The 72,089-nt window shown below is 40.1% G+C and overlaps 1 protein-coding gene and 2 long non-coding RNA genes across 30 annotated transcripts; 1 reads left to right on the forward strand and 2 right to left on the reverse strand.

Annotated features, from left to right (window-relative positions):
* Positions 1-22,968: 22,968 nt before the first annotated feature.
* On the reverse strand, positions 22,969-50,054 carry LOC120108140. Of its 28 annotated transcripts, none has more exons than XM_039121706.1 (8): positions 48,244-48,695; positions 47,864-48,082; positions 47,667-47,723; positions 28,131-28,184; positions 27,768-28,000; positions 25,642-25,819; positions 24,032-24,817; positions 22,972-23,249 (listed from the first exon to the last, which is right to left on the reverse strand). In XM_039121706.1, the coding sequence occupies exons 6-8, from the start codon at positions 25,711-25,713 to the stop codon at positions 23,187-23,189; spliced, it is 921 nt and encodes a 306-aa protein (XP_038977634.1). In that variant the 5' UTR covers positions 25,714-25,819; positions 27,768-28,000; positions 28,131-28,184; positions 47,667-47,723; positions 47,864-48,082; positions 48,244-48,695; the 3' UTR covers positions 22,972-23,186. The 28 variants fall into 28 exon arrangements, 15 of the variants coding, with proteins under 15 accessions (XP_038977641.1, XP_038977639.1, XP_038977636.1 ...); XR_005509622.1 differs by lacking the exons at positions 22,972-23,249; positions 24,032-24,817; positions 25,642-25,819; positions 27,768-28,000; positions 28,131-28,184 and adding exons at positions 41,982-42,084; positions 42,292-42,429; positions 42,596-42,713; positions 45,070-45,126; positions 45,427-45,480 and having other exon boundaries at positions 45,538-47,889; positions 48,023-48,082; positions 48,244-50,054; XR_005509616.1 differs by lacking the exons at positions 22,972-23,249; positions 24,032-24,817; positions 25,642-25,819; positions 27,768-28,000; positions 28,131-28,184 and adding exons at positions 41,982-42,084; positions 42,292-42,429; positions 42,596-42,713; ... (1 more) ...; positions 45,427-45,480; positions 45,538-45,637 and having other exon boundaries at positions 47,864-50,047.
* Positions 50,055-50,165: 111 nt separating this feature from the next.
* LOC120108142 lies at positions 50,166-58,925 on the forward strand. Its single transcript, XR_005509628.1, has 2 exons — positions 50,166-50,216; positions 57,973-58,925. It is a non-coding gene; the product is annotated as an uncharacterized LOC120108142 (long non-coding RNA).
* LOC120108141 lies at positions 58,627-59,984 on the reverse strand. Its single transcript, XR_005509627.1, has 2 exons — positions 59,003-59,984; positions 58,627-58,905 (listed from the first exon to the last, which is right to left on the reverse strand). It is a non-coding gene; the product is annotated as an uncharacterized LOC120108141 (long non-coding RNA).
* Positions 59,985-72,089: the final 12,105 nt, after the last annotated feature.

The raw sequence follows: 72,089 nt of genomic DNA on the forward strand, positions 1-72,089 counted from the left end.
ATATTATACTCAAAAAATTGATTAGATTGCTCTCATGTTGCTATATATTTAATATATTGGGCAAAAGATCTTAAATGAACAAGCTTTCATAATTGTTATTAAAGATCTTTCAAAAAAAGGGGGTTAGATTTCCATTCGTGCCTTCTTTGAATATCAGTCTTGATACTTCTTGAATTAACTTGAAAAAGGTTCCACCTACACTTGATTTGATTCGATGTGCTCTCATTATAATTTACTCTGAAATCATCTTAATTGGCTCTGATCAATGCTAATTAATCTTATTCTGACATTATTGCCTTGAGTTATATGATTCATATTCTTGCAATAATTTGACATGCATTAACTGAAAATCAGAGTACAATAAGGAAAAGAAATATTTGAGTATCATTATCTTTGTGCTTAATGTTTCATTATCCTGCAACCTTTTTGATGTTGTCAAAAAGGGGGAGAAATATCTGAGTATATGCTCATAATGCTTTATGTGTTGATTATGTTAAGTTGATTAAATCTAAAGCATTATCATGAAGTATATTTTAAAGATATATGTTTTCTACTTCATGCAACTTAGCTATGCATTAGTTCTAGAACACAATCTATTTTATATTGCACATACTCCAAGTTTTGTCATCATCAAAAAGGGGGAGATTGATGACCCAAAGATTGATTTAAAGATTGATTTTGATGATCACAAAACCTTGAAGTATAATTACTAATGTTTGTGTTGCAAGAAGAAAAATAATTTGTTTTGCAAGGAACATAGCAAGTTGAAAAAATACAAGAAGGTCTCAAAAGCTCTTAAGAAAAGTTGGAAAAAAGCTACACTTCATTGGCCCAAGGTTCAAGTTTAAAGGATTCAAGTTGGAGGGCAAATTCAAAGAAAGATTCAAAAGAATAGTCCTCGAGTCGACTCTTGGAAGTTCAGAGTCGACTCTGGCACTCTGGAGTTTCAAGGAACAGTGCTCGAGTCGACTCCGAGACTCTGCGAGTCAACTCCGATTGAGAACAGACAAAAAGACAGAGAGTTGATTTTCAACGCTACAGTGCTCGAGTCGACTCCCAGCCGAGTCGACTCCCAGCAGAGTCGACTCCCAACAGAGTCGACTCCTGCTTCAGCCAAGTCGACTCCTGCTTCAGTCGAGTCGACTCGAACACGCTGGGAGGCATAACAGCTAGTTTTTTCTCAACTCCAACGGCTCTATTTTTGTCTCTAACGGCTAGATCTTTGTTTCCACGCCATCCAAAGCTATAAAATCAAGAAGAGAGCTAGGAGAGAAGCTAAGAAAGTGGGAGAGAACACATAGGAAAGATTTTTCAAAGGGATTTCTAGAGAAACCTTCCATAAGCACAAAAGGGCCATTCAAAGCAAAAGAGAGTGAAGAAGAGTATCTGAGCGAATCCCAAAGCTTCCTCTCCGACTGTGTGCTGCCTCAGTGATCCTCCACCTCGTGCGAAATCAGAAGAGGGTCAAGTAAAGAAGAAGCCGAGTTTCTTCATCTACAAAATCTGTTTGAAGGCTTCTTCTCTTTACTCTATTTATTTACATTTTTATATCTGCTTGTTTAAGAAGTTTGTATTTATTTTTTTGTTTTAATATCTTGTAACTTGATTCAATCAAGGGATTGAATCAAGGGGTTAAGGTTTGTTGGTGAGCCAAAGAAAAAACCAACGGTGTAAGGTTGTGGTTGGTGAACCGGAAAAAACCAACTGGATTTGATTGTGAACCCGGAAAAACAATCGGGTGGTTCTAGTCGGTGAGCCTGTGAAAACCGACCGAGTTCGTTGTGATCTCGTGAAAACAACAAGTTAGGTTGTGAGCTTGTAAAACAACCGGCTGTAATCTGAAGGATTATAGTGAAATTCCCAAGAGGTCTTGGGGAGTGGATGTAGGTGCTGGGGTGTACCGAATCACTATATGTTTGTTGTATTTGTGATGCTTTCTGTCATTGTCTAACTTTCTTACTTACTTAGATAAATTGCTTGCTTAACTCTTATCTGCGCATCCTTTAGTTGCGAGCATATTCAATTTACTTAATCAAGTCTCATTCAATAAAACTGCATTAAGACTCATTGTATTGAATTGCATGCTTGGGCAAACTTAGACTAATCTTTTATTGAGTCCGCTGCTTAATAGTTTTAATCTTAATAAGATTAAAATTAAACTGTTGCTAAGTTTAAATTCCACTGTGCATCTATACAACTTAGCATAATTAATTGAAAAGTTTTAGAAGTAGTATAAAAGTTTCAAAAGACCCAATTCACCCCCCATCTTGGGTTGTATCTACTGGGCAACAAAATCACATATGGTTTCAAGAGAAAGCAACCAATCATGCAACAAGAAAGAAGATCTAAAGCACGATTGGACAGAACGGTGGAACCTACAAATCCGTCACCATCTCAACAAGAATCCATTCCATCCTCACCCATTCCGTCACCACTTTCTCCCATTCCTAGACTTATATCGTTCACCACATTGTCCATCCAAATGTTGTCTACCGGTAGAAAGGTAGATTTCCAGTTTTTAGAGCCACATTGGGACAAATCTAAAAGAAATGGGATGGGAGTATATATATGTTCACTGGACCTTCTGACCTACCCCGACATGGTTAAAGAGTTCCATGGCAATTTTAGGCACGGCCTAGCTCAGATTTTGTCAAAGGTCAGGGACGTTCCTATCCTAATTGTTGTGGGATGGGATTCCCAGTTTAGTCCCACATCGGTTAATCAGCGGAAATGTCTGTGCCTTAAATGGGGGGCTCAATAACCTCTTCTTACCGAGGCGCCTTTTGGGGACAAAACCGTGAGGGACGCCCAATCCCTCCGTACGAGCTCCGCGCCTGCGGGTGGGTGCGCACCCCGTGCGAGCTCCGTGCCCACGGGGACCAGAGCGGACAATACCTCGGTGGGGACGCATTCACTTTCCCTGCTCGGCCGGTGTGCGGGCTGTTGCCGGGGTGAAAATTTCGCAACAGATGGCGTTAGAAGGACGGCCCCGCCCACGCACAGACCTTCCCACTGGGGGGGCTGTGTTGTGGGATGGGGTTCCCAGTTTAGTCCCACATCGGTTAATCAGCGGAAAGGTCTGTGCCTTAAATGGGGGGCTCAATAACCTCTTCTTACCGAGGGGTCTTTTGGGGACAAAACCGTGAGGGACGCCCAAGCCCTCCGTACGAGCTCCGCGCCTGCGGGTGGGTGCGCACCCCGTGCGAGCTCCGCGCCCACGGGGCCCAGAGCGGACAATACCTCGGTGGGGACGCATTCGCTTTCCCTGCTCGGCCGGTGTGCGGGCTATTGCCTGGGTGAAAATCCCGCAACACTAATCACAAAAGAAATTTTGGGAAATGCAATTAGGGCACCAACTGATGGAGAGAATTTAGAAGAGCTGGAGGATAGAACTGAAGGACTAAAGTTGATTCTATCCAAGGATGAAGTTGCTAAAGAAGAAGAAATCAAGGCCAATAAATTGAATGCTGAGATGAGGCTACTTCATCACATTATCTGTCGGATTTTGTTCCCCAAAACTGGTCGATTTGATCATGTGTCAGAGAGAGATATACTGGTAATGCATCATCTGCTTAAAGGCCAACCACTAAACCTCCCTGCCATGATGAGGAAGCATATGGCAGATCTTGGATAGAGAAAGGGAGCATCACTCCCTTATGGTATGGTTCTATCCCTTATTTTTATTAGATTTGATTTTAGTGGAAGCTAAAATGGAGCTCAAACACACTGACATTTATAGTGAAAAGTCACTGATAAGAATAGGGTTTGTCAAAGCCAATGACAAGTGGGCACATAAAGGAGAAGACAAGAAAAAAGGAACAAGGACATAGACACAAAGGCCAGCTGATTCAAGACAAACTAGTGCAGGACCTTCACAGAGAGTACCCAGCACTAGTGCGCATGGAGAAAGGCCACCTGCTTAGTCCCTAAGGCTAGAAAGAGACCAACTAAGATTTATAGGAAATCACATACTATAAGGTCTTTTTCATTCTGGAATCTGTTGGGATTAAGTCAATAATCTGACTGTGATGGTGAAAGAAGTGAAGACTGAATTAGAAAGTTTGAGGACACTTGCTGCTGCCCAACAGAGAAGACTTGGTGTTATTGAAGAACATACTAGGCAACAAGGAAATGAACTCCAAGCATCACTACAGCAAGCTAAGGAAAAAGGCTCTCAGCTGACTGCTTCACTCTCCACTATAGATTCTAAAGTTAGTCAACTGCTAGCAGATAGGAAGCCCGATCAGCCTAGACCATCATCTTAGGCCTAGCTCCCTTAGCCTAGATCTATTTGAATGTCAAAAGATCTTCACATCTTTTGTATTTCATTCTAGACAATCATCTACTTGTTATATGAACACTTTGGTTGTAAATTGCACTGTTATCAATGAAATACATGTTTCATTAGCTATGACTTCAGTACAATTATTATATCTTAATTGTCTCCAACTGCCTATATTCAACTGCTCTATTTCTAAAATCAAAAAATCAGATACATTCTCAAAGTCAACATGCTGATGAAATGACCTAATACTTGTTAAAAGAAGCTCTGATACATGTATAATTTAAAAGGTGCTCTGATACATTTAATCTTCTGATACACTTACAAAACAAAAGCTTTGATACAGTAATAAATTAGCTCTGAAACATTCACAACTTGCTTTTGGTATGATAAGCTATGTTGATATATTTAAAAGACCGCTATATCTTTCACTCAAAAAGCTCTAATCTTGTTAAGTCAAATTGCTCTAAAAATGTTGGCACTGAAACTCTATTTCAGTATTAAATTCAATTATTCTCCTTAACTCTTGATGCTTCAATCATGATCTATAAATAGAAAATTTTCTAACCCCTCACCATTTTGTTGATGACAAAAAGGGGGAAGTAAAAGAATTTCATAAATTTTAAATTGGGGAGAAGTAAAAGAATTTCAATAAAGGGAAAGAAGTACCAGAACTTCAAACAGGGGAGAGACACTGCTTTGAAGACTATCCTATTGAAGAAAATCGATAAATGACAAGAGATAGGGGGAGAAGCATAATTTGATTAATCATAATATAAAGGGGGAGATTCTATCATAAACATATTTTTTTTGAAAGTTTTAAGAATCAATAATGCACATATTATGAATATTTCCTTGCTCTGAATGTTATTGCAAAACATGCTCTCACACTAAACTTTATTGAATATTTTGAACTTTCTAAATATCCTTTTTGCTCTGAACTATATAGCAAAAATACTCTGAAAATTATTGCTAAATTTTTTTAGACTCAATAGTTTTGTCGATTCGCTTTCCATCGGATAGGCAAAGATTGATTTCAAGTATACCGCGATGATTCATCATCAAAAAGGGGGAGATTGTTAATCCTAAAGGATGTATTTTGATGATCACGAAAATAATTGAGTTAAATGTGTACTCTAATGATGTTGGCTCAAATGTGAAGGGATAGATCTCTAGACGAAAGTTGCACCTACAAACTCCAAAGAATCAAGAAAAACAAAATCAAGAAACATGAAAAACTCCGTTTGTAAACTGAGTGAGCCGACCCTTGTGTTTAAAGAGTCGACCCTTATGTAGTTCAAGAGAAACAGAGAAGAAACACCGCCTGGGACCAAGTACATGAGCCGACTCTCGTGCTTGCAGAGGCGATTCAATTTATACATGAGCCGACCCCTGACATTATTGAGTCGACCCTTAGGGGAGCGCAGGTATTTTGATGAGCCGACCCAATATCTATATGTGCCGACTCCCAACATTGTTGAGTCGACCCTTGGGGGAGTGCAGGTAACCTATGAGCACTAAAAGAATGAGGCGACTCTTGTGTTTGATGAGCCGACCCAATATCTACATGAGCCGACTACCAACATTGACGAGTCGACCCTAGAAGCAAACACAGAAACATTATATGGATTGAAGGAAAGAGCCGACTCCTAAAATCAGTGAGCCGTTTTTCTTTGTACACGGGACGACCCCCAAACCTGGTGAGTCGACCCATGGCATCCTGACAGCTCCAACGGCTATTTTATTAGTACTTCTTCTAGGTGAACAACGGATAGTTTCTTGGTGTGATGGGTATCCAGTACTTCCTAAAAAGCTTACAGTCCATAAATTCAAAGGAACACCAGAGAAGAAAAGTGAGAAAAGAGAACAACAAAAGAGAGAATCCAAAAAACTCAAAATCCAAGCTTCCAAAGTTCATATCCTCACAAGAGAGCTTTCAAAGAGAAAAACCATTTTGTGAGAAAATCAGTTGGGATATTCCACAGAAAAGTACTGCTGTGCAATCAAGCTTCTCGTCCGCATCCAACGACCATCTTCAAAGCTTCTGATCCATCTTTATTGATTTCACTTATATTTGAAGCTTTGCTTACTTTGTTACAACATTTATTTTCTTGCTTTAAACTTTGTTGTATCAGTGTCCATTAAATCCAAAACTGATAAAGGTTCTTTCAAACCTTAATTGAAAGTTGTTGAATCAGGGGATTCAACAAGGTTAAGGTTGTGGTTGGTGAGCCTGTGAAAACTGACTGGGTTGTTTGGAAACCCGAAAAAACAATCGTGTAAGGTTTTGGTTGATGAGCCTGTGAAAACCGACTGGGTTGTTTGTGAACCCGAAAAACAAATGGATAGGTTGTAGTTAGTGATCCTGTGAAAACCGACTAGGTTCGTTGTGATCCCGGAAAAACAGCGAGTTCGGTTGTGAGCTGAAAAAACAGCCGTACTGTGATATGGGTGGTTATAGTAAAATTTTTAAGAGTTTTGGGGAGTGGATGTAGGTGTGGGTTACACCAAACCACTATAAAATTTCTTGTATTTGTGTGTGCTTTTCTCTTTACACTATTGCACTTCAACTTCTGCTTTTATTCATTCACTGCTTAAAGCACATTATATTCTCAAGTTGAAATCATAGTTTATCCGCTGCTTAAAGCATCTTAGGAATGGCAAGTTATTGTCAAAAATTTGTTGAAAGATTTTCTTGTATTACTATACCCCTATCTCGTTTGACCCAAAAGTGAGTAAAGTTTGATTGGATGGAAGATTGTGAACAAAGCTTTTAGGAGTTGAAAACACGGCTGGTGACAACCCAATGTTGACAATTCCATATGGAATAGGAGTTTTCACCATCTACGTGGATGCATCTCATAAGAGACTTGGTTGTATCTTGATGCAGAATGGAAAAGTAATAGCTTATACTTCTAGATAGTTCAAGTCATATTAGCTGAACTACCCTAAAAGTTAGCAGGTGTGGTTTTTTCTCTAAAAATATGGAGGTACTATTTTTATGGAGAGCATTCTGAGGAACTATATCTTTACTCAAAAGGAGATGAACCTGAGGTAAAGAAGATGGTTGGAGCTACTAAAGGATTATGACTTGATTATCAATTATAAGCCAAGAAAGTCAAATGTTGTAGCTGATGCTTTGAGCAAAAAATTTTCGGATGAATTGGTGGTTCTGATTACTACACAAAAATATATTTTATTAGATTTAGAAAGATTTGTGATTGAGGTACAACTATATGATCCTAAGATTCAGCTTGCACTCTCACGTTGCAGCTTACCTTAATTGAGGGAATAAAGTTGTCTTAAAAAGAGGACTCAAAGTTATAGAAGATTAGAGAAGTTGTAGAATCTTGTATCCAATCATAATTTTGGATACATGAGGATAGTTGTTTGAGGCTTGGTAGTAGGGGGTGTATGCCGAAACTTCCAGAATTAAAAAAGAAATTCTTGATGAGGCTCACAATTCAGGTTATACATTGCACCCAGGAGGCACTAAGATATACCGAGAAAAATTTCTGGTGGACTGGCATGAGAAGAGATATCACTCAATATGTTGCTCAGTGTTTAGTTTGTTAGCAGGTAAAGGCTGAGCATCAAAGATCTACTAGACCATTGTAGTCTCTTCTAAAAATTAAATTGCTAGAAGAGCACTTTAGAAGAGAGAAATAATAGTAGTAGAGAAGGAGAGAATAGTTGGTTTGGTGTGGTGAGAATGAGGGAGGAAAGGGGTATTTATAGGACTCCAAATATTTTTTTTCCAAAATACCCCTCAAATTAGCCGTTTTTGGACTGTTGGGAGGGGTATTGTTGCCCAAGAAGACAACCCAAGAGGGGGGGGGGATTGGGTTATGACTTAAATCTCGACCAATTAAAAAACTATGTTTAATGATTAACTAATTCTATTTCAAGTATTCAGGTTAAGCAATTTAAATGCAGTGAATGAGTAGAGAAAGTGTAAGAGACAAAGCAGCAACCAACACAAACACAAGCAGTTTTATAGTGGTTCGGAGCTAACCCTTGCTCCTACGTCCACTTCCTAAGCTACACTTGGGAGTTCACTATACTCTCTTGGATTACAGCCGGTTGTTTTACAAGCTCACAACCCAACTTGTTGTTTTACGAGATCAGAACGAACTCGGTCGGTTTTCACAGGCTCATCGACTAGAACCACCCGATTGTTTTTCCGGGATCACAATCGAACCCTTACACCATTGGTTTTACCCTCGGCTCACCAACAAACCTTACAACCCTTGATTCAATCCTCTGATTGAATCAAGTAAGAAAATAGTTTGGGAAAATTACACGGAAAGCTTCTTAATAAGCAAATATTAAATAATATGAAAAGAGTGAAGTTAGAAGCCCTCAAACAGATTTTGAAAGTGGAAGAAGGGGCTTCTCGAATTCAGAGTCTCCTCTTTGAATGCGCTAAAGACTTGATGTCAGAAGGAGAGCCTTGAATGCGAAGGAAAGAGAATGTAGGATGGAGTTCAATGCGCTTCTTCCTTCTTTTCCTTGTATTTACTCTTGAGAGCCTTTGGTAGGTGGAAATCACTTTTTCTTTGAATGGAATCTCTCTCTTAATGTCTATTACTGTTCACTCTGGCTATTTAAGCAGTCCACTTTGAAAACTAGCCGTTAGACACCAATTTGTGGCCGTTCTGCACAATCTGCAATTCCTGACAATGTGTCCGTTGGGATCGGAGTCGACTCGCTCGATCTGGAGTCGACTCGGCTGTTGCTGGAGTCGACTCATGCTTCACTGGAGACGACTCGCCTACTGTTCAGGATTTGAATTAAAGTGCTGTCCCGTTCTGGAGTCGACTCGGCCAAACTTGGAGTCGACTCGCCAGTATCCGGAGATGACTCGACCCTCTGGAGACGACTCGTTCTCAGGATTCCAGAGATCTATTTTTCCGTATTTCTTTCTCGAGTCGACTCGAATTATCTTGGAGTCGACTCGGCTCTCAGAACCCAAAAACTGATCTTCTGTCTTTGGAGTTGAACTGCCTCGGAGTCGACTCGGCTCTCAGAGCCCGAAGTTGGTTCTCTGACTATTAGTCTTGCTTTCCTCTGAGAGTTGACTCTTGCTTGTTTAGGAGTCGACTTCCCAACCGTTGGAGTCGACTCGAATTCTTCCGGAGTCGACTCAGTAACAGGGTCCAGAAACCACTTCTTTGTCTTTCGGTCTGTTACTCCTTGGAGTCGACTCGGAACTGTCGGGAGTCGACTCGAAGCCGTTGGAGTCGACTCGGTGACAGGGTCTGAGATTCATCTTTCTGTCCTGCTGTTTGTTCTCAGTCGGAGTCGACTCGCAGTGTGCCGGAGTCGACTCGAGCTTGTGCCGGAACATCTGAAACACTTGGAGTCGACTCGTAGTCCTCCAGAGTCGACTCGAGTTTCAGCCTTTGACTCAAGCTGATTTTCACATTCACTCAAAAGAAGATTCTCACAAATTTTGCCTGAGATACTAGATTGAATTCATTAGTATTACATAAAATATACTCAAATGCTTTGGTCTCATCAAAATCAAATTGGGGTATTATCAATCACTCCACAATCTCTTCCTTTTTGATGATGACAAAACATTGAGTATTTGATGAGAGAAATGCCCATCTAAAAAGATGATTCATAATAAAATTTTGAAATGAATTCAAATGTCTAGTTATTTTAATCTATCCAGAATTGAAAGGTATGAATCAGTAAATCCTGAAATTAAAGCTCCCCCTTTCATTTGGAATTATATAAGCCTTCATATCATGCAATCAATTGTTTGGCTTATATGTGTTTAATGAATTTGCTTTCTTAAGATTTCAGATTCTCTCCCTCAACATATGCATTCAATTTTGTTTAGATTTTCTGAATTTTCTTTTAATGTCTTGAATCTTTTTAGCTTAAATTCTTACTTTCAGAGGAAAAATCTGACAATTTGTTCTTGAGTATGATTCAACTAATCTCCGAATATCCTTTGAATAGATTCTGGAGATTACTCCTTGAGGAACCCCAACAGAGAGATAATGAACCTTGAGGTATCGAATCCACTTAGAACAAATTACATAGTAGTAGTTGATCCCGTAGAGGCAAGGGTGAATCGAGAGATCAGCTACGTCTTGGTAAACAAGAATGAAAGCAGCGCCGAACTCAACGGTAGAGTACTCGGCTTTTAAGTGCGACTTTTGCTTTAAGGATTTCTTTTTTTGTGATTTCCTTTACATTTCAATTCATCATATTTTCTCCCCCTTTTTGTCATCATAGCAAAAAGACAGAAACCATACAAGTATAGAAGCACAAGTGCACAGTCTTGAAAAAGAAATGTCTACTCATTGTATTGATGTTCATTTAAATACAATTGTAAATACATCAGACAAGTGTAAAAACAAATACATCATAAAGTGCTACACTAGGGTTTCTTGGAGGATGTGGCTCCCGAACTTAGTCTTGTGTGTTTCAAGACCAAGCTGAGCCCCTCTGAGACATTCCCTAGCTGAGCTATGATCTCCGAGGTGGCCCTAGTCTGGATCGAGGTAAGCTCGGTCACACTCTCCTGGAGGGTGTCCAACTTGGAGATCAATGCATTGGCTAACCGCTCTGGACCCTGACTCTGACTGCCTAGATCATGTCGGATGTCGTCTTACATCTTCCTCGTGTCGTCCTTGACGTCACTCATGTTCCAGTATTGAGCTTGAACTAGGCTTCGCACATTGGATATTTCCTCCTTCAGGTGTGCAGTCATCTCTGTCACGGCTGCCAAGGAGGAAACTACCTTGGTGGAGGGAGCAGTCTGAGGACCTCGGAGCTTCCTCAGCAGGTCATCCCTCAGTTCCCTCACTATTTCCTGCCGCAACTCTCGGAGCTGCTCAGAAGATATCCGAACCTCTAGAGGCTACTGTTGAAAAGGTGGTGCAGTCGAGGGTCCGGCTGAAGTGGATGGGAAAGATGGACCAGAAGTGGAAGAAAAGGTGGGAAGATCTGTAGTGCTCCTGGTCATGGTCAGGGCTAGGGGAGTGATGAGTGGTAGGGTCAGATGGTGTGGAAGTGGATGGTCTCCGTGCCTAGACTCCCTCAACTCTATGAAAGCCCATACGATGGAGAGTCCCCTCACCCATGCGATCTGTGTGACGCAGTGAGCGAGAGGGTTCCCCCTCAGGAATAGGGACCTCTAACTCCCTAAAGATAAGAGTGAATAGCATACCATATGGGAGACTCAACCTAGGTTTATCTAGGGGTTCACAGATATACTTGTAGATGAGTTTAGGGAAGTTGATAGGAGTGTCCTGGAGTATGTGGAACATCAAGGCTAGGTCCCTGTCAGAGATAAAGTCAAATCAGCCAGTTTTTGGAAAGAGAGTCCTAGAAATGATACTGAGGAAGAGCCGCATTTCAGCTGAAAGCTGATTTGCAGATACTTCCTCTATAGGGGACTGAGGGGGTCTTTCTAACACTGCCGTAAGGGCCTCAGTCCTATCAAGGGGGTGACTAGGAAAGATCCCTTCCCGGGAGAGATGGAGGACTCGAGCAATGAAGTCCTCTGAGATGAATACAGGGACACCCGCTACGGTTCCCTGGATACCACCACTACTTCGGGCTACAGTCCCATAGAATTTCCTAACTAACTCCGGGTAAGTAGGGATGTCTAAGGAACAGAATAACTCTAACCCTTGAGCCCTGAGACGATGCCCTAGGGTGAACCTTTCCCGGGAGAGGAAGTCAAAGTCGACTTTCCTCCCGGTGGAGACTGCCCTCCTGGCGCACGGACGCGAGGGAACCGACCGAGGCGGGGAAGGAACCGGAGGTGGTGGCCTCGCGGGTTCGTTCTGAGCCTTTGACCGTCGCTCGGCGCCGCTCGCGGAGAGAGGTCTCTTCCGGCTTGGGACAATGGCTTTCCTAGGCATTTTTGACCTAAACACAGGGGAAGGACAAGAAAAATGGAAGAAAACTCGACGGAGATGACCTAAAATGGGTCGGAGATGAGGTCGGAGACGGCTCTAGGGCTTTTGAACAGTGGCGACTGAAAATAGAAGTAAAGAGAAAAACATTCTGCTTAGGGTTAAAAATCGGATTCCCGACCTCGAGTCGACTCCGGTAAGTCGCGAGTCGACTCGACCTCGAGTCGACTCCTAAATATGCGCGAGTCGACTCGCCCACGAGCCGACTCTAAATTCTTTTCGAGTCGACTCGAACTCTGGCACATAACCAAAAAACTTGTTATTTCCGTGCCAAAAGAGAGAGTTATGGAACTATCTAAGATTTAAGAACTGATTTGATGATCATAGATAAGAAGTCCTATGTCCAACATAAACTAATCATCAAAATCAATAAATTAGAGGAGAGTATCACTAGAATGGATCAATCACTCCTAACCCTCTTCTAAGCATACAAAATCGATCTTCACTCAAAGGTTTTGTGAAGATATCAGCAAGTTGATCATCAGTACAAACAAATTGAAGTGTCACATCACCATTCAGAACATGATCTCTTATGAAGTGATGTCTTATCTCAATGTGTTTAGTTCTTGAATGTTGAATTGGATTTTTAGTTAGATTAATGGCACTTGTATTATCACAGTTAATGGGAATTTTATCTTGTTTAATGCTATAATCTTCAAGTTGTTGTTTAATCCACAAGATTTGAGCACAACAACTCCCGGCAGCTACATATTCGGCTTCAGCCGTAGATAGTGCAACCGAGTTTTGTTTCTTGCTAAACCAAGAGATTAAGTTTTTTTCTAAGAATTGACATGACCCGCTGGTGCTTTTTCTATCTGTCTTTCGGTCTGTTATTCCTTGGAGTCGACTCGGAACTGTCGGGAGTCGACTCGGTAAGCATCGGAGTCGACTCGAAGCCGTTGAGTCGACTCGGTGACAGGGTCTGAGATTCATTTTTCTGTCCTGCTGTCTGTTCTCAGTCGGAGTCGACTCGCAGTGTGCCGGAGTCGACTCGAGCCTGTGCCAGAACATCTGAAACACTTGGAGTCGACTCGTAATCCTCCGGAGTCGACTCGAGTTTCAGCCTTTGACTCAAGCTGATTTTCACATGCACTCAAAAGAAGATTCTCACAAATTTTGCCTGAGATATTATATTGAATTCATTAGTATTACATAAAATATACTCAAATGCTTTGGTCTCATCAAAATCAAATTGGGGTATTATCAATCACTCCACAGGTATTTTGGGTAAAAACCAAAAAATAGCCATTTGGAAACGGCTATTTTCTTCCCCCTGCCAGACGGGCCGTGCCTGGCACGGCCCGTAACGGTGCCAAACGGGCCGTGCCAGGCACGGCCCGTAACGGGTCCGTGATGGCCGGGCCGGGCTTAGCTTTTAGGCTAAGCGGGCCGTGCCCGGCACGGCCCATTTACGAAGCGGGCCGGGCTAGGCACGACCCGTTTATTCTGTGGCCCGGGGGGCCTGGGCCGGGCCGGGCCTGGCACGGCCCGATGCCCATCTCTACTCCTTACCGCGTGACATGTGACAGCAGATTATCTATGGTGTTCGGTGTCTCGATGTAGACGCATGGCAGCATCGGATGGTGGATATATATATATATATATATATATATATATATGTATATATATTTATATATATGCGGGTTGACAAGCTTGTTTTTGCTGGAATTTATTATAAGGGAAGGGGGCTTGTATTTTGACACTTGGCGGCCTCCTAAATGACATAACGTGCCAAACATCCATTTTGATTATATCATGGCACCCTGGATGTTGTCAAATTATGTCAATTGAGTCACTTGAAGTCGGAGTTGGAAGGCTTAGTCTAGCGTCGGTTGGCTCGCAATCCTTTTCGACTCCTCAATAGAGGTTTTGCACCTTAGCTCATGAAGTTACTAACTGCCTATAGCTATGTGCCTATGTTGGACCTATCTGGCTCTTGCCATCTGTGTAATTGTCAACAACCATATGTTCCTTCTGGTTAACATTTTTTCTTCTGTGTTCCAATGTATTAAAACGTTGTGTCATAAGAAGGTCATTCATCCCATAGTTTATGTTCTTCAAAGTAAATTATATAATTTGTTAACTCTTTATATATAACGAAAATGTCTAATTAAAATGGCGCCGACATTTATCTTCTCTGCTCCACCTTGATCCTTGGAGTGCTTTTTATTGGAGATGTAGTTCCTAGAAATTACCAATAATTACATAAAATAGTAATTTCAAAAATTAATAACAAGATTAGTTTAAAAAAATAAATGGGAAGGAAGATGTTCTTGGAATGAGGCATGTTAAAAGGCTACCTTATGAACAAATTTCACCTCCATTTGTGATTTTTCTATCCCGTTCAAGTGAGTGCCAGGAAACTTGGGGTCCTACGGAACTCGATTGGTAAGCGGAGAAAGGCACCAAATCTTCAACAGCATCAAGGTTATTGTGTGCGGACATACCACCGACATCTGATCAGCTGGAAATATGATGATCGGGATTAAAGAAAGGATAAAAGTAGCGTAGGTTTGGATGCCTTGATTTTCAAAAATTTGCATCACCATTACACTACTGTTTGAAGAGAGATTAACGGTATAGCATCGAGCTACGGTAGGGATATAGCATTGGGCTATAGTAAAAAGCTAAGTTATGCCTATTTCTAGGATAAAACGTAAAGCAAAACTAAGATGAGATAAATATGCATCGGATTGATTGTTGAAGGATCTATTACAAAGTACAATTCTACTTATTTATACTAATAGATAGTGTATACACACTTTGATGATTGCTCTCATGTCTGGCCTCTATTCTTAGCAATTCTAGTAACTAGCGCTACGTATGCCTCATTATGCACGCTCCTTAGTATAGTTGCTCCACAACTGTTAGACAGATAATCATGTATTTTTTTGGCTAAGATGCAGTTTTATATTTGAGGCTATCCTTCAAAATGTTTTAGTCATCTTAGTCTACTTCTACATATCGTAGCTAATTATAGCCAAGTCCTAGGCCTTCGGTTTGTTTTTGACCTAACTCTTCTCCTTCGATCTGTGCATCCACACATGTTGAATTTTATTGTAATCAAACTTTACTCAATTTAGTAAGGGCCATGTGATGGATTTTATCAAATCTGATTTACGTCGCGCTTGCTCTTAACCATCAGCTGGATTGTTGAGATAGGGTATAAATATCCCTCTTGTGCAACTTCACTGTGAGATCATCTCTAAGGTACAATAAATTCAGCTTAGTCCTCCTATCATGACATCATTGTGTGAAGATCTGATCCAATTAACTCTCCTTTATTATCCAAAAAGAAAAGATAGAAAAATTGAGAGCGGAAAAGAGTGGAAAAATAAGTGGGCAAGTGGAAGTTCTCTATCTGATAAGTAGTTGTACAAGGCTTGTCTCAGGTGTGATATGTTGTGCTCAAGTTCGAAGATTTAGAGCCTTTTTATAGCCTCAGCTCAGGTAACCACAGGAGAGGCCCATAAAGACCTCAGCAGCTCTCTCAATAAAGACCTTAATGGTTTATGGACGGTAAGTTAGAAGTGATCGCACTCAAAGGCTACAGTATAAATTATGCAGCTGCAGAAAGAATGAGTTTAATATTTGCTCATAAAAAATGAATTAGTTCAATCATGCAATGAGATCTCAACTGTCTGCGGCCAGAGAGGCCTTCAAAGCTATCAAGCAAAAGGCCGCAGAGCTTTCTACGAAGCTAGGTTAGGCTGAACAAAAGGCTAACAAGGTCTGGGAGTTTGTCATCTGAGCTAAGGGGTAAGTCGCAGAGGCCAAGGAGCTCGTCATCCAAGCCAAGTAGAGGGCCGCCAAGGCAATTGAGGAATATCTCTCCTTAGACTAGTATAAGGATGACTACGAGGAGAACGCGACTGATGCTTTTGTAAAGGGCTTTGAGGAATGTTGAGCTCGGGACCAGCAACTCTTCCCGGAGATGGACTTTTTCGACCTTCAACCTAACTTCGGTGAAAGAAGCGATGAGGACGGCGAAGGTAGCGAGGCCGGCGGAGGCGGCAAAGATGGCGAGGACGGCGATGTTGGTGAGGGTGAAGGCAAAGAATGAAGCCCTTCACTTCTTTACCTTTTTTGCTTTGGACTGGGCTTGTACTTCATTTTTGGCTCGATTTTTACCGAGGTTGATGTACATCTATTTTTGCTCGACCTTTGTCGAGGTCAATGTATATATTTAAAAGTAATGAAAATAAAGAATTTTCTAAAATACCTGACTTCAGATTTTGCTTATGTTGTCTACTTTTTGCTTGTGTTTGGGTTATAGCATTGAACCTTCCTTTGACGCATCTTCTTATATTCAATTCCAACCACAGGATTGGCAAGGGTTTTTGGCCTATCTTGGGCTCCTCGGTTGATCCTTCTTGAGTTTGTCTCTAGATAAACTCTAGGTGAGCTTGGCTTTAGGAGGTTCCCGGTCGGCCTTGGGTGTCTTCTTAGTTGACCTCTTTGGAGTTCGTCTCTGAAGGAATTTTAAGTGAGCTTAGCTTGAGGAGGTCCCAAGTTGGCTTGGGGTGTCTCCTTAGTTGACCTCTTCGAAATTTATGTTAGGAGGAATTTTGAGTGAGCTTGGCTTGAGGAGGTCCCAGATGGATTCGGGGTGTCTCCTTAGTTGTTCTCTCTAGAGTTCGAGTCTAGAAGAACTTCAAATGAGCTCGGCTTGAGGATGTCCTAGACGGATTTGGGGTGTCTCCTTAGTTCGGAGCCCAGGCATTCGTGGGGTGTCTTGAGTCAAAATGCTTGTTATACTTGTCCAATCTAAAAGATAGAGACATAACGAGAAAATTTTTATTAGGAATAAACTTGAAATACAAACGAACCTTATTGGTGATAAATATGAAGATTGTCGAAATTCTAAGTTCATGGGATCAGAGCATCGTCAAGGTGCTCCAACTTATATATTCTAGGTCGCATTGATTCGGCTACTCAGTATGGGCCTTCCCAGTTTGGGTTTAGCTTTTCGGGCTCTCTTGGTCAAAATACTTCGATCTTTCTTAAGACGAGGTCGCTAAGTCAGAAGATCTTACTCTTGACCTTTGAGTTGTAGTACCGAGCTGCTTTCCACTGGTACTTTGTCAGGCGGATTTGAGTTTGCTGTCTAGTTTCTTCCAATAGATCAAGGTTGGCTCGGAGCTGATCGAGATTTGTTTGGTCATCAAAGCTTTTCACCCGAAGTGACGGAAGCCTAATCTCTAATGGGATTACTGCCTTTGTTCCAAAAGCAAGGTTGAAGGGCGTCTCTTTGGTGGGGACTCGAGACGTGGTTCTATATGCCCACAAAACACTGTAGAGCTCTTCAACTCACATGCCCTTTACTCAGTCCAGTCTTGCCTTTAGTCCCTACAAAATCGTTCGGTTGGTTACTTTGGCCTCTCTGTTTGATTGGAGGTGTGCCACCGAAGTAAACCGGTGGTCGATTCCGAGCTTAGTGTAAAATTCTGTGAATTGGGCATTGTCAAACTGACGCCCATTATCGGTGATGATCACTCGAGGGAGTCCGAATATAGAAATTATGGCCTTCCAAACAAAATTTTGAGCTTTCACCTTGGTAATCCAAGCCACTAGCTCGACTTTTGCCCATTTGGTGAAGTAGTCCACCGCCACAAAGAAAAACTGGCACTGCCCGATTGCCTTTGAAAAAGGTCCAAGGATGTCGATTCTCCACTGTGCAAATAACTAAAGGGCACTAATCGGTGTCAGCGACACAGCTAGTCATTATTGGATGCTTGCCTAGCATTGGTATTGGTTGCATCTCTTGACGATGTCGGCAGTATCCTTTTGCAGGGTGGGCCAACAGTATCTTTGTCGTAAGATCTTATAGGCCGAGGATATTCCCCCCAAGTGATTTCCACAGATGCCCTCATGCACTTTCTGAAGTGCATAATCTACCTCAGTCAGACAAAGGCATCTGAGGAGAGGCAATGAAAATGATCTCCAATATAACTTGTCATCAAAGAGAGCATTGTGGGAGGCTTGTTGCTTCATCCAGCAGGCTCCACCCTAGTTCGTAGACAATTTTTTGTCCTTCAAGAAGTCGAAGAGGGGATCAATCTAGCTCGGCTCGACAATAGTGTTTATCATGACCTCGGGCTCGTCGATGCTCGGCTTCTCTAGGACTTCGAGAGATGTAGCTTTGGTCGGGTCGACAATCTTCGAGGTGGCTAGTTTTGACAGCAGGTCGACCCTTGCATTCTCCGTATGAGAAATCTAATGTATATCAAAGCTATGAAAGGCTAAAGTGATGTCGTTTACTTTCTGTAGATATATGATCATCGATGGCCACCGAGCTTCGAATTCTCTTCGAACTTGGCCGACGATCAATTGTGAGTCTTTGAAGACCTTCAACTGCTGGACCCATGCTCCTTGGAAAGCTTGAGCCTGGTGATGAGCACTTCATATTTAGCCTTCTTATTTAAGGTCGAAAACTTGAATCGCAGAGCGTACTCTATGATTACTCCATCTGGGCTGGTAAGTATGAGCCCAACCCTACTGCCCCCTAGGTTTGATGACTCGTCTACGTGCAGGATCCATACCACTCTGTGGTCTTTATTTTGGAGAGCTCGGCAGGATCTTCATTAGGGATGGTGCATTCCACCAGAAAGTATGCCAACCCTTTTGCCTTGATGGACGGCCTAGGTTGGTACTCCAAGTCGAATTCTTCGAGCTTCACTGCCCACTTCACCAACTAATCTGCATTTCTGGGCTTTCTTATAATTTGCCTCACTAGCTGGTCGGTCAAGATTGTGACTGAATGGGTCTAGAAATATGGGCGGAGTTTCCGAGCTGAGATGATGAGAGCATAAACCACCTTCTCCAACTTAGAATATCTGGTCTTGGCATCTTGTAGGATACTACTTGTGTAGTAGATCAATTTCTAGCATCCTTCTTCCTCCCGCACCAAGATCACACTCACAGCAAAAGGAGAAACGACTAATTATAAGTAAAGCATTTCTCTAACTTATGGCTTGGTGAGGAAAGACGATAGAGCTGAGGTACTTCTTTAGTTGGTCGAAGGCCTTTTGACACTCTTTGATCCATTGAAAGTTCTTTGGATGCTTTAGGATCTTGAAGAATGGAAGGCAGCACTCCACTGATTTGGAGACAAATCTTGCCAGCGCGGCGACCTGACCAGCCAGGCGCCGAATTTCTTTGACGGTCTTTGGGAGTTGTATGTCCTGCACTGCTCAGATCTTCTCTGAATTTGCCTCAATGCCTCGCTATGTCACTACGGAATCCAGAAATTTTCTTAACGCAACTCCGAAGGCGTACTTCGTCCGATTGAGCTTTATTTGGAACCTTTTGAGGGTCGCAAAAGTTTCCTCTAAGTCGGCTATGTGCTGCCCCATTACTTAGCTTTTTACGAACATGTTATCCATATACACCTCCATGTTTCGGCCGATTTGCTCCTTGAAGATCTTATTGATGAGGTGTTGGTAAGTTGCCCTTGTATTCTTTAAGCCAAAGGGCATTACCTTGTAGCAGTAGAGGCCTCTGCCAGTGAGAAAGGTTGTTTTCTACTCGTCTTCGGATGTCTTTTGGATCTGGTTGTACCTAGAGATTGCATCTATGGAGGTTGGTAATTGATGTCCAAAGGTCACATCTACGAGCTGATCAATCTTGGGGAGTGGAAAGCTGTCTTTCAAAAAAGTCTTATTCTGGTCGGTATAGTCGATGCAAACTTGTCATTTTTTGTTAGTTTTATTCACAAGTACAATATTGGCTGACCAATCAGAATAGTTCACCTCGTGAACAAAACTATTCTCCAAGAGTTTGTCAACTTTTTGGTCGATGACTTGTTGTTTTTCTACGATGAAGTTTTTCTTCTTTTATTACACAAGTCGATGAGTTGGGTCCACATTGAGCCTGTGAACCAACACCTTGGAGCTTAAACCTAGCATGTTGTTGGGCCGACTAGGTGAAGTCATCTGCATTGGCATAGAGAAATTGATTACTTTACCTCGATTTTCTTCACTCAAGTTGGAGCTGATCCAAACAGTTTGGTCAGGCTTATATTTCTTAAAAGGAAACCTGCACCAACTCTTCGGCTAGTTCTCCTCGCTGCTCCTTCAGTTTGTCCCTTGTGTCCAACCCTTCTATCGGTAGGATTTCTATGGATTTCTTTCTCTTGAGGGTGGCCCTGTAGCATTGACGAGCTATCATCTAGTCACCTCAGATTTCTCCTACTCTGCTCCTTGTGGAGAATTGCATGAGCAAGTGGTTGGTAGATACCACAGCCCTTTCTCCTCATAAATATGAGGTGGATTTATTGCTGGAAGACAACAGCCTCTAGCCAGCTTTTTTTTTTTTTTTTTTTTCGGTTGAGCTGCTGAAGCAATAGGGCAAAAGGAACCATTAACATGCATATCAAGGCCCAAAGGAATCCACTGACCTACTATACATTCCAAATTACATGATCACCACATCAATCAAAATTAGAAAGAGATGTTTGATGATCTATCATGCTCATATGTCTAAGTTCATTCCTTTCTCTTTGATGTATATACACCATCTTTAAATATCCAATGACACTTCTAGCTGCAGGATCTATTAGAAGTATGCCCTAGAAGCTAATTTGGCAGAAAAATTGTATATATTCTGAGACATAAATTTATACTTGATCTTTTTATTAATTAATAAAATTGGATATTTTTTTCATTCATGTTATTATCCGTCCATGAATTGTCCAAAGAATTAATAAGATAATGACATATATTCTCAAGAGTTGAGAATTTAAAGCATGTGCCATTGTTGATTAATTTCTGAATTACTCTTGATCGATGGATCATTACGAAGGACGGTGATCGATTCGATGAGATTAGTGCACATATCATATTTTTTAATGGACGAGTCTTGAGTCCACAGTGTGGGGACACTGAAATGATTGTGCAAGTGCTTGTTAGAGAATAAGGGTACTGAGCGTGACCAAAGCAAGAAGTCACTTGGATGTCAGTGATTTACTTGATGCTGCAGTTGTATGATTGGTACTTAGACCTGCGATGCCACAGCTATTCACAGTGAGGTCGCTGTAGTTTGACGAGCACATAAACATGGGCCCTATCCATTAGAATCCTTGTGGTGCAGATTGGCTGCAGTAGGTTCACTGTCGAATTAGGGTTGCATCTAGATGGGATCTATCGATCTTGATAGACTAAGAGAGATCCTATGTGATTTATGAGTCTGAGTTCGAAAAACCTTGGCTAAGACATTTTGGAAAAGGAGTTTTCTAATCTCGAACTTAAGTCAAATAAATTTTGACATATGACAGATGATGGGGTTTGAGGAGTTATCCATGACCTCCATCTTGTCGGGATCCACGATAGAAGGACTATATCATACGCTAACTGCACCTAGAAGTTCATCTATTCCGTTTTACTGGATTGTCACTACATGCTGCTAGGTATCACTGGTGGATTGTGAGACTCGAAGGCATTCACTTGATGATCAGTAAATTCTGAAAAAAGAGTTGAAATTATTTCAACCAATTGAAAGGAGTTTCAATAATATTATGATGGAGATCACAATATATCTCACTATCAGACAGAATAGAACCTATGGGGTCACACATATAAGAGATTTTGGTCATTCCGACGGTTGGATTGCGATTTAGAATTGCAATATATCTTGATTGTCAATTTGATTGATAATTGGTTTAACCCACTAAGAGTTAGTGAGTTAAAGAAGGAGGATTTCAATTGGACTAAATCAATTAGACTTAACCTTATTGGATAAGGATGGAAAGTCCTAATTAATTAGAACTCCTTATTTGATAAGGAACTTAATTCATAAATCCAATTTGGATCTAATTGGATTAGAATTTACATGAATCAAATTGGAGGACATATTGGGTCCTAATTAGATTAGGATTCAATTAATCAAGAGGAACCATATGATTCCTAATTGAATTAGAAAATCTAAAGCATAAAAGGAAGGAACTCCCCCTCCTTTTCTTCCTCGGGTGAAACAAAGGAGGGGCATCCACCCCTCCTTGAATCATGCCAAGAACCTCTTGATTGCATCACGCCCCACCCCTCCTTCCTTTTTTGGCCTTCCACACGGCACAAGGAGAGGCCATGTTGCCTCTCCTTGGTTCTCTCCAACCTCTTTTAAGTAAAGGATTGGAAGGGGTGAATCAAGAAAGAATTTCTCCAAATCCTTTTCCTTCTTTAAGCTAGACATGAGATGCTTACATAAAGAGGAGGGGGGCGTGAGGGCTAAATATGCATTAGAGATTATTGAATTCAGCCTTCTCTTCCTCTTCTTTAGCCGCAAGGAAGTCCTTTTCTTCTTCCTCCTTCCAAGAAAAAGAGAAAATGTTTCTTTTTCTTCTTCCTTCTTCCTCCTCTTGGAAGCAATCAAAAGTTAATTGCTTAAAAAAGTTTCAACCTTCAAAAGAGAATCTTCTGTAAGGAAGCTAGCACTCCGATGAAATCAAGATGCTTGAAGCGATCTGTACCTCGTGTGGATACCTATAAATGTCGGACACTTGTACAGCTTAATCCTTCGATCATCAGATAGCGGTAAAGATCTACCCGCTCAAAGGTAAAATAGGATCTTTACAATTCTTTATTATAGAATTAAATTAATCAAGTTTTAATTTTAATCTCTTTTTTTTAATTCATAATTTTCTAAGTTTGTGAACTGAATTCTACCCTTCCTGGAATGTTCATGTGATGCACAACCCCGCACGTGTGTTTCCACTGCAATCGTCGCAACGCGTGCGAGAGTAACCCGACGGGATCAACGCTCCAAAGCAATACAAGATCTAAATTACAGCCTTTTATGGCATATATGATACAGCAAGTTACACAGACTACAGATATGTACCACTTGACAGCAGCAGCCATTTTAACTAGGAGAGAAAACAGGTATTATAACTAGTTAACCGCACACAGCAGGCAGCTGCTGACACACTGCATTATGCATGATTGCAGCTATCTGATGATTGATTCCTTTTAATGGGAACACCTGAGGCTTTGCATCTTCAGACAAGTCATTGCCATCGTGGTGTTTCTCGCCTGTCACAACCAAAACGATATTGTTTTAAGGGAAGCATTTTCCTAGAATGTTAAGGATCAATATCTCATGGTATAACAGAATTAGGCTTACACTATTCTCTTGACTGAATATATTCAGTACGCTAGCAGGAACAAACAATACTTAGCATATACAGTAAGTCTGTATTTACTATTAAGAATAAACTGAAGAATAGGTAATATTTGGCATATCAAAATCCACCGTATGGAGTACATCAACTTCTCTTTTTTTATGCTTCTCTGAATTGTGGGTGATGGCCATGATATATACCCTTGGTTAGATAACTAATATAAAAATAAGTTATATCTGATTGGAAGGTTAAAGGGATGAAAGGAAGAAACAATTTCTGATCAATAAATCATGCTGGGATTCTGTGGAGACGGTCAGTAACAAGCCGGCTCTGCTTTAGCTCTGAGCTGAATGGTGGAAAAGGAGATATTGCATTTAGAAAATGTGCACGAACTACTGCACCCAAAATCCTATCTGAATCAATTTTGTGGACTGGGTGAACCATGGTGGTCAAGATTTTCCTCCTAAATGAGCTATTGCCCAAGTATGTCCCTAGCACGCCGTATTTTTAAAACAAATTTGGACATCATATCTGACTGGGAAGTTGGATTTGCTGCAGCATAGCGAAACAAACATTTCCAGTTCCTTTCCCAGTCTTGATTTCATTTGGTCACTGAAGAAAAACAAACTAGCTTATTCAAAGTAACAAGTAGTTTTTATACACATGCAAGAAAACATTCCAAGTTTGCCATACCTTCTTCACTTCAGGAACTGATTTACAGTCTGGAGGTTTCTCAACAGCCAGTTTGGTTTTGTATGGTATCAAGTTGTGACCAGGTGCATGCTGTGAGACTCCGGTTCTAGAATTTGTCACGTCTGACACAGACCTGTTGGTAGGAGGCCCAGATTCAACATTAGACCCTGGACTCTCCTGTTCCCTCAGAATCTCTCTGTCATCAACACTACTGATATCATTCTGTTCAATCTCTTCTATGCTTCTACTTAATGACGACAAGGATTCTCTGTCCAGGTCTTGCATCACAGCATGGTTAAAGTTTTTCTCTGGCTCAATTTTTTCCATGCTTCTTCTCAGCGAGTCTATTTTTGATGTTGTGGATCCTGGATACAGCGGTCTAGTTTGAAGAGCTTGACTGCACTTCGTATCCTGCTTGAAGTTTAGTTCATTTTCAGTTTCTGTAGAAGGGGCATCAATAGTTTCTGCTGCCCCATCTCTAAGACTTCCATGCTGCAGAGCTGTTTCATCATCTTCTCCAGTTTGGCTAGAATTACTACCATCACCACCATAATCCAATGTGAGCTCAGTTTGCTGGTTCTGTTCCAAGGCCTTTAAAGCTCGAAGCCTTCTGTAGTATTCTTCAAAGTATGCTTTCTTTTTGGCAACTAAGCCACTAAACTTGTCCAGTTCCTCCTGGCGTCTGTCGTGAGTAAACACTGACCTTTTCTCCCATGACAATGACTCAGCTGCAAATCTTCCAAAGGATATAGAACCATGATCAAGCATTTGCGAGACCGAAGCTTCCTGCAAACCACATTAACAATATTAATACTCTACATAAATGAAAGAAAACAATATATTTAAATAATTACAGCACCCCAATTATCTTTCATTGGCTTCTTTGTATCACATGCTATATTCTCTGCTAACTTTGTATCAAACTTAATATAATATCCATATAAATCAACAGAAAATGTAAGAAACAAAAAGGGGAAAATTAATATACCAACACAGCTGAAAGGTAATGTATCATGAGTTCAGAATTCAATATAGGAGAAGAATAACAAAGTAGGTCACATCAGGAAATACAGAGAAATGAAACTCAGGTACTTAATAAAGCTCAAGCACCCATTTAGCCACCCAATAACAACAGAATAGGAAAATTATATTCATTATAGACCTTTTGCATAGCAATCTAACTTAATAAGCAGATGTAAGGAGTTTATATCATCCCAACTGTATATACTTCAAAAACAGCAATGAAACTGCCAGGAGAGGAAAACAAGCAAAATAGAACCAATAAGACCACAGCAGAGAATAAAAGAACTCGTACCATTCTGTTGCAAATATAGTGTAGAATTTGATACAATATATTACATGTAAGATCATATATTAAAAAATCTGAAATGCAAAATGAAACTAGCAATAGATAAATATCTTATCATTGTAGTTAGCATTTATGTAACCTGAATAATGTCATTAAAAAAGGGTTAAAGAGCAAAAAATAGATGGTTTGATACATGTAAGAATGAATTGCTGTTAGTTTAGCACTCTAAAGGAGCATTAAAGATTTTTTTAGACAAATAATTATGATGGTGAACAACCCAAAGAGATTAGAAAAAAATTACTTGAGAATCATCTCGATCAGATAACTCCTCCTGTGACCATCCATAATAAGTCTGACCAACACTGGTCGCCATTTCATGTCAACCAGTTACTTTACAATTATTACACAATATTATGGAGGCAAAAGCAGTCAGTTGATGGTGCCTCCCATTCTACAAAAGTATAAGCAAGGGCAGATACCTACATTAGGAAAAAGAACGACAGTTTTAGTCCTTAACCTTGATAGCGTAAAAGTCAAAACACTGAGAATCATATTCTAGTTTAGATTGTCACGGTAACAATGTCAAAATATGTGATAACGATGATAGAGGAAATGTAATAACATGAGATAAAGTTGCGAGTAAAGTAGGAAAAATAACGAATCTCCTGAAATTTGAGTATGTAAAAGGGAAGAGTACAGCAAAATCTTGTCACAGTGATTTGTAAAGTACTTGCAAACTTTGCTAGATTTTTAAAAATACTCTATTCATCAAGAAAATTATAAATATATTTTCAATGACCATTGTGCTAATAGCATGGGGTTGAAAACTTCTTGACCACAAGCAGATGAGAGTATAATCAATTTAGGTTTACATAAAATTCAACTTCTTTAATTGCATTTAAGAAAGTCTTCATCCAAAACAAGAAAACAATATCTGAAATAGGCTGGGTCAAAAGCAAGGTAGTGTTCCAACTTTAATCCAAGAAAAATTAATGTTTTTTCCATAGGTTTGACTTTGGGGCAAAATTTTATATCACATTTATAATTGTCTTGTAAAAATTGGTTGAAATCCTTTACATGATAAAAAAAGAATTAACAACAGTAAAATTATGATGCTCTGATAGGCATAGGAAATTGATGGGAAAAATGAAAAATCAAATAACTTAATACAGACTAAATAAAAAGCCATGGAGCAAATTTTTCTTCCAAGCCTCAAGGAGAACAGTAAAGGAATGATTTAAATTCCTTGGGGACCTTTTCAGATTCGACATACTTAACAAAAGACTGCTGTAATCATTAAACAATCCAAATAAATTAAGTTTTGTAAACGAGCTAAGATAGTAAATTAAAGTTAGTCCAACACTCACGGCAGTCATAGTTAAAACATAAGCTGAAAACATATCATATCTACTTTTACGAGGTCAGAACATTCTTGGACAAGCTAAACAATTGAGGAAAAAAAAATCCTGGCTTCTGAATATTGCCACCTATTCTTCAATCTTCAAAACCCAAATTCAGATCTTTTTGTTTTTCACAACTCAAGCAGATGTTTAACTAGTGCCAAATTTCGACTCTCAATAAATAGAAACTAAAATCAGGAAAAAAAATTTATCAAAGCAGCTCTTCCATGATATTATAAAATCCAAACTCCAACGTTAGATAAGTGACTCTAAATACCTGGCATGAGACGCGCGCGCGCTGGAGAGAGAGAAATAACAAAGCAAATAAGAAATAAAGAATCCAGCTAAATAATAATTAAAAAAAAAAGACGATGAAAAATTTAAAGAGATCAAGATAAAGGTTCCATCTTTGATGGGCAATCAAGATAGAGATTCCAAAACCAAATCTTTGGCAGAAAATCGAATCCAATAGAAAGAAAAACATAAAATCTAGCTCCCGAACCTTGGCTAGGGGCAACAAATCATCCATTTTGGGATCAAAAACAAACCCAGAAAGAAAAAATCCCCTTCGAAAAGGCATAAAAGTAATACTATGACAAATTGTTGGCAAATAAATCAAAATATACTTACATACTTCAAGAAATACTGCGATCGGAAAACAAAGATGTAAATGTCAAAAAAACACCAGAGCATCCCAAATTAAATGAGAGCAGAAATAAAAATGAAAAAATAAATTAAATTAATTAGCCAATCGCAACAATTAGGAGAAAAGTTATCCAATGGTGAAGCAGGCATTTCAGCTAACTTAATAACAAGAGACATAAAAGAATTGCAGAAAAAAAATAGCACAATAAGATTCACACAAACTGGTAGTTCATGTAAAAAAGCCCATCTATTTATGGTCGGGATTTTGTGAAGGAGAAAATGTAAATATGCGACACATTCTAGTATTGAGCAAACAACTCCTGATTTCTGACAAGCAAAACACGAACTTTGAGAATGTCGGTTCTCGAAGTCAAAATCGTACCTTTATTGATACCATCTTTATCTCGAAACTATCATCAGCCTCCAAATCATATGAATTCTTCAGGAACAGCAGAAAAAACACATCAGAAGAAATTTAATTACAGTTTTGTAATTAAAGAAGCCTTAAAAAAAATATAATCTTCAAAAAACAAGAAATTAGAAGGCAAAATGGGAAAAGGAAAAAGAGGCTCAAATTCGCCACTTCCAGATGTTCCCCGCCAATTGCTAGAGAAGCTGACACGCAAAGAAGAAAAGAGCAATTTTACAAGTCACCCATCATCTCATCAATATACATACATACACACAAAAAAGAGGAGAAGATCCCCGCTCCTCCTCTCCTCGGGTGATGACCTCTCCAACTTACAATGAATGCAGATTGGTTGTCAACAGTGTAGTAGACCTTCCAAAAATGCCTCGCCTATTGCCAGAGAAGGTGGCATGCAAAGAAGAGAACAAATTTAGAAGTCAACCCTTGTTGCATCAATATTCCTGCAAAAATGCATCCTGTCAGGATCAAGCGCTACCATTACACCAAAACCCGCAGGTGTTAGTGAAGGCGCAACTTTATTTCCTTAAACTAGCGCAGGGGCCCATAGCGCCACGAGTCGACTCCGACCAAGCCTCGCCCAACTCCGGACTCCGACAGGGCCTCGCCAGTGGGTTCAGGGACCCCCTAGTGGTATAACCCACCCTACTCCTCCAGCGCATCCACGTTGGCAGGCGGCGGGACTGACTCGGCCCTCCAGGCCTCTGCCAACGTTGACTCGGCCCCTCAGGCCTCCGCCAACAATCCCCCCCCAACGTGATGCCTGGGTTTCGAACTCGAGACCTATGGCTCTGATACCAATTGTCAGGATCAAGCGCTACCATTACACCAAAACCCGCAGGTGTTAGTGAAGGCGCAACTTTATTTCCTTAAACTAGCGCAGGGGCCCATAGCGCCACGAGTAGACTCCGACCAAGCCTCGCCCAACTCCGGACTCCGACAGGGCCTCGCCAGTGGGTTCAGGGACCCCCTAGTGGTATAACCCACCCTACTCCTCCAGCGCATCCACGTTGGCAGGCGGCGGGACTGACTCGGCCCTCCAGGCCTCCGCCAACGTTGACTCGGCCCCTCAGGCCTCCGCCAACAAAAGTCATGCAGATCAATGTAACCAACAAGGTTAACAAAAAATGATTAAATGATTGAAGGATTGGAATTACCACACAGTATGTCACAAGGATATAACCATAACTGATGGCCAGCAGACAAAACAAAGAGATTCTTCTGGTTCTGAACTTGATCTAATATAAAAAGGCATAGGAGCTATACAGGGATTAGTCTAATAGTTCGGTTCTGAGATTATGCAAATGCATTTTCAGAAGATCATGTCATTATCTCATGGGAACTGCATATGATACTATTTGAAAGTGTACTAAGAGAACCAACCACATTTGTCAAATAAAATATTAAGCAACATACACAGCACATAAAAATGGGAGCAAAAGTAGAGGTGCCACAGTCATGATTTATAGAAAACAAGGATGTAAATGTTAGAAAAACACCACAGCTTCCCAAATTAAATGAGAGCAGAAATAAAAATGAAAAAACATATTAACTTAATTAGCCAATCGCAACAAATGGGAAAAAAAGTTATCCAATGGTGAAGCAGGCATTTCAGATAACTTTATAACAAGAGACGTAAAAGAATTGCAGAAAAAAAAAAGCACAATAAGATTCACACATAAACTGGTAGTTCATGTAAAAGAGCCCATGTATTTATGGTCGGGATTTTGGGAAGGAGAAAATGTAAAAATGTGACACATTTGAGTATTGAGCAAACAACTCCTGATTTTTGACAAGCAAAATACAAACTTCGAGAATTTGGGTTCTCGAAGTCAAAATCGTACCTTTATCGATACCATCTTTATCTTGAAACTATCATGAGCCTCCAAATCCTATGAATTCTTCAGGAACAACCGAAAAAAACACATCAAAAGAAATTTAATTACAGTTATGTAATTAAAGAAGTCTTACAAAAATATATTCTTCAAAAAACAAGAAATTGAAAGGCAAAAAAGGAAAAGGAAGAAGAGGCTCAAATTCACCACTTCCAGAAGTTCCTCGCCTATTGCTAGAGAAGCTGACACGCAAAGAAGAGAAGAAGAGTAATTTCACAACTTGCCCATCATCTCATTAATATACATGCACACAAAAAAGAGGAGAAGATCCCCGCACCTCTTCTCCGATGGTGATGACCTCTCCAACTTACAATGAATGCAGATCAGGTGCCAGCAATGTAGCAGACCTTCCACATATGTCTCGCCTATTGCTAGAGAAGATGGCATGCAAAGAAGAGAAGAACAATTTTTAGAAGTCACCCCTTGTTGCATGAATATTCATACAAAAATAAATCCGTACACAAAAAAGCGAAGAAGAAAAGGAGAAGGAACAATGCTTGAAAGGTAACTAAGAAATCACTATAGATGCTCACCTCCTCTCTCAAGTAGGAAGCTAGGAGAAAGGAGAGGTGGAAGGCTGAGCCTTGTTTACCAACATATAAGAACCAGCTCTTTGAGAAGGCGATTATCCATCACATTGTATGCCCGCCCATGCTCCTAATTCTTGGAACCATTATAAGTACCATTTTGAACCTTATGTCTTACATGAAAAGTTAACATAATCTGCGGCATTAGATAAACAGGTCTACTGCAATAAATAAATAAGGTTTACTGCAAATCCGAATATGACTCAGAGGGTACCCTCTCAACTCACAACCTACCAATGCTTTCAAATCAAGATCTGGTCACAACAGGTCAGCAACAAATGGATAATTTAATCTAGTATACTAGTCTAAGAATTGGTGTCCAGCACTATTGATGCTTGTTGAACGTCAATAACAGACCAAAAAGTTAATCTGATTCAAGAAATCACAGCCTTAAGCAATAAAAGTAATACTCTGACAAATTGTTGGCAAATAAATCAAAATATACTTACAAACTTTCAAGAAATACTGCAATCGAACAGTTTTTCGACTTGAGCATGCTGTTCCACCAATCAGATATGCTTGCTAAAGAGACATCAATGGTTAGGATTTATCGAAGACAATTTCCACAGAAAATCACAAATCTAGCCCCTATAAGATGAGATGACCATGAGTTGTAATAGTTTATTTGAAGGCTATCACCGGAATGAGTAAGGATGCTGTCATCATTGCCCAAAAGGTTCGGACTTTTGCTGCAGCATAGGGGTCCAACAATAGCTCAGAAGATAAATAGATAATTAAGACAACAACAAAGACAAGAATAAACTTGAACAATTTTTATGAGCTTGGTAAAGTTCTAGGATGATGCAGTTTTGAAGGACCGAGCCACAAAAACTGATGAAGTAGATTTACCATGAATAAAGCAGAATGCAGAGTGCATAATCAACATAAAATTTGTGGTTAAAAGGAATAGTTGGCAAAGAGAGTGGCTATCCATAATTACCTAAACTACAAAGGCTGACGGACAATAGAAACTCAAGCAAGTACATTATCATGTGCAACTTAGACAAAAGGCATTATCTTAACCAAGTTCAAAACTTTTGAAGATATACTGAAGAAAAGGGAGAGAGGGATAGAGAGACTTTTACCAAGATCTCCCCACTTCCTACGCTCTCCACCAAAATCTACTTTAAATCTCTCAGAAATTCAAGAAACCCTTAAAAAGGAATATTGAAAAAAATATCCCAGCAACTGGAAAGCAAAGAAGGGGAAGATGGAGAAGGAGACTCAGATTCACCAATTGATCTGCAACTAATAAATCAAAACGGCTGCAAACGGTTGCCTGCAGAACAACAGCAGCAGACCATCCAAGATTGCCTCACCATCAAGAGAATAGTTGCTTTCCTCTCAAAATGTAGCAAAACCCTCATCCAAGAATCATCACAGCCTCTTTGCATGGAACCCAAAAGCAATGCCGCTCTCCCAGTTTGCGAAACAAAGAAGAAGAAGAAAAGCAAAAGAGAAGAAACATAAACAAACAAAGAGAACAAGATAACAAGAAGCACACCATCGCGGCCATTATCCACCCGGGAGACCAACAACAAGTTGAAGGAGAAGAAAGAGAAGACCAACAAATCTTGAGTAAGAGAACTAGAAGCCGACCTGGGGAAAAGATCCCACAGTGTCTCTTTTTCTCCTCCCCCCATCGAACGATCGTTGCTGCTCGGCTGTCTGCGGAGCAGCAGACCTTCCAGAGCTGCTCACTCAATCGCTGCTAAAGAGCCGCGGCCAGATCTGCACCCTCTTGTCTATGATATCTGCTATCTGGTGGGGGAGGTGGACTCCTTCCGAGCCACGCATGTCTTTCGTGAGGCGAACAGTGCAGCAGACTGGGTCGCCTCATTCGTAGCACACCACTCTGGAGCCGTCCTATGGAGGGGTTTCGAGCGAGTGCCGGTGGCACTAGAGCGTGTTTTGCTTTTTGATTATTCTGGGCGTTCTCACGGTTTGCAGTGAGATGCTGGTACACCAAAAAAAAAAAAAAAGAGAACATAATCTCAAGCACCAAACTATTACATCCACCATGAAAGGCTTGATCAAATCATTCAAAGTTGACAGTAAGAGACAACAAAAGCAGAGAAATTACTATAACCGATCCATGAAAACACTAAAGTTATATGTCACAGTCACAAAGGCAAAAAATAGCATACAAAACCACATAATGCCAACATCAAATAGATATTGGGGCATTCCACAGACGTGGTGCATGCAACAACAAATAAAAGCAGGTGGACAACCAATTGAATCACCAAGGCTAACAGAGCAAAAAAAGTTTGCTCAAAATTTGATGACCATCATTCATATGTCATCAAATGGAGCAAGCAATGGCAGCGAACTGAGACAACAACCAGCACAAATCTATGTACAACAACCAAGCAAAATGAGAGATATAGAAGCAATAAAATAATCCAAACTCTTTATATGAAGAACCAGAGAAATAGTCTTAGCATCTGACGAGATAAGCCTCCAAAGAAATTCTATATAGCAACCTTTTAAGCTCAATGGTTTAGGATTTTCCATGGATTTCGTTTGATTCTGGCTATACACATTTCTTTATTTCAGTCAGATTTTCTAGAGAATTACATTGCATACCAAAGAATTGAGGTATGATTAATTTCGAGGACGAAATTTATTTAAGAGGAAAAGAATGTAATGTCCAGGCCCGATACTAACTAGGCCCAATACTTTTGAGGCCCAGTTTAAGGGTATTTGGGGCATGTCATTAATGGGGCCGTATTGGGCCCATGGATGGCAACCCTCACCTCAAGCCTAAGGACTGAAGTGACGGGCCCCAGCTGGCCAGTAGGGGGGAAGGCCAGCTGTTGGGCCCTCATCCATGCATAATGGGAGTCTTCCACCTCTCACCCTGGTTGAAAGGACAAGCCCAGCTGGCCTGAGGGAAAGGGCAGCTGTAGGCTTCCGAAGCAAGGAGGAAGGAGAGGGTGCCACCTCTCCAATAAGCAGAGTTTATTTAAACTCCCAATTTCTTAGCTTAGGAGTTACTATACCCTCTTATTCCTTAGCCCTCTGGAGTACTATACCATAGAAGCCGAACCCTAGAGCCGAGGGTTGAAGGAGCTGAACCTCTGAAGCCCTAGGAGAGGAAGGAGGGATTTCTTGAAGGGTGTACTGCTCGGCTACAGCCAACCCGGAGCAAAGTATGACCTGATTTACTAAAATAGGTTTAAACAAAATAAAAAGGGGGGAAGTTCCTCTGTGGAATGTTTCTTCCCTCTGTTTCAAGTTTCAATAGTAAAATAGAGGGAGGAAGACTCTGGCACAGAGATGGAAGAAGAAATAACCTGTACTACCTTATATGATTCTCTGCAAATATTTTAAAAATATGACAGTTTGACTAGTCTGACTACCCTGTTACCCATGTATGAGGCTTCGTGCTATTGTGGGCGGTAGTCGGCAATAGCACGGCCATGTCACGGATCGTGTCCGGGGCGTGACATATGTCACCTCAGTTGTGGATATGATAAAAATAAAAAAGGGAACAGAAATACTTTGAACACAACTGCAATTAATATAACTTATGACGTGAATGCTTTAAGGCCTGCAGCATCACGAGAAGATTGAACTTAGGTGAGATCAAATGAATAATGCTTATCGAACATTGAATTAAAACAACAAAATCCAATTAACATAGCCCAAAAAAAAAATTTGTTAGTCCAAAAATTAACTATTTATCAAAGACGGATACAACGACGGGGAGTGCAATCAACTAGCAGACCATTTCATCCACAGTTTAGACCAACAGGGACCTACAGATAGCATCTACCAAAAAAGGGTTGATCATATCATTCAAAGTTGACAGCAAGAGGTAACAAACGCAAAGAAATTACCATAATCCAACCATGAAAATACTAAAGTTAGGTGTGTCTCAGTCATAGCGGCAAAAAACAGCATACAAAACCACATAATGCCAACATTAAATAGATGTTCGGGCATTCCACAAACGTGGTGCGTGCAACAACATATTAAAGCAGGTGGACAACCAATTGCATCACCAAGACTACCGGACCCAAAAAAAAGTTTGCTCAAAATTTGATGACCATCAATTACGTATCATCAAACAGAGCAAGCAATGGCAGCCAACCGAAACAACAACCAGCATAAATTTATGTACAACAACCAAGCAGGACGAGAGATATAGAAGCAATAAAATAATCCAAACTCTTTCTATGAAGAACTAGAGAACTAGTCCTAGCATTTAACGAAATAAGCATCCGAAGAAATCCTATATAGCAACCTTTTAAGCTCAATGGTTTAGAATTTCCCGTGGATTTAGAACGTCAGAGATCATTTCACATGCCAGAGCAATATAGAACATAACCTCCAGAACCAAATTAGACGGAGTCCCACCAACAACCAAGAATACCAAATGTAGATTGAACAAACACCGATCAAAATATTATCTCACTATCATTCAAGTCCAGAGAGAACTTCAAGCAAAGTTAACAAAATAAAATATCTGAACCAAGTTCAAAACTTTTGAAGATATACTGAAGAAAAGGGAGAGAGGGAGAGAGACTTTGACCAAGATCTCCCCATTTCCTACACTCTCCACCTAAATCTACATTAAAATCTCTCGAAAACACAACCGTAAAAAAGAATATTGAAAACAAAAATCCCAGCAATTTGAAAGCAGAGAAGGGGAAGATGGAGGGGGGCTCATATTCACCGATTGATCTGCAACTAATAAATCAAAATGGCTGCAAACAGTTGCCTGCAAGATTGCCTTGCCGTCAAGAGAATAACTGCTTTCCTCTCAATTGTAGCGAAACCCTCGTGCAAGAATCATCACAGCCGCCATGTAAAGAACCCAAAAGCAGCGCTGCTCCCCCAATTTGGGAAACAAAGAAGAATAAGAAAAGCAAAAGAGAAGGCACATAAACAAAGAAAGAGAAAAAGATAACCAGAAGCACAACATCGTGACCATTATCCACCTGGGAGACCAAGAACAAGTAGAAGGAGAAGAAGAAATAGAATACCAGCAAATCTTGAGAAAGAGAACTAGAAGCCGACCTAGGGAAAAGATCCCACAATGTCTTCTTCTCCTCCCCCCATCTAACAATGGCCGCTGCTCGGATGTCTGCGGGACAGCAGACATTCGAAAGCTGCTCGCTCTACCGCTACTGAAGAGAATATAACCTCCAGCACCAAACTATTTCATCCACAGCTTAGAGTTTAGACCAACAGTGACCAACAAACAGCATCCACCTTGAAAGGCTTGATCATATCATGACAGGAAGAGGCGACAAAAGCACAGAAATTACTATAATACATCTATGAAAACACTAAAGTCATATGTGTGTCTCAGTCACAGTGGCAAAAACAGCATACAGAACCACATAATGCCGTCTTTAAATTGATGTTTGGGCATTCCACAAATGTGGTGCATGCGACAACAAATTAAAGCAGGTGGAAACCCAATTGCATCACCAAGACTAACGGACCTAAAAGACGTTTGCTCAAAATTTGATTAACATCATTCACATATCATCAAATGGAGCATGCAATGGCAGCCAACCAAAACAACAACCAGCACAAATTTATCTACAACAACCAAGCAGGATGAGAGAAATAGAAGCAATAAAATAATCCAAACTCTTTATATGAAGAACCATAGAACTAGTCTTAGCATCTAGCTAAATAAGCCTCCGAAGAAATCCTATATAGCAACCATTTAAGCTCAATGGTTTAGGATTTCCTATGGATTTAGCATGTCAGAGATCATTTCACATGCTATAACATTAACAATTGAAAAGAGGGAGAGATGGCACATCGAAACAATATAAACATAACTTCCAGAACCAAATTAGACAGAATCTCACCAACAACTAAGAATACCAAATCCAGATTGAACAAATAGCGATCAAAATATTCTCTCTCCATCAAAACCCTCATCCAAGAATCATCACAGCCTCTTTGTATAGAAACCAAAAGCAATGCCGCTCTCCCAGTTTGCGAAACAAAGAAGAAGAAAAGCAAAAGAGAAGAAACATAAACAAACAAAGAGAACAAGATAACAAGAAGCACAACATCACGGCCATTACCGAAAGCGATCCTATGATGCTAGTAGTGATAGCATGTTGAAATTTAGAATTTTTCAAAAATAATGGTTGTACCTGTTGGGGTTGCCTACGTACCCCCTTCACAAGGGAGATCAAGCCATACGTAGTTCTTTTAATTTTGAAATTCACAGCGAAAAAATCGAATTAGACATCTTAATTCAGATATGCATAAGAAATCAAATTTCAAAGTACCACTACAAGTATACATGATCAATATGTCGGGATTGTTTAAACGATTAAGCTAAAATCATTGCATGATTAATTTCAGATCTGAAATGAGATTATTAATTAAGTTCTAAACTCAACTAATCTAACACCCAACTAATCTTCGAATGCCCATCGAATAGGCTTGGAAGATTACTCTGTGAAGAGCCCCAAAAGAGGTTTAACCCTCGGGGATTGAAACCTATAAGATATATCTTTGGACCTAGATTTATACAGATTATACCTTTATGAAATCTGAAAGTAACGGATCTGATGCTCGAGCTTTGTAGCCACACACTCGTCTGGCCTCTACAAGTAATCCACACGAAGCTCCTAGAGTGATCCAATCCCGCGGAAGTGCTAGCTTGCGCAGGATCTTCCTTTGCTGAATTTTGATCTTTCCAACGCTATCAACTTTTGGTTCGCCTTCTTGGAAGAACTTGGAGGAATGGTTAGTAGGGATTGAAGAGGACTTAGATCTGATCTAAAGGCTCTTATCTGGGATCCCTATCAGCTATGGCGAGATGGACTCAGAGGAAGATGAAAATGGGCGAGATGGAAGGCTGAATTTCATTCACAAAATTTCATTTCTTTTTTAGCCACAATTGGAACTCTTCTTTTAAAGGCGCGCCATCTGATCATTTGAATTCGAAATTCAAATGAAAATTTGGTATCTTGTTGGCGCATGAAGGTGTTGGTTGTAACAAGATAGTTCTTATCTTGTTTGAATTCAAAATTCAAACAATAGATGGTTCATGCAGGTGAGATAGGATCGAAATAGATGGTGTTGATATTCCATCATCATCTAACCATTCTCCCACGTCCCACGATCCAAATCCCTTCACTTTTCATTGAAAATCCACGTCCGGATCGAATCCCCCGAATTCAGCCCGTCCACAAGTTTCAGGATTTTCAGAAGGAGTCGACCTTCCCGATCTCGAGTCGACTCCAAGTCGCCTCGAGTCGACTCCTTCCCCTTCGAGTCGACTCCAAAGTCGACCCCATAGCTTCGCAGGTCAACCCTAGCTGAGACGACAGAGAACTCCTGATACCCCCAACGAGTCGACCCTTACAGAGCTCGAGTCGACCCCAACTAGCTTCGAATCGACCCCAACTTGCTTCGAATCAACCCCAAGGAAACTCGAGTCGACCCCACCTGGAAAAACAGAAGTCGTTCTTTGGATTGTCTGAGAGAGTCGACCCCAACCTATCTCCAGTCGATCCCTCTTTACTTCGAGTCGACCCCACCTGGGAAGAATTCGTTCTTTGGATTCTCTGAGAGAGAGTTGACCCCAGCCAAGCTTGAGTCGACCCCAGCCCATCTCGAGTCGACCCCTCTTTACTTCGAGTCGACCCCTACGCCACTAATCCAATTAGGTCAAAACCAAAATTGAATCCAATTCAATTTGGCTCATCCTTAGTCCGTTTACTCAATCAAATTGAGTTTATTAGTAATCTAATTACTAATTAATCCTCCAATAATTACTTTAATTATTTTATAGGAGAATTTGCCAATCGAATTGACCAAATTATTTCTAACTGATTCTCAATCATCCATCAGCTATCTTGATAAATCAGAAAACTTCTATGCGTGTGACCTCATTGGTTCGAACCTAAGCCAGTAGTACAGGAACGACTTCTTGCACTAATCGATGTGACCATCTAGCAATGGTATCCGACGTCCGGATAGGCCGAATATATGCGAAACAAATATTCTGAAATCCTAGACTATGGTTACTGTATAATTCATCCCTTTGACTCCTAATGCTAGGATGACCTCAGAGTTCTGTCAACTCTCTAATCAGTACATCCACTGTGTGATCAACTTTAGAAATCCTGTGACTCATCACAAGGATTGCCCTGGCTAAGATTTTGCTAAATTGAACACAGCATTATCTCCTATTTCCAGAAGGGGTCAATTCCATCTTGACTCACGCACGGATTTCGCAAGTACTTGACTGCACCCAGTAACCTTCCGTTCCAGAATTAGAAATTCTGCTAGTTCGGTACCAAAGTACAGTAAGTTGCTTGCTAATCACTGTGGTGATCTCAGGTCCGAGGGATATTTACACCCATATCCACTCGGAACATCTCTTGACAGTAGAGCGTTCCGGAATTGGTCACGTTTAGTGAAATGTACTCCTACACTTCACCTGTGTCACATATCAGTATCTCCACACTCCATGGTTAAGAGGACAACCAACGTATATGTCTCATAACGACCTAATCTCGACAATGCTGTTGTCTTATTAACAGCATATCATTTGGTCGCAAATAGGTTTAAGAACATAAATCCTTCTTTATCATAAAATAAGTCTTAAGAACATCATATAAGAGATCATTTGAAGATGTACAATGAAATGATGAATAATGCCAAATAACACTTTATTAATTTGTCAATCAATTCCCAACAATGAATATAAGAGATCAACACGCTGACGATTGACACGTAGGATACAACTCCCAACAATTACCCCCTCGGGAGACCAACAACAAGTTGAAGGAGAAGAAGAAAGAGAAGACCAACAAATCGTGAGTAAAAGAACTAGAAGCCGACCTGGGGAAAAGATCCCACAGTGTCTCTTATTCTCCTCCCACCATCGAACGATTGTTGCTGCTCAATTGTCTGCGGAACAGCAGACCTTCCGGAGCTGCTCGCTCAATCGCTGCTGAAGAGAACATAATCTCCAGCACCAAACTATTTCATCCACAGTCTAGACCAACAGTGACCTACAAACAACATCCACCATGAAAGGCCTGACCATATCATTCAAAGTTGACAGCAAGAAGCAACAAAAGCATAGAAATTACTATAATCGATCCATGAAAACACTAAAGTTATATGTGTGCCCCAGTCACAAAGGCAAAAAATAGCATACAGAACCACTTATTGAACACGTGAAGATTGAACATAGGTGAGATCAACTGAATAATGCTTATTGAACATTGAATTAAAACAACAAAATGCACATTACCATAGCCTAAAAAAATAAAATTGTTGGTTCAAAAATTAACTATTTATCAACGCCAGATACGATGACTAGAAGTGCAATCAACTAGCAGAACATTTCATCCACAGTTCAAACCAACAGTGACCTACAAACAGCATCTACCAAGAAAGGGTCGATCATATCATTCAAAGTTTATAGCAACAGGTAACAAACGCGCAGAAATTACTATAATACATCCACGAAAACACTAAAGTTATATGTGTCTCAGTCACAGTGGCAAAAAACAGCATACAGAACCACATAATGCCAACATTAAATAGATGCGGGGGCATTCCACAAACATGGTGCGGGCAACAACAAATTAAAGCGGGTGGACAACCAATTGCATCACCAAGACTAACAGACCCAAAAAAAGTTTGCCCAGAACTTGATGACCATCATTCACATGTCATCAAATGGAGCAAGCAATGGCAGCCAACCGAAACAACAACCAGCACAAATTTATGCACAACAACCAAGTAAGATGAGAGATATAGAAGCAATAAAATAATCCAAACTCTTTATATGAAGAACCAGAGAACTAGTCTTAGCATTTAACGAAATAAGCCTCCGGAGAAATCCTAAATAGCAACCTTTTAAGCTTAATGGTTTAGGATTTCCCATGAATTTAGCATGTCAGAGATCATTTCACAAGCCAGAACATTAACAATTGAAAAGAGGGAGAGAGAGCACATCGAAACAATATAGAACATAACCACCAGAACCAAATTAAACGGAGTCCCACAAACAGCCAAGAATGCCAAATCCAAGATTGCCTCGTCGTCAAGAAAATAGCCGCTTTCCTTTCATAGCAAAACCCGGGTCCAAGAGTCATCACAACCTTCTGGAGAAAATGGCCTTAACATATAAATTCAAAAGCTGTCAATAAAAGAATAAAGTGCAATATTTAATGAACAAATCAACCAACAGAAGAGTAGGAAAAGAAATGGTATACAGAGTTGAGTAGGAGGAAAGGCATTTAGCGATCCAAAAATCTTGTCCAGTCTCCAATAGGCTGCAGCAGTAGCCTGCAGAACAATGGACCTTCCAACTTGCAAAGCATAAAATTTTTATATTTTATTTCCGCCCTTTCCAATTTGATTAGCAAATAATACTACGAAATAGCTAGGAAGAAAAAGGGGCAAATAAATAGCTATGAAGAAAAAGGGGCAAATAAATAGAAGTGAATCTTATAAATAACAAATTCGGAATAATTCTAGTAGTCAAACAATAGTAATAAGTATATAAGGAAAGAGTATTTCATGAACAGTTGTAGTGGAAAATCAATTTCAAACTATTGTATAGAAATTCCTGCAGCAGCAACCGATAGACCACCACATAGCAATAGAGTATGATCCAGGCCTCTGAAGCATAAAAGTTTAGAAGTGAATCAAATTACCACCAGATATACAGAGATAAGTAGCAAGATCAGGAAAAATAAAAGTAGACAAAGGACCAGAATAAATAATTGATTGATTGGATAACTGTTACAAAGACTAAGGACATCATCATGGGAAAGTCCAAAGAGATTACCCTAGTTAATACCAACTCTAGAGAAATTTCTACCTCGGCTTCTGCAACTCCTACATAAATGAAGCGCAAAAATGGAACTTAAAGTTATCGCCAGCACTAGTTGGCCTCTAAGCAAGCCACTTCGTCTTTTTTCACACTATTACTTGAAGAAAAGATGGAAAATAGAGAATAATGAAGGATGACAGAATCCAGGCAAGACCAAAAATTACCTGGGAAAGAATAAGTGAAATAAAAAAGAAGAGTCAGGAAAACTGAAACAATGAGGTTGGAATGCGAGTAGATTTGAAACATGTAAAAATGTGACAGCCTGTTATTGAGCAAACAACACCTGATTTTTGACAAGCAAAATACAAACTTTGAGGATTTGGGTTCTCGAAGTCAAAATCGTACCATTTTTTATAGCATCCTTATCCCAAAACTTTTATCAGCCTCCAAATCCTATGAATTCTTCAGAACAGAAGAAAAAACACATCAAAAGAAATATAATTACAGTTATGTAATTAAAGAAGTCATAAAAAAACATAATCTTCAAAAAACAAGAAATTAAAAGGAAAAAAGGGAAGAGGAAGAAGAGGCTCAAATTCACCACTTCCAGAAGTTCCTCGCCTATTGCTAGAGAAGCTGACACGCAAAGAAGAGAACTGCAATTTTACAAGTCACCCATCTTCTCATCAATATACATACATACACAAAAAAGAGCAGAAGAAAGATAGGGGGCAGGAGAGGTGGAAGGCTGAGCCTTTTTTACCAACATACAAGAACCAACTCTTTGAGAAGGCGATTATCCGTCACATTGTATGCCTGCCCGTGCCCCATCTAAAGCATGGAACCATTATAAAAGCCATTTTGAAGCTTATGTCTTGCATGACAGGCTCACAAAATCTTGAGCATTAGATAATCAGGTCTACTGCAATAAATAAATAAGGTTTACCGCAAATCTGAATATGACTCAAGAGGGTTCCCTCCCAGCTCACAACCTACCAGTACTTTCAAATCAAGATATGGTCAGAACCGGTCAGCAACACATGAATAACTTAATCTAGTATACCAATCTAAAATATGACTAGCTCTATTGATGCTTGGTGAACATCAAGAACAGATCAAAAAGCCAATCTGATTGAAGAAAGCACAGCCATAAGCAATAAAGGTAATAGTAAGACAAATTGTTGGAAAATAAGTCAAAATATACTTACGTACTTAAAGAAATACTGCGATCGGACAGTTTTTCGACCTTTGCATGTTGTTCCACCAATTAGATATGCTTGCTTAAGAGACATCAATGGTTAGGATTTATCAAGGACAGCTTCCACAGAAAATCACGAATCTAGCCCCTATAAAAATGAGATGACCAGGAGTAGAAATAGTTCATTTGAAGGATAACACAGGAATGAGTAAAGATGCTGTCATCTTCACCCAAAAAGTACGGACTTTTGCTGCAGCATAGGGTCCAACAATAGCTGAGAAGTGAGTACTAAGAAATCAAAACAGAAAATTTACCTAGAATACACGATATTTGGCTTTGTAACAAGTCAATCTCAGATCCAAAAATAAATCAGAGTCAACCAACATATGCTTATTGTTGGTCCATTTGAACTTCAGCAGATATGGCTACACCCTACAAAATGATAAGGATAAAACAATCATTCACAACTTAATAGAATATAATCATTACAAGATATCACAAATCTCACCCTTATTAGACATAATACATTCAAAAGAAAAAAAAGGCGTCCCAAGGTTTCTGCCCCACAGGATCTCGAGAGGTGGTTCGAACACATAATATGCACAGGTCAAAATGGAGCAACCTTACCACTGCACCAAGCCCCGCCCACATAAAATACATTAACAAACATACTAAAATTACAATACAAACTCAGGCATGAAAACATGAAAATTAAAGTTTCCAAGCAAATGGAAAGTCATGCAGATTCATTGTAACCAACAAGGTTAATAAAAAAAGATTAAAGGATTGGAATTACCACACGGTATGTCACAAGGATATAACCATAACTGATGGCCAGCAGACAAAACAATGAGAAATTCTTCCGATTCGAAACTTGATCTAATATAAAAAGGGATAGGAGCTATACAGGGATTAGTCTAATAGTTCTAAGATTATGTAAAAGCATTTTCAGAAGATCATGTCATTATCTCATGGCAACTGCATATGATATGATTTGAAAGTTGTACTAAAAGAACCCATCACTTTTGTCAAATAAAAGATTAAGCAACATACACAGCACATAAAAACCAAAACAAAAGTAGAGGTGTCACTGTCATGATGTATAGAAAACAAGGATGTAAATGTCAGAAAAACACCAGAGCATCCCAAATTAAATGAGAGCAGAAGTAAAAATGAAAAAACAAATTAAATTAATTAGCCAATCGCAACAATTAGGAGAAAAGTTATCCAATGGTGAAGCAGGCATTTCAGCTAACTTAACAACAAGAGACATAAAAGAATTGCAGAAAAAAATAGCACAATAAGATTCACACAAACTGGTAGTTCATGTAAAAGAGCCCATCTATTTATGGTTGGGATTTTGTGAAGGAGAAAATGTAAATATGCGACACATTCTAGTATTGAGCAAACAACTCCTTTCTGACAAGCAAAACACGAACTTTGAGAATGTCGGTTCTCGAAGTCAAAATCGTACCTTTATTGATACCATCTTTATCTCGAAACTATCATCAGCCTCCAAATCATATGAATTCTTCAGGAACAGCAGAAAAAACACATCAGAAGAAATTTAATTACAGTTTTGTAATTAAAGAAGCCTTAAAAAAAATATAATCTTCAAAAAACAAGAAATTAAAAGGCAAAATGGGAAAAGGAAAAAGAGGCTCAAATTCGCCACTTCCAGATGTTCCCCGCCAATTGCTAGAGAAGCTGACACGCAAAGAAGAAAAGAGCAATTTTACAAGTCACCCATCATCTCATCAATATACATACATACACACAAAAAAGAGAAGATCCCCGCTCCTCTTCTCCTCGGGTGATGACCTCTCCAACTTACAATGAATGCAGATTGGCTGCCAGCAATGTAGTAGACCTTCCGGAAATGCCTCACCTATTGCTAAAGAAGATGGCAAGCAAAGAAGAGAACAAATTTAGAAGTCACCCCTTGTTGCATCAATATTCATGCATAAATGCATCCATACAAACAAAAAAGCAAGGAATGCTGTACCAGCCGGTTCAGCCCGTACCGAACCGATACTGGCTCGGAAAGATCTGGTTCGGTGTTAAAAACCCGTACCGGCCCGAACCGGCTAACCGTATCGGCCCGTACCGGTTCCAAATTCTTTTGGAGCTTTTGGATACGTGAACCAAGAGGGTTCCCTCCCAACCTGCAAGCTACCAATGCTTTCAAATCAAGATCTGGCCAGAACAGGTCAGCAACACATGGATAATTTAATCTAGTATACCAGTCTAAAAATTGGTGTCCAAGACTATTGATGCTTGTTGAACGTCAATAATAGACCAAAAAGCTAATTTGATTCAAAAAATCACAGCCTAAAGCAATAAAAGTAATACTATGACAAATTGTTGGCAAATAAATCAAAATATACTTACATACTTCAAGAAATACTGCGATCGGAAAACAAAGATGTAAATGTCAAAAAAACACCAGAGCATCCCAAATTAAATGAGAGCAGAAATAAAAATGAAAAAACAAATTAAATTAATTAGCCAATCGCAACAATTAGGAGAAAAGTTATCCAATGGTGAAGCAGGCATTTCAGCTAACTTAATAACAAGAGACATAAAAGAATTGCAGAAAAAAAATAGCACAATAAGATTCACACAAACTAGTAGTTCATGTAAAAAAGCCCATCTATTTATGGTCGGGATTTTGTGAAGGAGAAAATGTAAATATGCGACACATTCTAGTATTGAGCAAACAACTCCTGATTTCTGACAAGCAAAACACGAACTTTGAGAATGTCGGTTCTCGAAGTCAAAATCGTACCTTTATTGATACCATCTTTATCTCGAAACTATCATCAGCCTCCAAATCATATGAATTCTTCAGGAACACCAGAAAAAACACATCAGAAGAAATTTAATTACAGTTTTGTAATTAAAGAAGCCTTAAAAAAAATATAATCTTCAAAAAACAAGAAATTAGAAGGCAAAATGGGAAAAGGAAAAAGAGGCTCAAATTCGCCACTTCCAGATGTTCCCCGCCAATTGCTAGAGAAGCTGACACGCAAAGAAGAAAAGAGCAATTTTACAAGTCACCCATCATCTCATCAATATACATACATACACACAAAAAAGAGAAGATCCCCGCTCCTCTCCTCGGGTGATGACCTCTCCAACTTACAATGAATGCAGATTGGTTGTCAGCAGTGTAGTAGACCTTCCAAAAATGCCTCACCTATTGCCAGAGAAGGTGGCATGCAAAGAAGAGAACAAATTCAGAAAATTTTTCGACCTGAGCACGCTGTTCCACCAATCAGATATGCTTGCTAAAGAGACATCAATGGTTAGGATTTATCGAGGACAGCTTCCACAGAAAATCACGAATCAAGCCCCTATAAGATAAGATGACTAGGAGCTGTAATATTTCATTTAAAGGCTATCAAAGAAAGGAGTAAAGATGTCATCATCACCCAAAAGGTTCGGACTTTAGCTGCTGCATAGGGTCAGCAATAGCTCGGAAGATAAATAGATAAGTAAGACAACAGCAGACACGAATATACTTGAACAGTTTTTATGAGTTTGGTAAAATTCTAGGATGATGCAGTTTGAAGGTCCGAGCCACAAAAACTGATGAAGTAGATTTACCATGAATAAAGCGGAATGCAAAGTGCATAATCAACATAAAAGTTGTGGTTAAAAAGGGATAGCTGGAAAAGAGAGTGGCTATCCATAATTACCTAAACTACAAAGGCCGGCGGACAATAGAAACTCAAGCAAGTACATTCTCATCTGAACGCAATACAAGTGTACTATTTATGTAAATAAATTAAACAAACTTAGTCTCAAACTAGGTGGAATCAAGCAACTTCATCTCATCTAAAGGGAACCAGAAAGAGTATGGCCGTCAAACCACGTACAGGTCAAGGAATTATCTGTGTTCAATAGAAATCATTAGGTCTAGCATGGAAGGTGCAAGAAGACAACGTTTTTTATTAAAAAAAGAAAAACATATTAAAAATGTTAGAAAAAAGAAAAAGAAAAGAAAAGAATGGCTTCCAATAATAAAGAACACAAAGCTATATCCACTACAGGCCAGACACAAGTCAATTCTTGTATAAAAATAAATGGAGCCTTTTTGGAAGCCAAAAAAGGAATCATGTTTAGCCTACGAGAAGTGAGTCCTAAGAAACCAAAACAGACAATTTACCTAGAATACACAATATTTGGCTTTGTAACGAGCCAACCTCAGTTCGAAAAATAAATCACCGAGTCAACCAGATATGCTAATTGTTGGTCCATTTGAACTTTAGAAGATAAGACTACATCCTAAAAAATAATAATCATAAAACAATCATTCACAACTTAATAGAATATAATCATCCCGACATATCACAAGCCTTACCTTTATGATACATAATACATTCAAGAAAACAAAAAAAGGCATCCTCAAGGTTTCTGCCACTTAGCATCTGAGGTGTTTCGAATACATGATGCACAGGTCAAATGGAGCAACCTTACCATTGCACCAAGCCCCGCCCGCACGTAATACATTAACAAACATGCTCAGGCATGAAATCATGAAAATTAAAGAGAAAGAGAGGTTGAAAAAGAAATGGTAAAGTATCCAGAACAACATGCAGAAATGTTTTCCAAGCCAATGGAAAGTCATGCTGATCAATGTAACCAACAAGGTTAACAAAAAATGATTAAATGATTGAAGGATTGGAATTACCACACAGTATGTCACAAGGATATAACCATAACTGATGGCCAGCAGACAAAACAAAGAGAAATTCTTCTGGTTCTGAACTTGATCTAATATAAAAAGGCATAGGAGCTATACAGGGATTAGTCTAATAGTTCGGTTCTGAGATTATGCAAATGCATTTTCAGAAGATCATGTCATTATCTCATGGGAACTGCATATGATACTATTTGAAAGTGTACTAAGAGAACCAACCACATTTGTCAAATAAAATATTAAGCAACATACACAGCACATAAAAATGGGAGCAAAAGTAGAGGTGTCACTGTCATGATTTATAGAAAACAAGGATGTAAATGTTAGAAAAACACCACAGCTTCCCAAATTAAATGAGAGCAGAAATAAAAATGAAAAAACATATTAACTTAATTAGCCAATCGCAACAAATGCGAGAAAAAGTTATCCAATGGTGAAGCAGGCATTTCAGATAACTTTATAACAAGAGACGTAAAAGAATTGCAGAAAAAAAAAAGCACAATAAGATTCACACATAAACTGGTAGTTCATGTAAAAGAGCCCATGTATTTATGGTCGGGATTTTGTCAAGGAGAAAATGTAAAAATGTGACACATTCGAGTATTGAGCAAACAACTCCTGATTTTTGACAAGCAAAATAGAAACTTTGAGAATTTGGGTTCTCGAAGTCAAAATCGTACCTTTATCGATACCATCTTTATCTTGAAACTATCATCAGCCTCCAAATCCAATGAATTCTTCAGGAACAACCGAAAAATTACATCAAAAAAAATTTAATTACAGTTATGTAATTAAAAAAGTGCTACAAAAATATAATCTTCAAAAAACAAGAAATTGAAAGGCAAAAAGGGAAAAGGAAGAAGAGGCTCAAATTCACCACTTCCAGAAGTTCCTCGCCTATTGCTAGAGAAGTTGACACGCAAAGAAGAGGAGTAATTTCACAACTTGCCCATCATCTCATTAATATACATGCACGCAAAAAAGAGGAGAAGATCCCTGCACCTCTTCTCCTCTGGTGATGACCTCTCCAACTTACAATGAATGCAGATCGGGTGCCAGCAATGTAGTAGACCTTCCATATATGTCTCGCCTATTGCTAGAGAAGATGGCATGCAAAGAAGAGAAGAACAATTTTAGAAGTCACCCCTTGTTGCATGAATATTCATACATAAATACATCCATACACAATAAAGCGAAGAAGAAAAGGAGAAGGAACAATGCTTGAAGGGTAACTGAGAAATCACTATAGATGCTCACCTCCTCTCTCAAGTAGAAAGCTAGGAGAAAGAAGAGGTGGAAGGTTGAGCCTTGTTTACCAACATAAAAGAACCAGTTCTTTGAGAAGGCGATTATCCGTCACATTGTATGCCCGCCCATGCTCCTAATTCTTGGAACCATTATAAATACCATTTTGAACCTTATGTCTTACATGACAAGTTCACATAATCTCCAGCATTAGATAAACAGGTCTAGTGCAACAAATAAATAAGGTTTACTGCAAATCCGAATATTACTCAAGAGGGTTCCCTCTCAACTCACAACCTACCAATGCTTTCAAATCAAGATCTGGTCAGAACAGGTCAGCAACAAATGGATAATTTAATCTAGTATACCAGTCTAAAAATTGGTGTCCAGCACTATTGATGCTTGTTGAACGTCAGTAACAGACCAAAAAGTTAATCTGATTCAAGAAATCACAGCCTTAAGCAATAAAAGTAATACTGTGACAAAGTATTGGCAAATAAATCAAAATATACTTACAAACTTCAAGAAATACTGCAATCGGACAGTTTTTCGACCTGAGCATGTTGTTCTACCAATCAGATATGCTTGCTAAAGAGACATCAATGGTTAGGATTTATCGACAATTTCCACAGAAAATCACGAATCTAGCCCCTATAAGATGAGATGACCATGAGATGACCAAACTATTTCATCCATAGTCTAGACCAACAGTGACCTACAAACAGCATCCACCATGAAAGGCTTGATCATATCATTCAAAGTTCACAGCAAGAGGCAACAAAAGCATAGAAATTACTATAATCGATCCATGAAAATACTAAAGTTATATGTGTCTCAGTCACAAAGGCAAAAAATAGCATACATAACCCCATAATGCCAACATCAAATAGATGTTGGGGCATTCTACAAACGTGGTGCGAGCAACAACAAATTAAAGCAGGTGGACAACCAATTGAATCACCAAGGCTAACGGAACCAAAAAAAGTTTGCTCAGAATTTGATGACCATCGTTCACATGTCATCAAATGGAGCAAGCAATGGCAGCGAACTGAGACAACAACCAGCACAAATCTATGTACAACAACCAAGCAAGATGAGAGATATAGAAGCAATAAAACAATCCAAACTCTTTATATGAAGAACCAGAGAAATAGTCTTAGCATCTGACGAAATAAGCCTCCAAAGAAATTCTATATAGCAACCTTTTAAGCTCAATGGTTTAGGATTTACCATGGATTTTGTTTGATTCTGGCTATTCACATTTCTTTATTTCAGTCAGTTTTTCTAGAGAATTACATTGCATACCTAAAAATTGAGGCATGATTAATTTCGAGGATGAAATTTATTTAAGAGGGAAAGAATAAATGTCCGGGCCTGATACTAACTAGGCTCAATACTTTTGAGGCCCAGTTTAAGGGTATTTGCGCCAGGTCGTTAATGGGGCCGTATCGGGGAAGGCCAGCTGTTGGGCCCTCATCCATGCAAAATGGGAGTCTGCCACCTCTCACCCAGGTTGAAAGGACAAGCCCAGCGGGCCAGAGGGAAAGGGCAGCTGTAGGCTTTGGAAGCAAGGAGGAAGGAGAGGGTGCCGCCTCTCCAAGGGTCACCTCCTAAGCAGAGTTTATTTAAACTCTCAGTTTCGTAACTTAGGAGTTAATATACCCTCTTATTCCTTAGCCCTCTGGAGTACTGTACCAGAGAAGCCGAACCCTAGAGCCGAAGGTTGAAGGAGCTGAACCTCTGAAGCCCTAGGAGAGGAAAGAGGGATTTCTTGAAGGTTGTACTGCTCGTGCTATTGTGGGCGGTAGTCGGCAATAGCACGGCCGTGTCGCGGATCGTGTCCGGGGCGTGACATATGTCTCTTCAGTTGTGGATATGATAAAAATAAAAAAGGGAACAGAAATACTTTGAACACACCTGCAATTAATATAACTTATGACGTGAATGCTTTAAGGCCTGTAGCATCACGTGAAGATTGAACTTAGGTGAGATCAAATGAATAATGCTTATTGAACATTGAATTAAAACAACAAAATGAACATTATCATAGCCCAAAAAAAAAAATTTGTTAGTCCGAAAATTAACTATTTATCAAAGACGGATACAATGACGGGGAGTGCAATCAACTAGCAGACCATTTCATCTACAGTTTAGACCAACAAGGACCTACAGACAGCATCTACCAAAAAAGGGTTGATCAAGCCATTCAAAGTTGACAGCAAGAGGTAACAAATGCAAAGAAATTACCATAATCCATCCATGAAAATACTAAAGTTATGTGTCTCAATCACAGCGGCAAAAAACAGCATACAAAACCACAAAATGCCTACATTAAATAGATGTTCGGGCATTCCACAAACGTGGTGCGTGCAACAACATATTAAAGCAGGTGGACAACCAATTGCATCACCGAGACTACCGGACCCAAAAAAAGTTTGCTCAAAATTTGATGACCATCAATTACGTGCCACCAAACGGAAAAAGCAATGGCAGCCAACCGAAACAACCACCAGCATAAATTCATGTACAACAACCAAGCAGGACGAGAGATATAGAAGCAATAAAATAATCCAAACTCTTTCTATGAAGAACTAGAGAACTAGTCCTAGCATTTAACGAAATAAGCATCCGAAGAAATCCTATATAGCAACCTTTTAAGCCCAATGGTTTTGAATTTCCCGTGGATTTAGAATGTCAGAGATCATTTCACATGCCAGAACGTCAACAATTGAAAAGAGGGAGAGAGAGCACAATGAAACAATATAGAACATAACCTCCAGAACCAATTGAATCACCAAGGCTAATGGAACCAAAAAAAAGTTTGCTCAAAATTTGATGACCATCGTTCACATGTCATCAAATGGAGCAAGCAATGGTAGCGAACTAAGACAACAACCAGCACAAATCTATGTACAACAACCAAGCAAGATGAGAGATATAGAAGCAATAAAATAATCCAAACTCCTTATATGAAGAACCAGATAAATAGTCTTAGCATCTGACGAAATAAGCCTCCAAAGAAATTCTATATAGCAACCTATTAAGCTCAATGGTTTAGGATTTCCCATGGATTTTGTTTGATTCTGGCCATGCACATTTCTTTATTTCAGTTAGTTTTTCTAGAGAATTACACTGCATACCTAAGAATAGAGGTATGATTAATTTCGAGGATGAAATTTATTTAAGAGGGAAAGAATGTAACATCCGGGCCTGATACTAACTGGGCCCAATACTTCTGAGGCCCAGTTTAAGGGTATTTGGGCTCGGTCGTTAATGGGGCCGTATTGGGCCCATGGATGGCAGCCCTCACCTCATGCCTGAGGACTGAAGTGACGGGCCCCAGCTGGCCAATAGGGGGGAAGACCAGCTGTTGGGCCCTCATCCATGCAAAATGGGAGTCTGCCACCTCACCCAGGTTGAAAGGACAAGCCCAGCTGGCCTGAGGGAAAGGGCATCTGTAGGCTTCCGGAGCAAGGAGGAAGGAGAGGGTGCCGCCTCTCCAAGGGTCACCTCCTAAGCAGAGTTTATTTAAACTCTCAGTTTCTTAACTTAGGAGTTACTATACCCTTTTATTCCTTAGCCCTCTCGAGTACTGTACCAGAGAAGCCGAACCCTAGAGCCGAAGGTTGATGGAGCTGAACCTCTGAAGCCCTAGGAGAGGAAGGAGGGATTTCTTGAAGGGTGTACTGCTCGGCTGTAGCCAACCCGGAGCAAGGTATGACCTGATTTACTTAAATGGGTTTAAACAAAATAAAAAGAGGGAAAGTTCCTCTGTGGAATGTTTCTCCCCTCTGTTTCAACAGTAAAACAGAGGAAAAAAGACTCTGGCACAGAGATGGAAGAAGAAATACCCTGTACTACCTTATATGGTACACAGCAAATATTTTAAATATATGACAGTTTGACAAGTCTGACTACCCTGTTACCCATGTATGAGGCTTCGTGCTATTGTGGGCGGTAGTCGGCAATAGCACGGCCATATCACGGATCCGGGTCCGGGGCGTGACATATGTCACTTCAGTTGTGGATATGATAAAAATAAAAAAGGGAACGGAAATACTTTGAACACAACTGCAATTAATATAACTTATGACGTGAATGCTTTAAGGCCTGTAGCATCACGTGAAGATTGAACTTAGGTGAGATCAAATGAATAATGCTTATCGAAAATGAATTAAAACAACAAAATGCACATTATCATAGCCCCAAAAAAAAAATTTGTTGGTCCGAAAATTAACTATTTATCAAAGACAAATACAATGACAGAGAGTGCAATCAACTAGCAGACCATTTCATCCACAGTTTAGACCAACAGGGACCTACAGACAGCATCTACCAAAAAAGGGTTGATCATATCATTCAAAGTTGACAGCAAGAGGTAACAAATGCAAAGAAATTACCATAATCCATCCATGAAAATACTAAAGTTATATTGTCTCAGTCACAGCGGCAAAAAACAGCATACAGAACCACATAATGCCAACATTAAATAGATGTTTGGGCATTCCACAAATGTGGTGCGTGCAACAACATATTAAAGCAGGTGGACAACCAATTGCATCACCAAGACTACCGGACCCAAAAAAAGTTTGCTCAAAATTTGATGACCATCAATTACGTGTCATCAAACGGAGCAAGCAATGGCAGCCAACCGAAACAACAACCAGCATAAATTTATGTACAACAACCAAGCAGGACGAGAGATATAGAAGCAATAAAATATCCAAACTCTTTCTATGCAGAACTAGAGAACTAGTCATAGCATTTAACGAAATAAGCATCCAAAGAAATCCTATATAGCAACCTTTTAAGCTCAATGGTTTAGAATTTTCCATGGATTTAGAATGTCAGAGATCATTTCACATGCCAGAACGTCAACAATTGAAAAAAGGGAGAGAAAGCACATCGAAACAATATAGAACATAACCTCCAGAACCAAATTAGATGGAGTCCCACCAACAACCAAGAATACCAAATCTAGATTGAACAAACACCGATCAAAATATTATCTCACTATTATTCAAGTCCAGAGAGAACTTAAAGCAAAGTTGACAAAATAAAATATCTGAACCAAGTTCAAAACTTTTGAAGATATACTGAAGAAAAGGGAGGGAGAGAGACTTTGACCAAGATCTCCCCACTTCCTACACTCTCCACCTAAATCTACTTTAAAATCTCTCGGAAACAACCGTAAAAAGAATATTGAAAACAAAAATCCCAGCAATTTGAAAGCAGGGAAGGGGAAGATGGAGAGGGGGGCTCTGATTCACCGATTGATCTGCAGCTAATAAATCAAAATGGCTGCAAATAGTTGCCTGCAAGATTGCCTTGCCGTCAAGAGAATAACTGCTTTCCTCTCAATTGTAGCGAAACCCTCGAGCAAGAATCATCATAGCCTCCTTGTAAAGAACCCAAAAGCAGCGCCGCTCTCCCAATTTGGGAAACAAAGAAGAATAAGAAAAGCAAAAGAGAAGGCACATAAACAAAGAGAAAAAGATAACAAGAAGCACAACATCGCGACCATTATCCACCCGAGAGACCAAGAACAAGTAGGAGGAGAAGAAATAGAATACCAGCAAATCTTGAGAAAGAGAACTAGAAGCCGACCTAGGAAAAAGATCCCACAATGTCTTCTTCTCCTCCCCCCTTCTAACCATGGCCGCTGCTCGGATGTCTGCGAAACAGCAGACATTCAAAAGCTGCTCGCTCTACCGCTATCGAAGACGACATAACCGCCAGCACCAAACTATTTCATCCACAGCTTAAGAGTTTAGACCAACAGTGACCAACAAACATTATCCACCTTGAAAGGCTTGATCATATCATGACAGGAAGAGGCGACAAAAGCACAGAAATTACTATAATACATCCATGAAAATACTAAAGTTTTATGTGTGTCTCAGTCACAGTGGCAAAAACAGCATACAGAACCACATAATGCCGACTTTAAATTGATGTTCAGGCATTCCACAAATGTGGTGCTTGCGACAACAAATTAAAGCAGGTGGACAACCAATTGCATCACCAAGACTAACGGACCTAAAAGAAGTTTGCTCAAAATTTGATTAACATCATTCACATGTCATCAAATGGAGCATGCAATGGCAGCCAACCAAAACAACAACCAGCACAAATTTATCTACAACAACCAAGCAGGATGAGAGAAATAGAAGCAATAAAATAATCCAAACTCTTTATATGAAGAACCATAGAACTAGTCTTAGCATCTAGCTAAATAAGCCTCCGAAGAAATCCTATATAGCAACCATTTAAGCTCAATGGTTTAGGATTTCCTATGGATTTAGCATGTCAGAGATCATTTCACATGCTATAACATTAACAATTGAAAAGAGGGAGAGATGGCACATCGAAACAATATAAACATAACCTCCAGAACCAAATTAGACAGAATCTCACCAACAACCAAGAATACCAAATCCAGATTGAACAAATAGCGATCAAAATATTCTCTCTCCATCAAAACCCTCATCCAAGAATCATCACAGCCTCTTTGTATAGAACCCAAAAGCAATGCCGCTCTCCCAGTTTGCGAAACAAAGAAGAAGAAAAGCAAAAGAGAAGAAACATAAACAAACAAAGAGAACAAGATAACAAGAAGCACAGCATCACGGCCATTACCGAAAGCGATCCTATGATGCTAGTAGTGATAGCATGTTGAAATTTAGAATTTTTCAAAAATAATGGCTGTACCTGTTGGGGTTGCCTACGTACCCCCTTCACAAGGGAGATCAAGCCATACGTAGTTCTTTTAATTTTAAAATTCACAGCGAAAAAATCGAATTAGACATTTTAATTCAGATATGCATAAGAAATCAAATTTCAAAGTACCACTACAAGTATACATGATCAATATGTCGGGATTGTTTAAACGATTAAGCTAAAATCATTGCACGATTAATTTCAAATCTGAAATGAGATTATTAATTAAGTTCTAAACTCAACTAATCTAACACCCAACTAATCTTCGAATGCCCATCGAATAGGCTCGGAAGATTACTCTGTGAAGAGCCCCAAAAGAGGTTTAACCCTCGGGGATTGAAACCTATAAGATATATCTTTGGACCTAGATTTATACGGATTATACCTTTATGAAATCTGAAAGTAACGGATCTGATGCTCGAGCTTCGTAGCCACACACTCGTCTGGCCTCTACAAGTAATCCACACGAAGCTCCTGGAGTGATCCAATCCCGCGAAAGTGCTAGCTTGCGCAGGATCTTCCTTTGCTGAATTTTGATCTTTCCAACGCTATCAACTTTTGGTTCGCCTTCTTGGAAGAACTTGGAGGAATGGTTAGTAGGGATTGAAGAGGACTTAGATCTGATCTAAAGGCTCTTATCTGGGATCCCTATCAGCTATGACGAGATGGACTCAGAGGAAGATGAAAATGGGCGAGATGGAAGGCTGAATTTCATTCACAAAATTTCATTTCTTTTTTAGCCACAATTGGAACTCTTCTTTTAAAGGCGCGCCATCTGATCATTTGAATTCGAAATTCAAATGGACATTTGGTATCTTGTTGGCGCATGAAGGTGTTGGTTGTAACAAGATAGTTCTTATCTTGTTTGAATTCAAAATTCAAACAATAGATGGTTCATGCAGGTGAGATAGGATCGAAATAGATGGTGCTGATATTCCATCATCATCTAACCATTCTCCCACGTCTCACGATCCAAATCCCTTCACTTTTCATTGAAAATCCACGTCCAGATCGAATCCCCCGAATTCAGCCCGTCCACGAGTTTCAGGATTTTCAGAAGGAGTCGACCTTCTCGATCTCGAGTCGACTCCTTCCCCTTCGAGTCGACTCCAAAGTCGACCCGAGTCGACCCCATAGCTTCGCAGGTCAACCCTGGCTGAGACGACAGAGAACTCCTGATACCCCCAACGAGTCGACCCTTTCAGAGCTCGAGTCGACCCCAACTTGCTTCGAATCGACCCCAAGAAAACTCGAGTCGACCCCACCTGGAAAAACAGAAGTCGTTCTTTGGATTGTCTGAGAGAGTCGACCCCAACCCAACTCCAGTCGACCCCTCTTTACTTCGAGTCGACCCCACCTGGGAAGAATTCGTTCTTTGGATTCTCTGAGAGAGAGTCGACCCCAGCCAAGCTTGAGTCGACCCCAGCCCAGCTCGAGTCGACCCCTCTTTACTTCGAGTCGACCCTTGCGCCACTAATCCAATTAGGTCAAAACCAAAATTAAATCCAATTCAATTTGGCTCATCCTTAGTCCGTTTACTCAATCAAATTGAGTTTATTAGTAATCTAATTACTAATTAATCCTCCAATAATTACTTTAATTATTTTATAGGATAATTTGCCAATCGAATTGACCAAATTATTCCTAAATGATTCTCAATCATCCATCAGCTATCTTGATCAATCAGAAAACTTCTATACGTGTGACCTCATTGGTTCGAACCTAAGCCAGTAGTACAGGAACGACTTCTTGCACTAATCGATGCGACCATCTAGCAATGGTATCCGACGTCCGGATAGGCCGAATATATGCGAAGCAAATATTCTGAAACCCTAGACTATGGTTACTGTATAATTCATCTCTTTGACTCCTAATGCTAGGATGACCTCAGAGTTCTGTCAACTCTCTAATCAGTACATCCACTATGTGATCAACTTTAGAAATCCTGTGACTCATCACAAGGATTGCCCTGGCCAAGATTTTGCTAAATTGAACACAGCATTATCTCCTATTTTCAGGAGGGGTCAATTCCATCTTGACTCACGCACTGATTTCGCAAGTACTTGACTGCACCCAATAACCTTCCGTTTCAGAATTAGAAATTCTGCTAGTTCGGTACCAAAGTACAGTAAGTTGCTTGCTAATCACTGTGGTGATCTTAGGTCTGAGGGATATTTACACCCATATCCACTCGGAACATCTCTTGACAGTAGAGCGTTCCGGAATTGGTCACGTTCAGTGAAATGTACTCCACTTCACCTGTGTGACATATCAGTATCTCCACACTCCTTGGTTAAGAGGACAACCAACGTATATGTCTCATAACGACCTAATCTCGACAATGTTGTTGTCCTATTAACAGCATATCATTTGGTCGCAAAAAGGTTTAAGAACATAAATCCTTCTTTATCATAAAATAAGTCTTAAGAACATCATATAAGAGATCATTTGAAGATGTACAATGAAATAATGAATAATGCCAAATAACACTTTATTAATTTATCAATCAATTCCCAACAATGAATATAAGAGATCAACACGCTGACGATTGACACGTAGGATACAACTCCCAACAATTACCCCCCCGGGAGACCAACAACAAGTTGAAGGAGAAGAAGAAAGAGAAGACCAACAAATCGTGAGCAAAAGAACTAGAAGCCGACCTGGGGAAAAGATCCCACAGTGTCTCTTATTCTCCTCCCCCCATCGAACGATTGTTGCTGCTCAATTGTCTGCGGAACAGCAGACCTTCCGGAGCTGCTCGCTCAATCGCTGCTGAAGAGAACATAATCTCCAGCACCAAACTATTTCAACCACAGTCTAGACCAACAGTGACCTACAAACAACATCCACCATGAAAGGCCTGACCATATCATTCAAAGTTGACAGCAAAAAGCAACAAAAGCATAGAAATTACTATAATCGATCCATGAAAACACTAAAGTTATATGTGTGCCCCAGTCACAAAGGCAAAAAATAGCATACAGAACCACTTATTGAACACGTCAAGATTGAACATAGGTGAGATCAACTGAATAATGCTTATTGAACATTGAATTAAAACAACAAAATGCACATTACCATAGCCCAAAAAAATAAAATTGTTGGTTCAAAAATTAACTATTTATCAACGCCAGATACGATGACTAGAAGTGCAATCAACTAGCAGAACATTTCATCCACAGTTCAAACCAACAGTGACCTACAAACAGCATCTACCAAGAAAGGGTCGATCATATCATTCAAAGTTTATAGCAACAGGTAACAAACGCGCAGAAATTACTATAATACATCCACGAAAACACTAAAGTTATATGTGTCTCAGTCACAATGGCAAAAAACAGCATACAGAACCACATAATGCCAACATTAAATAGATGCGGGGGCATTCCACAAACGTGGTGCGGGCAACAACAAATTAAAGCGGGTGGACAACCAATTGCATCACCAAGACTAACAGACCCAAAAAAAGTTTGCCCAGAACTTGATGACCATCATTCACATGTCATCAAATGGAGCAAGCAATGGCAGCCAACCGAAACAACAACCAGCACAAATTTATGCACAACAACCAAGTAGGATGAGAGATATAGAAGCAATAAATTAATCCAAACTCTTTATATGAAGAACCAGAGAACTAGTCTTAGCATTTAACGAAATAAGCCTCCGGAGAAATCCTAAATAGCAACCTTTTAAGCTTAATGGTTTAGGATTTCCCATGAATTTAGCATGTCAGAGATCATTTCACAAGCCAGAACATTAACAATTGAAAAGAGGTAGAGAGAGCACATCGAAACAATATAGAACATAACCACCAGAACCAAATTAAACGGAGTCCCACAAACAGCCAAGAATGCCAAATCCAAGATTGCCTCGTCGTCAAGAAAATAGCCGCTTTCCTTTCATAGCAAAACCCGGGTCCAAGAATCATCACAACCTTCTGGAGAAAATGGCCTTAACATATAAATTCAAAAGCTGTCAATAAAAGAATAAAGTGCAATATTTAATGAACAAATCAACCAACAGAAGAGTAGGAAAAGAAATGGTATACAGAGTTGAGTAGGAGGAAAGGCATTTAGCGATCCAAAAATCTTGTCCAGTCTCCAATAGGCTGCAGCAGTAGCCTGCAGAACAATGGACCTTCCAACTTGCAAAGCATAAAATTTTTATATTTTATTTCCGCCCTTTCCAATTTGATTAGCAAATAATACTACGAAATAGCTAGGAAGAAAAAGGGGCAAATAAATAGCTATGAAGAAAAAGGGGCAAATAAATAGAAGTGAATCTTATAAAAAACAAATTCGGAATAATTCTAGTAGTCAAACAATAGTAATAAGTTTATAAGGAAAGAGTATTTCATGAACAGTTGTAGTGGAAAATCAAATTCAAACTATTGTATAGAAATTCCTGCAGCAGCAACCGATAGACCACCACATAGCAATAGAGTATGATCCAGGCCTCTGAAGCATAAAAGTTTACAAGTGAATCAAATTACCACCAGATATACAGAGATAAGTAGCAAGATCAGGAAAAATAAAAGTAGACAAAGGACCAGAATAAATAATTGATTGATTGGATAACTGTTACCAAGACTAAGGACATCATCATGGGAAAGTCCAAAGAGATTACCCTAGTTAATACCAACTCTAGAGAAATTTCTACCTCGGCTTCTGCAACTCCTACTGATAGTCATTTCCATCGGACTAAGTATTGCACACGGTTACCCTTTTTCCTGTCCACCTTGATTTCAGAAACCTTCTTGGTGCAATGAACTCGTACGGCCACTGGAGCTCCCGCTTTGAGCCCGAGAAGGGTCGGTTGTGTCCTCTTTGAACGGTTTTAATAGGGACACGTGGAACACCGAGTGCACTTTCAGCTTGGAAGGCAGCGATAATCGGTACGCTGTCTCTCCAATTCGATGTGTGATGATGAAGGAACCTTCATACCTTCTCACGAGTGCTTTGTGGTAGCCCGCCTTCAATTTCATGTGATGGTAAAGCTTCACCAATACCCGATTACCAACCTGAAACTCAGCTTCCCGCCGTTTTATGTCAGCCCGCTTTCATCCATTTGGTCGCCTTCAACAAGAAGACTGGAACCAAATCTATATCCTCCTCAGATCCCTCACGAACCTGTAGGCGGTCAGACTACGTCCCATGTAGTCCGCTGCGAAACTTTTCGGAGTGTCTGGTTGCAAACCTATAATCACCTCAAACGGTGATTTACCTGTCGACTCCGATCGCTGTAAGTTGTAGCTGAATTGGGCTTGGTCCAAGAGTCGCACCCAATCCCGCTGGTTGGCACTCACATAGTGCCTCAAATACATCTCCAATAATGCATTGGTTCGCTCTGTTTGGCCGTCTGTCTAAGGGTGGAAGCCTGTGGACATCTTCAGCTCCGTTTCGAGTATCCGAAATATCTCCGTCCAAAACCTCCCTGTGAAGTGAGCATCGCGATCAGAAACGACACTCCACGGTATCCCCCAATATTTTACCACATATGTGAAGAATAACTGTGCCACGTCCTCCGCATGGCAAGTAGTAAGTGCTGGAATGAAGACTCCGTACTTCGAAAAACGATCCACCACTACCATGATAGAACTGTTCTCATCCATTGGAGGTAGCCCGATGATGAAGTCCATGGAGACACTCTCCCATGGATGCTCTGGTGTATGCAATGGTTCCACGGATGCTCTAGTGTATGCAATGGTTCCAACAACCCCGCAGGTCCTCGATGTTCAAACAAATGCGAACATACTCCTCGATGTCAAAGGTAGTGCACAATCGCTGTCATCTTCTTTTCATGAACCGTATACCTACGCTCGGTGTCGTTCAACTTCCGACTCTCGTAGGCCACTGGGTGCCCTTCCTGCATGAGCACCCCTCCAATGGCAAAATCTGATGCGTCGGTGTGGACTTCAAAAAAAAATGGAAAATTTCGGTAGCATGAGGACCGGTTCCACCGTGACCGCCTGCTTGAGATGATCAAACGCTTCCTGACATTGGTTTGACCACCGCCATGGTCGATCCTTCTTTAACAAATCCGTCGGTGGGGCACATAACTTCAAATATCCAGTGATAAACCTCCTATAGTAATTTGCCAAGCCAAAAAAAGTGCGTAAGTGTGTAACTTGTGTAGGTACCTCCCACTCGGCTATGGCTGAAATTTTCGAGGGATCCATCATGAGCCTTCCATCCCCAATGATGTGCCCGAGGAACGGCACCCTCTGCTGCACAAACACACACTTCTCCCTTTTCACAAAGAGCTGGTGCTGCCGTAAGGTGGAGAAGACTTGCCTCAGGTGCGCCATATGCTCATCTAACGTTCGGCTGTACACAACAATGTCATCCAAGTATACTACCACGAATTTATCGATGAAGTCATGGAGTACACGCTGCATTAAAGCACAGAAAGTTGCTAGCGCATTGGTGAGGCCAAAAGGCATGACAAGGTACTCAAAGCTCCCGTACCTTGTCACACTTGCAGTCTTCTCAATGTCCTCCTCTGCCACACGGACCTGATAGTACCCGCTGCGAAGATCCAACTTGGAAATCCATCGGGCCTTACTAAGTTGATCGAACAAATCATCAATCCGTGGAATGGGGTACTTGTTCTTCACCGTGAACTTGTTAAGGGCCATACGGACTCTTCGAAGGTCGAATGAACCCGCTGTCCACCAACTCCGTTAACTGCCTCCTCAGCTCCTAGAGTTCAGGTGGGGCCATTCTACATGGTGCTTGAGATGGTGGACATGCTCCATGCACCAAATCAATCCGATGATCGATTTCTCTTTTTGGCAGCAATTGCTTGGATAATTTGGGGGGCATCACGTCCTCGAATTCAGTGAGAACCCCCTTGATGGGTGCTGGAATCTCCTCTCCCTCCAATAGGCCTTCATCCTGAAGGAATGCAATATATGTTGGAAGTCCCTTTCTCAGCCCCTTAGCAAGTTGCATCGCCAATAGGACTCGCTGCCGAGTCCTTTTAATTCGCTTCCCTGAAACTATGCACGCTGCACTCGAATTCAAGACTACTACCACATCTGAATCCGGCTTTACCATGGCTTGTAGTTGGGTAAGCAAAGACATACCGATGACCACCTCGTAGTCGTCGATCGGGGCGACCACTGTTGTCACCTGTCTGGTCCATGTGCCCAATTGGATCTCAACATCCTTCGATGTTCCGCTTGTAGCTACCTCTGCAGAGTCGACCACCTTGAACGTGTGTTCATCATGTTCAATCTTCAGATTGAGTCTCTTCGTCGAAGCTAAGTTCATGAAGAAGTCAGTGGCACCCGTATCAATGAGTGCCTGGAAGGTGTGACCACCAATGCTGATAGGTGCATAGAGTAGGCCTCGTGGCCCCTAGGCCTTCAGGGTGTTGAGACTGAGTGAGCCCATCCTTTGGTTGGTCCCTTGCTTCTCCTCCACCGCCATAGTTGCTATCTTGCCCCTCAATGGACAGTCCTTCATCTTGTGCGGTCCATTGCAAATATAGCATGAAATAGTGCTGGTACCTTGCACCACCCCTTTGCCCTTCGCTTGGGAAGCCCCTCCACTCGGAGAGCCCGGATTCGAGCCTTTTGCACCTCCCTTGTAACTTGATTTCGCTCCCCCACCTTTGCCCTATTTCAATGCTTGGGCTTTGGGGGCTATGGGTTGAGTCTTGAACTCGATAAGAGCCTCCGCTTGAGCTATCGCCTTGTTCAAACTCTGAACTCCTCTTCGCTGCAATTCCATCTTAGCCCACGGTTTGAGCCCGTCAAGAAAGGTGAAGAGAGAGTCCTCGTTGCTGAGGTCTGGTACCTCCAACAACAATTTGCTGAACTCTCGCACATACTCACGCACATCGCCCTTTTGCGTGAGTCACCGTAGTCGTGCTCGAGCATCATCCTTAGCGAATGCAGGAAAGAATTGCTTCCGAAGTTCAATTTGGAACTGTACCCAAGTGGTGATTGGAACAGCCCCTCGCTTCACATCGTCAGTCCAACATCGCCAGCAAAGCATCGCCACGTCCTTCAAGAACATGGCCGCCGTGCTCACCTTCATGGCTTCCTCCCCTACGTCGGTAACCTGCAGGTATTGTTCTACAGCGAAAAGAAAGTTATCCACCTCCTTCGCAGACCGCCGTCCACAGAACTCCTGTGGCTTGGGAACATCAAGCTTGTGCAGGGGGTGCGTAGCCTCTCTTGCGACCTCCATTGTCAATGGAGAAGAGGACACGCCCGTGGTGGTACCTTCCTTTAAAAGGTCAACCACCTAGTTTTGGAGAGCCTTCACCATGGTCTCCAACTCTCCATTATGATGCAGCACTTCCTTATAGCGCCTCTCTATATCGAAGAAAATCTGGTTTAGCTGAGCGGCGATCTCACCTTGGAGGGTTGCATCCCTACCCTCAAGGTCCTCCATTTGCCCTTCAACCTCAGCTATTTGGGCCTCACACCTTCGAAATCGATTGTCGGCGGAGATAACCGGAGATGCAATGCGTAACCCATGCAGGGAATCATCAACTGGATGTGTTCCACCCATCGCCGTACCTCCTCCTGAGGCTGGATTGTGATCCACGGTCGAGGATGATGCATCCCCAGTTCCCACCATGGAAGCTGCTGTAGAGGTCGTCTCCTTCATTTCTTGTATGGCTCTGATACCAAGTGTCACGTACGAAGGGATCTCAGAGCAGATCCCAACAACGTGCGGCTCGATCTACCGAAGAGAATCGATCAGCCTTCCTGGCATGGGAACCTAGTCTTTATGACTTAGGTCACGCCTAACAACAATAATGCAGCGAAGCACGACACCAGAAAATACCACGAAGGAGAAGGAGAAATATAGGGAAAGAGAACTTTATTGAATAACCACTCAACTGATTACAATAAGCTCTCCTGGTCTCTCCAGCTCTACCTGATACCAGCCCCTCCCCTTTGAGGGTCCTCTTATAGAAGAGCAACCTCAAATTACAAGTCCCTCATGAACTACACTTCCTTTTTACAAGATAAGGATCAATCTTAGATAAGAGAGAAAAACCCCCCATTCCTGTAGGATTCTGCTCTGCGCAGTCAGATGAACCAGCCATGTTCGTGCCTCAAACAAACTCGGATTACCACGAAATTGGATTCGTTGGATTCGAGACGAAAAATCCTTCTAGCTGGTACCTTTTCGACTTTAAACGGACTTATGTAGAATTCCCCTAAATGCCTCTCAAAGTGAGAACGCGTGGAAACAACGTTACAACCACGTTTTCTAACCGTACATCTTTCAGTTATGAAAACGTGTTAAAATGTGTCCCTTGCCTTCTCGAGACTTATGCCACGTTTCTCCATTAGTGGCACGCATTTCCATGCATCCCAATTTCTCGGATTCAGTACATGCTTCGAGATAAGCCTACAACGTTGAATCAGTCTCGTTGCAGCTGCTTTCCTCCTGATGATGAACCAACATGTATTCTCAACAATACACGCCTTGGAGCACATGCCTACGGCCCCATGCTCTTGGGTATTCCTCCTAGATCTTGCACACATTTCCCTAGGTGGTCCTAGGGCCCAGATTTGGTCTCCAAATTGCCCAAATCTCCAAAGAGCACGGTCAGACCTCGAACCCGTCCAGCGACCTGATCTGGTTTATACCTTGATCCGCGTCCGGTCCAGCCCCGATTCGCGGAGCCGTGACAGAAGGACAATCCACAAATAGACCACCACTCTTTAATGGCACCAATTACACATATTGGAAAGCACGCATGCACATATTCGTCCAAGCACTTAACTGTGATTTATGGAACATCATAATCAATGGGCCGCACACACCCACGATGATCATTGATAGCATCCCACTACCTAAACCTGAAGGGGAATGGGATGATCATGACAAGAAAATGGCTTAGCTGAGTGCAAAGGCCATGAATGTTTTATACTGTTTATTAGATTCTAGTGAATTTAATTGCATTTCCATCTGCATGTCTGCAAATGAAATCTGGGATAGGCTGGAAGTTACACACGAAGGCACTAACCAGGGTAAAGAATCTAAGGTTAACATGTTAGTGCACAAATATGAACCGTTTAGAATGGGACCCAGTGAGCCTATATCTGAAATGTTTACTAGATTCGCTGATATTATTAACAGTCTAAAAATTCTTGGCAGATCTTACACTAACAGTGATCTTGTCCGAAAAGTTTTCAGGTCACTTCCATGAACTTGGGAAGCAAAAGTCCCTGCCATTCAAGAAGCCAAGTACCTCAACACACTCCCATTGGAAGAACTCTTGGGCTCATTGATGACTCATGAACTCTCCATGAAATAGAGCCTAGAAGAGGATGAATCCAAGAAGCGCAGAACCATTGCTCTAAAGTCAATTCAAGTTGAAAATGAGAGTGACAGTTCTGATTCTGAAGATAGTGAGAAAATGGCCTTGATCACAAGGGATTTAGAAAGTTCTTTAGAGAGAAGAATTCTGGATTCAAAAAAATGCCAGTGACTCGAGGGAAGCAAAGTAGAGAAAAAGAACAGGAGCAGCAAGTGACCTATTATGAATGTAAGAAGAAACCGGATCACTTCAGAACTGAATGTTCACTACTCACAAAGGCTCCTAAAAAGTACAAAAAGAAGGCCATGATGGCCACTTGGAGTGACAGTGACGAAACGAGCTCTGAAGAAGAAGAGCAACAACAAGAAACTGCACTTCTATGCTTTATGGCACATGAAGATGAGGTATGTGCTGAAACTCAAATTAACTTTTCATTTGAAGAACTTCATGATGCCTTTTCTGATCTTCTCTTAGAATACAAAAAAACTTGTTCTAAGAAATAAAGAATTAAAATAGAGAAATCAACTTCTTACTGAAAGCAATGTTAAAATTCAGAAAAATAGTGAGCAGCTTTCAGAAATTAATGAAAAGTTAATCAAAGAAATTAACAAATTAAAACCTTTTGTTCAAAGATTTACCCTCAGCTCTGAAAAACTGAACTTAATTTTAGATAATCAAAGAGTTGTGTTTGATAAGGCTGGTTTGGGATATCACCCTTGGAACAAACAAAAATCACACAAAAACATGTTTGTTAAATCCTCCTCTATTTATCCTGAAATAGTTCACTACAAATCTGATGAGCAGAAACAGAAATATGTTAAAAGCATCCCTGAAAATCTATCATCTGTGTATGCTGAAACCATTCCATTTAGACTCAACAAAAGCACACTGCAATATACACCTTGTAATCTAAAAACCTGCAATCTTGTTAGCAACATATCTTTTAAGAAAATCTGGGTTCCAAGAGGAAGCATTATTGCTAACCAGCAAGGATTCAAAAGAGCTTGGAAACCTAGGATGAAAATTTGATTGGTGTTTTGCAGGTGTGTCTAGCTACCCAAGGATCCAACAGAAGATGGTACTTGGACAGCAGGTGTTCTAGACACATGACAGGGGATGAAGCTCAGATCATCACCCTTAAAAAGAAAAATGGGGGAATGGTTACTTTTGGTGATAATGGCAAAGGTAAAATAATTGGTACAGGTAACATTCGAATCACTCCATCCTCTTACATTGCAAATGTTTTATTAGTTGATGGACTAAAACATAATTTGCTAAGCATTAGTCAATTCTGTGATAAAGGCTATAAAGTAACCTTTGAATCCTCTATGTGCTTAATTTCTGAACCCCATAACAGTAGCATTATTTTTTCTGGACATAGGCATGGGAATGTGTACATGGTAGATCTAGATCAAATTTTCATAAAAAATATGACATGTCTAGTAGCTATGAAAACCAAGGAAGCTAGCTGGTAATGGCATCGAATATTTGCTCATGCTAGTATGGACTTAGTCTCAAAGATCATTCAAAAAGTTCTTATTAATGGTTTACCTAAATTAAAATTTGAAAAGAACAAAGTGTGCAATACATGTCAGTTAGGGAAACAAACTAGAACCTCTTTTAAATCTAAAAATATTGTTTCCACTACTAGGCCTTTGGAAATTCTCCACATGGATTTATTTGGACCCACTAGAACTGCAAGCCTAGGACGCAAACATTATGGTTTTATGATTGTGGATGATTTCTCAAGATTTACATGGGTTTTATTCTTGGCACATAAAAATGAAGCATTTTCTGCATTTGCAAAATTGTACAAAAGAATCTCAAATGAAAAAGGTTTACAAACTATAAAAATCAGAAGTGATCATAGTACAGAATTTGAAAACCAAGATTTTGAAAAGTTCTGCACAGAAAATGGTATTGAACATAACTTTTCTGCACCAAGAACACCACAACAAAACGAGGCTGTAGAAAGGAAAAACAGAACCCTTGGAGAAATGGCAAGGACAATGCTTTGTGATAGTAATCTGTCTAAATATTTCTGGGCTGAAGCTATTAACACAGCTTGTCACATCATTAATAGGGTTACCATTAGATCTATCTTAAAGAAAACCCCTTATGAACTCATGAAAAACAGAAAACCAAATGTTGCATATTTTCATGTTTTCGGCTGCACATGCTATGTTCTAAACAATGGAAAAGAAAACTTAGGAAAATTTGATGCCAAATCTGATGAAGCTATTTTTCTAGGATACTCATCATCAAGCAAAGCATATAGAGTATTTAATAAGAGACATTAGTTGTGGAAGAATCAATTCATGTTATTTTTGATGAAACTAATGACCTCTCATCAAGAAATGATGTAGATGCTGATGAAGATGCAGAAGAGCTTGATAAAGGAATTGGAGACTTGACCCTGAGAGATGGTTCTGCATTAGAAAATAAAAAGTCAGGGTAATGAAGAGCAGAAAAATGATCAAGATAAATTCAACAAGGTAAGCATGACCAGCCAAAAAAATGGAGGTAAGCAATCCATCACCCCAAAGATTTAATTATAGGTGATCCTACTCAAGGTGTTAAAGTTAGATCTTCTGCTAGGGATATCATTAATCATATTGCCTTTGTCTCATAAACTGAACCAAACGATATTAGAGAAGCTGAACAAGACAGTAATTAGATAATGGCAATGCAAGATGAACTTAATCAATTCAGAAGAAATAATGTTTGGGATTTAGTTGAAAGACCTGAAAATTACTCTATAATTGGAACTCAATGGGTTTTCAGAAATAAACTTAATGAAGAAGGTTTAGTAACAAGAAACAAAGCTAGGTTGGTTGCTAAAGGATATAATCAGGAAGAAAGAATAGATTTTGATGAGACCTTTGCACCTGTAGCAAGATTAGAAGCCATAAGATTGTTGTATCATTTGCTTGCTACATGAACTTCAGGCTCTTTCAAATGGATGTCAAAAGTACCTTTTTAAATGGTTATATTGCTGAAGAAGTATATGTAGAACAACCACTTGGATTTGAAAGCCAAACATTCCCAGATCATGTCTCCAAACTCAATAAAGCACTATATGATTTTAAACAAGCACCAAGAGCATGGTATAAAAGACTAAGTAACTTTTTGATAAAAAGCAACTTCTCAAGAGAAAATGTTGATAAAACTCTCTTTATCAAAAGAAAAAATTCTGATATCTTGATTGCTCAAATATATGTTGATGACATTATTGTTGGTGCTACTAATGAAGCTTTGTGTGAAGATTTTGCTAAGCTCATGCAGGGTGAGTTTGAGATGAGCATGATGGGTGAGCTAACCTTCTTTCTCGGACTCCAAATTAAGCAAACAAGAGAGGGTATCTTCATTAGCCAAAGCAAGTATACAAGAAAAGTCTTAAAGAAGTTTGGCATGGATACAAAGCCAATAGGTACACCTATGACCCCATCCTGTAAGATTGACAAAGATGAGCTAGGTAAATCTGTTAACTTAAAGCTGTATAGAAGCATGATAGGATCTCTACTTTATGTTACAGCTAGTAGGCCAGATGTAATGTTCAGTGTTTGCTTATGTGCAAGATATCAATCAAATCCTAAATAATTACATTTAATTGCTGTTAAAAGAATCATGAGATATCTATTAGGCACACAAAATTTTGGCCTATGGTACTCTAAGGACTCTACAATTGACTTAATTGGCTATTCGGATGCTGATTTTGCCGGCTGTAGATTAGACAGAAAAAGTACAAGTGGAATCTGTGAATTCCTTGGAGCTAATATAATTTCTTGGTTTAGCAAGAAACAAAATTCAGTTGCATTGTCAACGACTAAGGTTGAATATATTGCAGCTGGGAGTTGTTGTGCTCAAATCTTATGGATCAAACAACTTGAGAATTATGGCATTAAACTAAACAAAATCCCCATAAGATGTGATAACACAAGTGCCATAAATTTAACCAAGAATCCAATTCCGCACTCAAGATCCAAACCCATAGAAATAAGACATCATTTCATAAGGAATCATGTTCAAAACGAGAATATCATAATTGAATTTGTTAACATTGAAAAACAAATTGTTGACATTTTCACCAAACCTCTAAATGAAGAGAGATTTAATGAGACAAGAGGAGAACTGTGTATTTGTGACCCATTTGATTAAAACTATAGTACAAACATTTGTTTAGTTGAATACTTACATGATTAATTCCGATTATTCTTATTGATTAAATCATATTCGGAGAATCTTAAGCTGAAAATTTGAGTCTTGACTAATGAGGAGATGACTCATGGTAATGAGGAGTCGACTCATGAAGTGCGGAGGAGAGTCTGCATCATATAAAGGTCTGAAACAACTCTGTCTCAAGTAGAAGAGATGACTCACCCAAGTCGGGAGTTGACCACCGCCTTACTTGAGTCGACTCATCAAACAAATGAGTCGACCATCGCTGTTCTGAAATAGCTTTCTCCCGAAACATTATTCACTTAGTCAAGAGTCGACTCCTGTTCCACAAAACGTTTCATTCATTCCAAAATTTCCCTTTCCATCATCTTTCTTTCCAAAATCCAAAAACCCTAAAACCCCAATGTGGTCCCGGCCAGTCCTTCATGGCTCCTAGGAAGCAAATCTGATGACCCAAAGATTGATTTAAAGATTGATTTTGATGATCAGAAAACCTTGAAGTATAATTACTAATGTTTGTGTTGCAAGAAGAAAAATAATTTGTTTTGCAAGGAATATAGCAAGTTGAAAAAATACAAGAAGGTCTCAAAAGCTCTCAAGAAAAGTTGGACGAAAGCTACACTTCATTGGCCCAAGATTCAAGTTTAAAGGATTCAAGTTGGAGGGCAAATTCAAAGAAAGATTCAAAATAATAGTCTTCGAGTCGACTCCTGGAAGTTTAGAGTCGACTCTGGCACTCTGAAGTTTCAAGGAACAGTGCTCGAGTCGACTCCGAGACTCTGCGAGTCGACTCCGAGACTCTGCGAGTCGACTCCGACTGAGAACAGATAAAAAGACAGAGAGTTGATTTTCAGCGCTACAGTGCTCGAGTCGATTTCCAGCCGAGTCGACTCCCAGCAGAGTCGACTCCTGCTTTAGCCAAGTCGACTCCTGCTTCAGCCGAGTCGACTCGAACACGCTGGAAGGCATAATGGCTAGTTTTTTCTCAACTCCAACGGCTCTATTTTTATCTCTAACGGCTAGATCTTTGTTCCCACGCCATCCAAAGCTATAAAATCAAGGAAAGCTAGGGGAGAAGCTAAGGAAGTGGAAGAGAACACATAGGGAAGATTTTTCAAAGAGATTTCTAGAGAAGCCTCCCATAAGCACAAAAGGGCCATTCAAAGCAAAAGAGAGTGAAGAAGAGTATCCGAGTGAATCCCAAAGCTTTCTCTCCGACTGTGTGCTACCTCAGTGATCCTCTACCTCGTGCGAAATCAGAAGAGGGTCAAGTAAAAAAGAAGCCGAGTTCCTTCATCTACAAAATCTATTTGAAGGCTTCTTCTCTTTACTCTATTTATTTACATTGTTATATCTGCTTGTTTAAGAAGCTTGTATTTGTTTTTTTGTTTTAATATCTTGTAACTTGATTCAATTAAGGGATTGAATCAAGGGGTTAGGGTTTGTTGGTGAGCCAAAAGAAAAACCAACGGTGTAAAGTTGTGGTTGGTGAACCGGAAAAAACCAACTGGGTTTGATTGTGAACCCGGAAAAACAATCGGGTGGTTCTAGTCGGCGAGCCTGTGAAAACCGACCGAGTTCGTTGTGATCTTGTGAAAACAACAAGTTAGGTTGTGAGCTTGTAAAACAACCAGCTGCAATCTGAAGGATTATAGTGAAATTACCAAGAGATCTTGGGGAGTGGATGTAGGTGCTGGGGTGCACCGAACCACTATATGTTTGTTGTGTTTGTGATGCTTTCTGTCATTGTCTAACTTCCTCACTTACTTACTTAGATAAATTGCTTGCTTAACTCTTATCCGTACATCCTTTAGTTGCGAGCATATTCAATTTACTTAATCAAGTCTCATTCAATAAAACTGCATTAAGACTCATTGTATTGAATTGCATGCTTGGGCAAACTTAGAGTAATCTTTTATTGAGTCCGCTGCTTAATAGTTTTAATCTTGATAAGATTAAAATCAAACTATTGCTAAGTTTAAATTCCACTGTGCATCTATACAACTTAGCATAATTAATTGAAAAGTTTTAGAAGTAGTATAAAAGTTTTAAAAGACCCAATTCACCCTCCCTCTTGGGTTGCATCTACTGGGCAATAAGTGGTATCAGAACAGGTGCTCTAAGTTTAATTGTTGATCTCACGATCAAGAGCCAAAGATCATGACAACTCAAATAGATAGTTTTCTAGGAGAGGGACAATTAATTGATAGACCTCCACTATTTAATGGTATAAACTACACACATTGGAAAGCACGCATGCGCATTTTTATTCAATCACAAAACTATGATTTATGGAATATCGTAATAAATGGCCCCTACTCACTCTCTTACACTGTTAATGAAAAAGACTTAGCACAACTGAATGCTAATGCTATGAATATACTATATTGTGCTATCCATGAGACTAAATTTAATGAAATCTCTGCATGCTTATTTGCTAAGGAAATATGGGACACTTTAGAAAATATTTATAACAAAATCCAGACTAGCTCACATATGCTTCAATTACACACTAACAGTGAGCTTGCAGAAAAAGATGTTGAATCTTCCACATCAGCTGAGTCGACTCCCAGTTTGTCTGAGTCGACTCCTAGAGAAAAACAGTCTGAATGGCAGAGACTCAGTTTCGGAGACCCTGTGAACGAGTCGACTCCAAGTATTTC

This window comes from Phoenix dactylifera, unplaced genomic scaffold (genome assembly GCF_009389715.1).
Source record: "Phoenix dactylifera cultivar Barhee BC4 unplaced genomic scaffold, palm_55x_up_171113_PBpolish2nd_filt_p 001196F, whole genome shotgun sequence".
NCBI classification, from domain to species: domain Eukaryota; kingdom Viridiplantae; phylum Streptophyta; class Magnoliopsida; order Arecales; family Arecaceae; genus Phoenix; species Phoenix dactylifera.

What these genes read in the sequence shown, in the direction of transcription:
- LOC120108140 (XM_039121713.1), bottom strand. An exon ending in TAAAGATGGTATCAATAAAG is followed by an intron (nt 24,818 to 27,767) that starts GTACGATTTTGA and finishes TGTGGTTTGCAG; the next exon opens with GAAGCTTCGGTCTCGCAAAT. An exon ending in CAGTTCCTGAAGTGAAGAAG is followed by an intron (nt 23,250 to 24,031) that starts GTATGGCAAACT and finishes TGGTTGTGACAG; the next exon opens with GCGAGAAACACCACGATGGC.